This window comes from Mus musculus, chromosome X (assembly GCF_000001635.26).
Source record: "Mus musculus strain C57BL/6J chromosome X, GRCm38.p6 C57BL/6J".
In the NCBI taxonomy this organism is placed as follows: domain Eukaryota; kingdom Metazoa; phylum Chordata; class Mammalia; order Rodentia; family Muridae; genus Mus; species Mus musculus.
Window position 1 is genome coordinate 76,121,871 of NC_000086.7, and position 72,089 is coordinate 76,193,959.

At 39.9% G+C, this 72,089-nt stretch overlaps 1 pseudogene; it reads right to left on the minus strand.

Annotated features, from left to right (window-relative positions):
- Positions 1–31,455: 31,455 nt before the first annotated feature.
- Positions 31,456–51,281, minus strand: Gm14710 (annotated as a pseudogene).
- Positions 51,282–72,089: the final 20,808 nt, after the last annotated feature.

Genomic DNA, 72,089 nt, shown 5'->3' on the forward strand with positions numbered 1-72,089 from the left:
TTCATGTCTTCCTTACAGATTGAACCCCATATATTCCACACTCTGCTTGCAACTGTCCCTTCCAGAGCATTTCTTTAGTGCAGTTCATTGCTTTCTTTGTGAAAGTTACATGAAACTCTCTCTCCATACATCTATATGTGTGTATGTATGTGTGTATGTATGTATGTATGTATGTATGTATGTATGTATGTATGTATGTATGTATATACACATATATTTTATATTAAATATATGTCCCTTTGCCGCCATTCTTATTTTGGTTTACAGGCTTTATATAACAAGAGTGGGGAGGGGCCACTTTCCATGTTAGCCCATACAAATTAGTGGTTGTCTTAGAGAGGATGCTTCTGAAGCCAGGTGCCAGCACTTGGCTTAATGCTTCATGATGTGTAAGCCAGAAAATTATGAGTTCTTGGAATTGATTTCCTCCAAACAGCTGAGCTACAGCTTTTGTTCTATTGATGTTTGTTTTAATTCTTGAGTGTGTGTTGCTTCCAGACACCCCCCCCCCCCGGAAAACCAACTCATGTGTTATAAAGAAGGGTAATTATCTCCCAGAACCTAGCTTGATTATAAGGTTTGCCTGGTTTTATCCAATGGCATGACACTTGAACATAATATGCTAATTAAATATGTTTATATCAGGAAAGGCATATTTTATTGGGATTCAAAATTAGGCATTTGGTTTTTACATTCAATCCTATGAATATTGGCTGAATATTTACTCTAGGTCTTAGTCAAGTCCTTTTACAAATAAAAAGCATCATGAATGTGAAACATGGCTCCACAGTAATTCTTAATTTCTCTGGGGATCCAAGACAAAGGTCTCTGAAAGAGTCAGAGAGCACCTGAGGTGGCAGTGTATGTTCTACATTGACTATAAGTCAGTGCCTCCTGAAGAATGGTGGCGTGCAGGGATGCTCACTCTGCTGATGTACAGAGGAAACAGATTAGGGTCATTAAACTTCACTAAGGTATAATGTGTCAGGGCTGGTCTGAGCAAGTTGAGAAATCCATTTGCCTGTCTATCAGTACTGTTTACTTGCATGTAGCTCTTTTTAGCTCAACTCACCTCTCCGGTTCACACACACAGACGTATGCATATACACTGGAACATGAGTATGCATTTTCTCTCCTTTCTTTTAGACCTTATATGTTGATTGACTTAATTATTTATGAGTTCTGAGTATCCAGAGTGTTTACAGTTTTACTCTACTATTGGGCTATGCCTCTAGCCCATTTTCTCACATTTGAAATCAGGCTACAATTTTTCCTACACAATGTAATAGAGTTGGTAAATATCTCACTTTCCATCACCTGGAAGACAGGCACTATCAGGCTCTTAGGATTTCACAGTAGTGAGTTGGAATGATGTATCTGTTGGTATGGGGACACTGACTATTTGGGTATCTGAACTCCAAAAATCTCAATTTCTGGGTCCTATCTGCTCACTTTGGGCACATTGAGCAGCTGTACAATGTTGATCTGCCCTCTCAGTTCACCTTATGGGATGAGGCCGGGTTTCTGGGCGGGAGTTGTCAGATTGACTTGCCCTGAATTTGTTCCTGCAGCAAAGCAGATGTCTGATATTGCCTAGCAATTGAAGTGTTACTGAGGCCCCTGGCCAAATGCCATTCAGTTCTGGGTTGATGCCAAATGCTTCTGCAGACAATGAGTCTTAAGGGATGTAAGGAATTAACTATTAATGGAGATTGGAATGTGTCAGCCAGAACAGCTTGGACAAAGCTTTGAAGAATCACAAGGATCTGACTGGACTGAAAAGGAGAATGAAGCAGTTTGTGGATCTGCAGGAACCTGTCAAAGTGTTTGGTGATGTAACAATACATACCATGTCTTTGTTGATATTGAAATCAAGCCAGGGAAACTGAAGCTGAGTGTTTTCCATGGCTGCATATTAACTTATCACTAATAACGAGTATCCAGATAGATGTGACAGCATGTGCTATAAAGACGGAAAATTCAAGGATCTTTGCTTAAAACTGTGTCAAATTACTGTTCACACAGGTACATAGGCAGGAGGTTGAGGAGGTCCTACTGGCCCCACATTCAGTGACTGTGCTGTTTGGTAATTCACACACTAATTTGGAATATTTTTCCCCCAACTTGTCTGTCTCTCATAATAGCCACTTTACAGTTTTCCAAAAGTCACAGGAGAGGCGACCAGCATGACTACAAACATGCAGAAAGGAGTGTTGGTGACAATTCCTCTTGTCTGATACCTTTCTACATGAAAAACCATCAGTAACTGTGTTTGTTATTAACACAATGGTGCTTGCTCTTATTATCCATAGAAGTTCCTGTCAATTTGTTCAATAGTGGATTTCAGTCTTGTAACAAATCATAATAATTTTTGAGACTTGTAACAAATCTTAATAATGAAGAACTTTTGTCAGACTGGTAAAAAAATTAAAGACAAAGTCAGCCCTAAGCATGGTCACAGCAACTGGTTTCTCATTTAGTACTTGGGCCCCTTCAGGAAAAAGGGACACTCAAGAAGCACAATCTCTAAAAGTTTGTCATATTGTAAGATATCACATCTAAACAATGGTATCTTTACTAATTTAAAGGCATTCAAAAGATTCAATTTCCAGTCTCTGTATTGGTATTTAACTCCTTTTTATCTGTCTCAGTTTACTTGCCTGTAAATGATGTGTGCCTTTTTAATAATCCTTCCATCTCTGCACTTCTTAGAATCCTTTTTTCTACCATTCTTTGTTGAGTTGATGTCATAATGTATATCAGAGGTAATAATCAACTGACTTAATAATCCATTACTATATAAAATAATTGCACCTCCTCGAATTTATTTTTGTCTGTAACGGCAATCTCGTAACACCTGAAGATGTGCTTCTGAATTCTGGCATTTTTAAGGACCACATTCCCCGATTTAACTTCAAGAAGCAGCTTGGATTACAGCCTGGTTGCCTAGAAATCCCAGACAGGCTAGAAAAGCTACCAGTTTCTCCTTGTGAATCTTTGATAATACTTTTAATATCAATGACAAGCACTCATTCCCATTCTCTTTAATCAAAATCCCCCCCCCCTTATATTTTCCTGACTGGCTCATGTAGACCTGGGTATCCTTGATTCAAGTGACATTCAGCAATTCTTACTTTCTTCCAATACAAAGGAGAAAGAAACACAAGAAAGAGATGAATAGCTTTTGTTCTGATTCCTCAGATCTTACCCAAGACTATAAAGAGGCAGGTACTTCTTGGGATTTTAGTTGTACATTTGATGGTACCATTATACTTTGAGGCTTGAAGCATTTTAAGTGAGCAATGCAGCCAGGCAGTGGTGGTGCATGTCTTTAATCCCAGCACTTGGGAGGCAGGGGCATGTGAGGAGCAGGTATGCAGGCAGTCCCAAGATGGTGCCCAGGACTGCAGCCAAGTCTTATGACTTGCACCTGACTTCCTCATACACCTGAAAATAAGCCACAGCCATCGTGAGAACTGTGCAGGTGCACCATGATGCAAGATCGGACCATATAACGAGTGATGATTCTGGCCAATGGATTGCTGTTACGTGGACTGGGCTGATGGGGCGTGGTTGAGAGGATATATAAGGGATTGCGATTGGGGGTGGGTTGTTGTTGTTTTCCCTGGAGAGATTGATTTCTGGAGAGAGATTCATGCATGATGTTGAAAGGTTCCTGAATAAACTGCTTTGAGAAGAACGTAGTGTTGTCGTACTTTTCTGCTGGTCGGAATAGGAAGAGACAGAGGCAGGCAGATTTCTGAGTTAGAGGCCAGCCTGGTCTACAGAATGAGTTCCAGGACAGCCAGGGCTACACAGAGAAACTCTGTCTCAAAAAAACCAACCAACCAAACCCAACTTAAATGAGCAATGCTTCTATTAATACAGTTTGCATTCATTGCCTGAAACTGAGGTAATGAAGTGTGGAGTTCATTTGTGAATGTTTTGAATGGCCACGTCTCCTTGAAATTATTTTTGTTGGGAACTCAAGTGAGCATTCTTTTAAAATAGTCACAATGTTGTAGTTGGCAAACCTCTGGAACAGTATCTTGGGAGAGAAATAACATGCAGTTGGGAAGGAATACTGAAATCTCTGGGTCTGCAACCTGAATTATCTGTTTCACCAACTACTGTTTTCCTGTTTAAAACCTTATGCAGATGCAAAGACTAGATCTTAGAATTTTTAATTATGGAAAGCATATATTAATGTTCAAAATCAAGGTGACATTACTTTTGCATGACATCTTTTATATGTCTGTATCTTATTATCTGTTTGTTCAAAATGTATCTCCTTATTTTTGTCCTAAGATAAAGCTGACTATTTTTAAAGGAAAGATTTTTTTCTCCAAGATCATGTGTTTTATGGTTCTTGTCTCAGGCCTCAAGTCTATTTAAAGAAACCTGCCTCCAAGCCCAGAAAATTCCAATCTGACTCCTGATCAACTTGGAATGTTTAAATTATGGATCGCAGTGGTTAGACTTGTGCTTCATCTTCTAGTGGCAAATGCACCGTCTGAGGTTAATCTCTACTAATGACTGAAACCTTTTGGTGACAGGGAGTGCTGGAATGAGCTTTGCATCTGATAGATGTTGGCTATCATCAGAAAGGCAAGTTCTCTAAATAGACTTCAATCCTAAAGAGTGCAGTCTTTCAAATGCCTTACACAGTTTCCTCCCTCTTTCAAATGCCACGAGTTCCTTGAAAACATCACTTTCTCTTAACCTCTGAAAAACATGCCTTCCTAGGATCCCGGGAGTGGGGGGGGGGGGGGGGGAGGCGGGTAATTGCCTGGGTCAGGTTAAGACAACCTCAAGGTCAAATGGTGCTGTGGGTTTTTCTAATCCTTCAGAGCCCTAGGAAAAGACAGAGGCTACCTCTACTCAGTGGGAAGTAGCACAGAAAACAACACAGTGTAGTTTCATTGAGAAGTTAAATCGAATGAGGTTTGTACTTTTTACATTTTATTTGCCTCAACCTGGTGTAGCCAAACCTAAGTGGATGTGATGTCCCCCACAATTCTTGTGTGTCATAGAACACAAGACTGCTGTTTTTTTAAATTATTCTTTTTGTGCCATAACTATATTTTCTTCTTCTGTTCTCTCCCTCCAAGCCCTCCTATATACCCGATATTGATCTCTTTCGAATCTATGGCCTCCTTTTCATTGGTTGTTGTGATGTACGTATATGTATTCCTAAATACATAGATACAACCTGCTTGGTCTGTATAGTGTTACTTGTATGTATGTTTTTAGGGCTTGACATTTGATATCAGATAAATTGCTGTGCTCTTCCTTGGGGAAGACAATGCCTCCTTTCAGCATTCCTTAGTTGCCTCCAGTGCTTTGGTGTATGGTTGAGGCCTTGTGGTCTTTTTGCTGTCTACTTTAGCATATATATTGCTGTTATCCTTGTTCAGCTTATGGCTCATTGCTTTTCTGGCAATCAGGTTGTTGAGACTTCATGTGGGTGTAGTATATGGCAGTCCTAGGAGACACAATCTCCCAGAAAGCTCCCTGATTCTTTGGCTTGGACTGGGGAAGTCTACACTTATCTGTGGGTATAAGGACAAATGTTTATAGGTTGTGGTTAGTTAGGGATTATGCTAGTTTCATAAATTATTGGTTCAAGAGTCTCCTCCAATAAACACAACTTCAGCAGCTCTGAGTAGTTAGCTAAGTTTCCCGTATCTAGCACGGTCTCCCTGTTATTGACTGGGTCTTATAACGATAAGAGAGCTACTGGTCACCACCAAGGTATGAGTGCCACTACTGTACCCTTAGGGTTATCATGCCATGCTGGGTGTTGCTGTGGTTTATAGACAGCACAGCTCGGTTGTTGGTTGCTTCCTAAGCTGCTGTTTGCTCATAGTTCAGAGAAATAGTATGTGTTTATGAACACAGAGAACAACTTAATGATATACATGGTTTCTCTCTGTGAAACCAAATCTAGTCGATGAGCGTGCTTTTTCCAATTTTATCTTTTGATGATGTGGATGTATTTTAAATGTAAATAATTATCTCTAAACATCAGCAGAACTGCCTTGCCTGCCATTGTCATATAACCATAATGAAAAATAAGAAGGAAAAGAAAGACATCCACAGTGCTAGTCAAATACTTTGTCCACTTTCAACTTTGGAAATGGTGGTGGTGTGCTATATTGATATAGTTCTCATTGTTATACTCACTAGAGACTGGTAGCATGATGAAAAATTGTTGGTCTTAGCAAATAATGTTGATCATGGTGTTCACCGAAGTTCAACACCCTTGTGATATTCAAAGGTTCCCTGGTTTTGGTTTTTAATAGCAAAGTAAAGAATTCCCAACTAGGCATATTCTAGATGTTTCTTTATCATTGGCTGTAAGATAGTAGTTGCTGACATATTTTACTACTTTATTTATTCTATTACTTTGTTTTTCCTAGGCTGATGTAGACCTTGCTAGGTAGCTGAGGTTGGTCTTGAGTTCCTGATCCTCCTTTTCATCAGCTGATATTAGAGACATGCACCACCATGCTCAGAAAATATCACCATATCTATACATACATATATATGTGTATATATGTATATATGCATATATATCTGTATATGTATATATAATTATATTCATTAATTTTTTTCTCAGAGGTTAAAGTAAGATTTACTTTATATATGTCCCTATTTTTCTCTTTTTGCCCTCTCTAAATATTTTTGTCTGGCTTTCTTTCTTAGAATTCCAACTCATCCTGATTATTAAAATCAACCTGGGCTTTCTAGATAGTTCTTTGGTCTAGATAGTTTTCGCTGTTTTTATGTGCAGCAATTCATTTAATCTTCACAATAGCCTTGCACAGCCTTCTCTATAATCACCCCCACATTTGAGAACACTTGAGTTACAATGAAGTTAACCAATAGGACCAAGGTCACATGGCCTAGAGGTGGTCTAATTGTTCAGATAGAATTCCTCAACAGTAGAGTGTTTCTTTTAATGCCTATGGTGCTATAATTTGCATTATTGAAATTAACCAGACAAATCGCTCCAACAACTAAGAATGGCCATGGACCACCATCCACGCAATTGAGAAAGAGCTATCAATCTGTCAATCCTGTCTGTGTCCAGGCTGGGTGAGGTTTCCTGTGTTGAGTCAAATTAAGCCACAGGCTCCACTCCTTGTGGTGCCCTTCCATCAATTCCTTTAAGTTTCAGCTTTGCAACCCTACTTCCCCTGGAACCCAAAGACTTTGGTTTCCCGGAAGCTGCCCAGCAGGTCATGGGAATAACTCTGCTGAATCGCCAGTCAGCATCGTTGGTCGGAACTTTGACGGTATCTGATCATCTTCAAACCTCCGACTTTCTTTCTTGATTAATGGAAACATTCTTGTCAAATGCTTTTGCTCTGATCCATCTTACGCCAGTCTAAGAATTTCTCTCTAGCAGCGCAATATGAATGCCCCTGGCCGTCCCTCTTAATCATGGCCTTAGTTCTGAAAACCAACAAAGTAGAATCATGGTCCTATTCCTTTTACACAAGAGTCTTTTTTATTATATCGTCTGTAGAGTTAAATCCTCCCTCATCTCTTTACCAGCATGCAGGTCAGGATGTGATGGGTAACTAGGTGTTGAGCTTGCTTCCTCATTCCTGAGACCACTTTATGTGTAGACTTAGTAACTAGTAATGCATGTTTCCTTTTTTTTTTTTTTTTTTTTTTTGTCCTTAAACTTCCTTCTGAAACAGGCCTTTTTCAAAAGGTCTAAATAATTTTATGGTGTGTGTGCATTGATAAAATGAAATAGGTCATGATCATAAATGGACTCCGAATTCCTAGCTGCATAAAGAATTGCGCTGAACACACAGCACACAAGTGCTTAGGGAGCAGAAGAACTGAATGCAGTGCTTGGTGTCCTGAAGGGATTGGAGCTTTTAATTTTGGCTTTACAAAGAAGTCCTTTGACCTTTGCAAAATCACTTCCCTTTTCCATCTTTTCATCTTTTGTTGGCATGAGAGACTTGTGATATTCCTTCTAACACTCTGAGTTCCCAAGTAGACAATGCCAGGTTTTGCTTTCACATGCACCATATCCTTTTCAGGATGTTGCTTCCCATCTGGCTGTCAGCAACCAGGAGTGTGCAGTGACTTCCCTGCAATTACCCAACTTTCCCCACATCCCCCAGTACTCTCCTTTGTCTTCTACACTTCATCCTCTTTGATCAAAACCACTTCTCATTTGTGTCACCCAGAAAATATCAGGCAGAAGTTAAAAGTAGAGAAGCATGCTCCAACAGTCTCCTATCAAGTCATGAGAGACGAATTACCTGAAACGCCTTCAAGAATTTTTAAGGTTTTTCAAGGTAATCCATTGTTCTGAGATTTCACTCAAAATGGAGAGCAAAACTAATGAAGTTTAGACATTTAGCAATGCAGACTTTTGTATATATCATGCAAGCCTAGTCATGTTATACAAGTGAGTACAGATTGATTAGTACAGGATTTCATTCAAAAAGCCAGCAAATAGGCAAATGTCTATGAACCCATCACTCAGGAACTGAGAGAGAAAGATGAAGCATGTAAGGTCATTCTCATATATGTCTCCAAAATCAAAATGAAACCAAATACAAATGAATGGACGAACAATAAAACAAACAAGGAAATGCACACTTTTTTTATTAGATATTTTCTTTATATACATTTCAAATGCTATCCTGAAAGTTCCATATACCCTCTCTTTTCCCTGCTCCCCTACCCACCCACTCCCACTTCTTAGACCTGGCATTCCCCTATATTGAGGCATATAAAGTTTTCAATGCCAAGGGGCCTCTCTTCCAAGTGATGGCCGGCTAGGCCATCTTCTGCTATATATGCAGCTAGAGATATGAGCTCTGGGGGTACTGGTTAGTTCATATTGTTGATCCACCTATAGGGTACCCCTTTAGCTACTTGGGTACATTCTCTAGCTCCTCCATTGGGGGCCCTGTGTTCCATCTTATAGATGACTGTGAGCATCCACTTCTGTATTTGCCAGGCATGTGACAGCTATAACAGGGTCCCTTCAGCAAAATCTTTCTGGCATTATGCAATAGTGTCTGGGTTCGGTGGCTGATTATGGGATGGATCCCTGGGTGGGATAGTCTCTGGGTAGTCCATCCTTTCGTCTTAGCTCCAAACTTTGTCTCTGCAACTCCTTTCACGGGAATTTTGTTCCCTATTCTAAGGAGGAATGAAGTATCCACACTTTGGTCTTCATTCTTCTTGAGTTTCATGTGTTTTGCAAATTGTATCTTGGGTAGTTTAAGTTTCTGGCCTAATATCCATTTAGTGCATATCTAATGACTTCTTTTGTGATTGGGTTACCTCACTAAGAATGATATCCTCCAGATACATCCATTTGTCCAAGAATTTCATAAATCCATTGTTTTTAAGTGCTGAATAGTACTCCATTGTATAAATATACCACATTTTCTGTATTCATTCTTCTGTTGAGGGACATCTGGGTTCTTTCTAGCTTCTGGCTATTATTAATAAGGCTGCTACGAACATAGTGGAGAATGTGTCCTTATTACCAGTTGGAACTTTTTCTGGGTATATGACCAGGAGAGGTATTGCTGAATCTTCCGGTAGTATTAAATGTCCAATTTTCTGAGGAACCTCCAGACTGACTTCCAGAGTGGTTGTACAAGGTTGCAATTCCACCAGCAGTGGACAAGTGTCCCTCTTTCGCCACATCCTTGCCAGCATATGCTGTCACCTGAATTTTTGATCTTAGCCATTCTGACCGGTGTGAGGTGGACTCTCAGGGTTGTTTTGATTTGCATTTCCCTGATGATTAAGGATGTTGAACATTTTTTCAGTTGCTTCTCATCCATTTGGTATTTCTCAGTTGAGAATTCTATGTTTAGCACTGAACCCCATTTTTAATGGGGTTATTTGAATTTCTGGAGTCCAGCTCCTTGAGCTCTTTGTATATATTGGATATTAGTCCCCTATTAGATTTAGCATTGGTAAAAATCCTTTACCAATCTGTTGGTGGCCTTTTTTTCTTAATGACAGTGTCTTTTGCCTTACAGAAGCTTTTAGTGGAAATGGGACTGTTTAGATCGTTAATCTGATCCTGATTTAACTTTGGTACCTGGGATCTGTCTAGGAAGTTGTCTATTTCATCTAGGTTTTCTAGTTTTGTTGAATATAGCCTGTTGTAGTGGGATCTGATGATGTTTTGGATTTCCTCGGGTTCTGTTTTTATGTCTTCTTTTTCAATTTTGATTTTGTTAATTAGGATACTGTCCTTGTGCCCTCTATTTAGTCTGAGAAAGGGTTTATCTATTTTGTTGATTTTCTCAAAGAACCATCTCCTGGTTTGGTTGATTCTTTGAATAGTTCTTCTTGTTTCCACTTGGTTGATTTCATGCATGAGTTTGATTATTTTCTGCCCTGTACTCCTCTTGGGTGAATTTGCTTCCTTTTGTTCTAGAGCTTCTAGGTGTGCTGTCAGTCTGCTAGTTTATGCTCTCTCTAGTTTCACTTTGGAGGCACTCGGGGCTAAGTGTTTTTGTCTTACGACTGCCTTCATTGTGTCCTATAAGTTTGGGTATGTTGTGGCTTCATAGAATGAATTGGGTAGGGTACCTTCTGTTTCTATTTTGTGGAAGAGTTTGAGAAGAGTTGGAATTAGGTATTCTTTGAAAGTCTGATAGAACTCTAAAAAGCCTTTAATTTCTTTTTTTATTTCATCCTTGACCAAATTATCATTGAGTAGAGTGTTCTTCAGTTTCCATGTGAATGTTGACTTTCTATAATTTATGTTGTTATTGAAGATCAGCCTTAATCCGTGGTGATCAGATAGGATGCATGGGATAATTTCAATATTTTATTATCTGTTGAGTCCTGTTTTGTGACCAATTAATTTTGGAGGAGGTACCATGTGGCGCTGAGAAGAATGTATATCCTTTTGTTTTAGGATAAAATGTTCTGTAGATATCAATTAAATCCATTTCTTTCATAACTTCTGTTAGTGTTCATGTGTCTCTGTTTATTTTCTGTTTCCAGAATCTGTCCATTGGTGAGAGTGGGGTGTTCACATCTCCCACTATTATCGTGTGAGGTTCAATGTGTGCTTTGAGCTTTACTAAAGTTTCTTTAATAAATTTGGCTGCCCTTGTATTTGGAGCATAGATATTCAGAATTGAGAGTTCGTCTTGGTAGATTTTACCTTTTATGATTTTGAAGTGTCTCTCCTTGTCTTTTTTTGATTACTTTGGGTTGGAAGTCAATTTTATTTGATATAAGAATGGCTACTCCAGCTTGTTTCTTCAGACCATTTGCTTGGAAAATTGTTTTCCAGCCTTTCACACTGAAATAGTGTCTGTCCTTTTCCCTGCGGTGGGTTTCCTGTAAGCAGCAATATGTTGGGTCCTGTTGGTGTAGCCAGTCTATTACTCTATTTCTTTTTATTGGGGAATTGAGTCCATTGATATTAAGAGAAATTAAAGAAAAGTAATTGTTGCTTCCTGTTATTTTTGTTGTTAAAATGGGGATTATGTTCTTGTGACTAGCTACTTTTAGGTTTGTTGAAGGATTATTTTCTTGCTTTTTCTAGGGTGTAGTTTCTGTCCTTGTGTTGGTGTTTTCCCTTTATTATCCTTTGAATGGCTGGATTCATGGAAAGATTTTGTATGTATTTGGTTTTATCTTGGAATACTTTGGTTTCTCCGTCTATGGTAATTGAGAGTTTTTAATGGGTATAGTAGCCTGGGCTGGCATTTGTGTTCTCTTAAGTTCTGCTTAACATCTGCCCAGGATCTTCTGGCTTTCATAGTCTCTGGTGAATAGTCTGGTGTAATTCTGATAGGCCTGCCTTTATATGTTACTTGACCTTTTTCCCTTACTGCTTTTAATATTCTATTTTTATTTAGTGCATTTGTTGTTCTGATTATTATGTGTCAGGAGGAATTTATTTTCTGGTCCAGTCTATTTGGAGTTCTGTAGGCTTCTTGTATGTTCATGGGCATCTCTTTCTTTAGGTTTGGGAAGTTTTCTTCTATAATTTTGTTGAAGATATTTGCTGGCCCTTTAAGTTGAGAATCTTCATTCTTATCTACTCCTATTATCCGTAGGTTTGGTCTTCTCACTGTGTCCTGGATTTCCTGGATGTCTTGAGTTAGGATCTTTTTGCATTTTGCATTTTCTTTGATTGTTGTGTCGATGTTCTCTATGGAATGTTCTGTACCTGAGATTCTCTCTTCCATCTCTTGTATTGTGTTGCTGATGCTCGCATCTGTGGTTCCAGATTTCTTTCCAAGGGTTTCTATCTCCAGCGTTGTCTCACTTTGGGTTTTCTTTATTTTGTCTACTTCCCTTTTTAGGTCTTGTATGGTTTTGTTCAATTCTATCACCTCTTTGTTTGTTTGTTCCTATTTTTCTTTAAGGACCTCTACCTCTTTATCAACATTCTCCTGTATTTCTTTAAGTGAGTTATTAAAGTCTTTCTTTATGTCCCCTACCAGAATCAAGAGATATTATTTTTAAGTCCGAATATTGTATTTTGGGTATCCAGGACTGGCTGAGGTGGGAGTGCTGGGTTCTGATGATGGTGAGTGATCTTGGTTTCTGTTAGTATGATTCTTACATTTGCCTTTTGCCATCTGGTATTCTCTGAAGTTAGTTGCTATAGTTGTCTCTGGTTGGAGCTTGTTCCTCCTGTGATTCTGTTAGCCTCTGTCAGTAGACCTGGCAGTGTAGCTCTCTCCTGAGTTTCAGTGATCAGAGTATTCTCTGCAGGCAACTTCTCCTCTTGCAGGGAATGTGCACAGATATCTGGCATTCAGACCTGCCTACTGACTGAAATGAAGGCCTGAAACTGGGCCTGTCCCAGAAGCTAGGTCACTTTTGCCTGTCCCAGAAGCTGTGTAGCTTCTGTAGTCTGCACTATCACCTGTGCAGACTAGTCACTGAGGGATCCAGGACCTAAGATGGCTCCCCCAGGTTCTCCGTGGCAGAGCCCTCCAGGGCAGGGCAGATACCTCTCCTCTGGCAGGGAAGGTGCCTGGATGTCTGGAGCTGGAAACGGGGTCTGTGCCAGAAGTTGTGTTGCTTCTGCCAGTCCCAGAAGCTGTGTAGCTTCTGTTGTCTGCACTCTCACCTGCACAGACTGGTCACTGAGGTATCAGGGACCCAAGATCGGGAATGGACTCTTAAAATAAATTTTTCTTTTTTCACTTTTTTCTTTTGAGTCAGAGTGGCATGCCAAGCTGGCCATGATATAAAAAATAAAATGAAATAAAACCCTTGAACTTTTAAAAAATATGCTTTCTTTACTTATTATTTTTTAAAAAAATATTTATTTATTGTATTTGTATGAGTACACTGAAGCTGTCTTCAGATACAACAGAAGAGAACATCAGATCCCATTTCAGATGGTTGTGAGCCAACATGTGGTTGTTGGGAATTGAACTCAGGACCTCTCCAAAGAGCACCCAGTGCTTTTAACTACTGAGCCATCGCTACAGCCCAAGGCAACTTTTAAAAAATTAAATTGGTTCATTGACAGTTTCATACATGTGTATAATACATTTTAATTACTTCCATTCCTATTCTCCTTTATCTTCCTCACAATGTGAGCCTCACAATGCTCCCACCTCTCTACAAATCCCTTCCCACATTCATGTCTTTTTATCTTGTTTGGCAACCCATCGAATTTAAACAAGACAATCTGTATGATCATGGGCTTGGCACTATCCATTGATGCTTGTTGGGTATAAGTGGATACACAACTAAAAAACAATGACTCTGAATCTTTCAGTAGCCAATAATATAGCAGGGAGTGGTAAGGGTCCATGATCACCTCCTCTGTTTATGACTGATTATTGACATGGCTAATCTTGTGTAGGCTTAGTGTAGTTATCCAGAGCTGCTGTAAGTTCATTATTGTAAAGGATGAGTCATGCCCCAATAATGGAATTTTCCATCCCTTCTCCCTATTTTCTAGTTCCTTCATTCTTTCCGCTTCCTTTTATATGATGTTCTCTGAGCCTTAGAGGCAGTAATATAAATGTATCATTTAGTGCTGAATGTCTAATTGTCACTCATTCTCCACATCTGAGCAGCCCCGAGTCTACACTTCCACTCTTTACTGTGAGAGGAGAGACTTCTCTAAGGCTGAGAGTAATATTTGCCTATGAGTATGTCATAGGGTTTCTATTGCTGCAATGAGACACCATGAAAAAAAAATCAAGATGGGGGAGGAAATGGTTTATTGGTTACATGTCAATATCATTGTTCACTATCAAAGGAAGTCAGGAGAAGAACTCAAACAGAGCAGGAACCTGGGGATAAGAGCTGTTGCAGAGGCCATCAAGGGGTGCTGCTTACTGGCTTGCTTCAAGTGGCTTGCTCAGCCTGCTTTCTTATGGAACCCAGGACCTCCTTCCCAGATGTAGCACCACCCACAGTGGGCTAAACACTCTCCCATCAATTACAAATCGAGAAAATGCTCTACAGGTCTACTTACAAACGTTGGTTAAGGAGGCATCTTCTTCATTGTGGCTCCTTCCTGTCCAATGATTTTAGCTTGTTCTAAGTTGACATAAAACTATCTGCCACAGAGTAGGAACATAAATATTTAGAAGACAGTTTGATGTTATGTCAATCTAAGTTTAAAAAAGTAGTAAGCTCCCCCACTAGGGTGTATGACTTCCCCAGCCACTTCTTTCTTTTTTTTTTTTTAAAGGAAATTTACAATTCCAGCCATGGGTTTCTGCATGAGCACAAGCAAAGAGTGCCTGGCTATTCACATGACAGTTGTGTCAGTATTTGACAAATGGGTACATTTTGCCTGGTATGTAATTCTACATGTTTACGGACTTCATAGTTTAGTAAGATCATTGGTGTCTTTTCTCTTCCAGCAGCCTAAATAGGACCTTCTAGAAACTTTCTCGCAGCTATGACATTTCCAGTTCAATTCCAGCTTGACTTCTCTCTATCTTGTAGCATAGGTGTGTGGTATCTTCAGCAATAGGGTCTCATCACCTGGTTCTCATGGGAAACCAAGAGGAATAACAGGAACTTATATTGTTTTGGGGTCTTCTGGTAGATCTCTGACCAACTATTCATACAGAAGTATTCCATACTTGGTACTGAGATGGCTTTTAAGTTTTGATCCTTCTGTCTCTGCCTCTGAAATGCTAGGATTCCAGACTTGAGCCACAGTGCTTTATTTATGTCATGCTAGGAGTTATATCCAGAGCTATGTACATATCAAGGACCCACTCACCAACTGAGTCACATCTCTACCTCCAATGATATTTTTAATGTTTACTTTATACCACCCCCTGCTAAATTTTCACTCATTTTGCTGCCTGAACTGAATTATGTCAACAATTTGACAAGTATGTATTTTGTACCCTTTCAATATCATCCAGAATCTTTGGTAACAGTGCTTTATGGGTTTTTTTTGTTGTTTATTTGTTTTGTTTTGTTTTTGTGTGTTGCCAGCAGTCAGACACAGGGATTGGCATTCCAGCCAAAGACTCTATACTTTCAGCCCTAGAAGTGCAATTTAAATACAGCTAATACTATATATAAAATTTTGTCAGTGATCTTGCAACGTACTGTAAACAGCAGTGATCTAATGTCTACATACTTGGCTATGTAGCTAAGACTTACCTTGAACTCTAGCGTTAGTTCATTAAACTGTACATCGATCCGGGAATTAGAGGTTTGAGTCCAGTAAGGAAAAAAAAAAAACACTGTAAACTTTTTGTATTTGGGGCTTGTATTCTAGTTAGGTATAAGCTCATCAGGATGAAAACATATTTTATGATAGTCTTTTGTTTCAGTGATTAAAATGAACTATGTCTAATGTAGAAGCTAGTCAAAGTTCAACTAGACTGGGATTGTAAAAAACAAACAAACAAAAAAAAAACCTTAGAGTGTTTGGGCGGGTGCCTAGTGTAAGGGGGAAGTCTTCCAAGTTCTGTGTGCTCTGTAAGTGGCTATCAAATTCCAAGGGTAAAATGTGGGCGCTGCATTTGCTGGAGAAACACAGTAGCCTTTCCTGCAGCCTCACCAGTCCTGAGCTGCATAAAACTTGGGCCCCTGCCAAACAGACACTCTTTGGGGGAGTAAATGATCTGATCTGTGAATAGTCTGAACCATGTAACAGAACCTGTTGAAAGAAAAGAAAAGGAAAATTGGGAATAAATGTATCCTTCCTGCATCACTTTCAGGAAAATTGCCCACTACTGAAAGATTACAGTATACTTGTATATTACCATATACAAGTATGTTCTTCAGCACCACATATGCACATAATCAAAGACACAAGCCTTTGCTCTCCAATACTGACACTGTTGATCAAAGCCTCTCCTGTGTTTTATAGTGCTAGCTGCTGTAATTGGCACCAGACACTTAGGGCTATACGTATTTTACATGTGTCAATGTTTACTTTGCTCTGCCACCCAGACTACTCGCTGCCACTGGCTGGCTTCTGATCCCAGGCACAGCAGATGTACAGATGAATCCTCCATGAAACGGTTTGGGGCACTGAAGCAGCTGTGCCTGCAGGCATGAGTGCGAGAGCACATGGGAGGGGGCTGTCTCAAGCTGGAACAAAGCTCAGTCTTCCCTGGGAGGCATGATAGAGTCCAGGGGATTCCAGGCACAGTGCTATGCCTCTTCTTGCCTCTCATCCCCCTACTTAAAATCCACTTCTCTCACCTTCCATCTTCCACCCCTACTCCTACCCTGCTTTTGTGTTCTCTTCCTCTGTGTCTCTGGTGCCCTTTCTCTTCCTCTCCCACTCTCTTTCCTTCCTGTTCCTTATACAGAATTGCTAAGCACCTCATATATTTCCTCCAAATCTACCAACTTCGAAACCATTCCAAAGTCCCCAAAGACTACCCTTCAGAAAACTGTGAGAAGCCAATCCTTGGGCATAACTTCTGTAACCAGCTACCATGTGATGCTCTGTGGGCAGTTGACTGAAGACTAGCCCCAATAGGCCTTCAGCATCTGCTCTTACCATCATATGCCATTTACAGAGTTGTCTTGTTTTGAGATGAAAATGTTGAAAGGGAAACAATTATCTCTGCACCAGTCTTGTACATTTATTCTGTGGTATTTTCCAACACCAATCAGTTTTTATTAAATTATTAAGCAGCCATTATTACTTGGGGAGGAAATAAAATACCTCTGCACTATGACGTTGCTGCTAAGAAATATTTGAAGCTCATCTTTTTGCTTTAGTTTACACACACACACACACACACACACACATACACACACACACACACAGTGTTCTTTGAGCACAAACTGAGGCAGATGTGAAGCCATTGAAAGGGCAGATTACAAGCTTCAGCCATTGTCTATGGGTTGCAGCTCAAAAATGACTCAGACATACAGTAATGGAGAACAACATTATTGCTGCCTGCTAAACATTAGTTATTGTTTTACATGCTTTGCATACATCATTTCATTTAAATTATTGCATGAAGCCTAAGAAATGGGAAGTGACATTATTCCTATTACAAGGATGAAGAAACTGAAACATGGGGACTTGCTCAAAGTGACGCAGCTAATAATTGACAGTGGGAAGTTGTAATCATAAGGTAGTTTGGCTTCTTAATAAAGAAACCATATGAGGCTTGCTAAATGATCCAAGTCTCAGATCCCATTGACCTAGTTACACCCTATGGTATGATGGCAAATTCTTTCCTTGGCTAGTTCTCATGCTATGGTAAATCTTTAAGGCTACCCCTTTTCCTGCTTCTTTTTTGTTCAGCAACACCAATCAAAATCAGGGCCTAGTGTATATTAGACAAGAACCCTCTCATTGCTGAGTGACATCTGTAACTCATGTCAAGGTTCCCTTGCATAAGCATTTGTTCTTAATGACACAGGGCAGCTCCATTTCTGATCACTGCCCAACACCGCAGTGTCAGAAATCTGGTCTTTCCTTTTTTTTTTTTTTAAATCAGGAGCAAATGTAATTAGATAGTAGCGATAAACATACTAGCATCAAGGAGCTAACAACAAGCATTTCCTGTGCTCATTCATAGTAAAACCAAGGATAATATATGCTGTTGTGTCCATGATAGTTATGTAAAAAAAAGCACAGAAATTCATTTTTCATGAAACTGTAGTTAATTTAGGCTGAGTAATTGATTGATAGATTTTTATTTCAGTGCTGGGAATTGAACACAGTGCTTTTGCACTGAAGTGCAGCCATGACTCTGGGTAACTGGTAAATAATAGAAATATTTCTCACTGTTCTACGGAGTCTGAGAGGTCTAATAACACAGTGTAAGGACATTCAATTTCTAGTGTCAGTTTCTTTCAGCTTTTTAGCTAGAGCCTTACTGCTCTTATGTCAAGAGTAGAAAGGATACCAAATCTGACTCAGACCTCTTTGATAAGGTCACCAATCTCACTGGCTCGAGAGTTGAAGAGAGCCAACCTCCTCCTCAAGGCTCCACCTCTCAGTGCCACTACATTAAGGATTAGATTACAACATGACACTGTGGAAAGAGGACATTGATGCTGAAGCTACAGCAGCTGCATCCAACATTTGTCTCTAATATTAATCAAGTCGCATTGTCTAGGTCAATTCCATTACCATATACTTTCATGTGTGTGTGTGCGCACACATGTATTTTAATTTTTAAATCTATTTTATGTATACAAGTCTTTCACCTACCTTCATGTCTGGTCTGGGCACCATGTATATGCCTAGTGCCTTTGGAGGCCAGATGAAGGTGTCAGATTCTCTCGAACTGGAGTTGCTGACGTTTGTTAGCCTGTATGTTGATGCTCTGAATTAAAAGAAGGTCCTCTGGAAGAACAGCCAATATTCCTAAACACTGTGCCATCTGCCCAACATTCTCTAAAGAATTGGTCAAAGGATTTTTTTTTTATAAAGGTTGCGACTCAAATCAAGTCTAGAGTTTTATCCAAATATTTGGCTTTCAGTCTCTGAATGTCTAGGTAATTTCTGCCTCTTGGAACCAAAAATGTCTGCCTTTGTCATTTCCCAAGGGTTCTGTCTTAGTGTCTTTTTTTTTCTCCCCCAGTTTGAGTTTCTAACCAGAGAACTCATTTTAATAGCTTGAGCTTACAGAGCAGACATAACAATTGAAATGACCCAACTTTCACATAGGCATTCCACCCAAGGCAAGGAGATGCTGTATAAGACTTCTGAAAGAGGAGGGAGAGAGAACAGACAAAAGAAGCTATAGGCAGCAGTTGAGCCTGACCACCCTTGGGAAAGTAAGCCAGTGGTAAAGTGAAGGCAGCAGCTTCTTCAGGCTTTACAGTTGGTTGAAAGTCTCTTTCCATGCAGCCAGTCTAACATTCATCTCCTTAGAGGCCTTGTGTTTGATGATTCAGCTGCTTCCCGGCTGCCAGCAGAGGTTTGGCCAACTGTTTGAAAAACACTGTCTGCCCTAGACACTTTTTTTTTAATCTCTGCCTGTTGTTGGGGGACCTCTTCTGAAAGGGAATACCTTGGGGAAATCAGATTCAAACTCCAAGGAGTTGATTATTTCCGACTCTTCTGCTTCCCCTTCAAAGGTGATTAAAGCAAAATAGGGATTGTTGGCGGCAAGTGCCTTTCTAGTGTTGGTAAAAGCAGATAGTGTGTTATCAGGAAATGATCTCTCAGTAGATTGCTTTCAGATCAAATGAGAAATGTGATGTGTTAGCAGACTCCTTGGACATGAAGGGTGCAGCTGAGGCCTGCCATTGCTGAACTCCCCGTAGATCAACTTGTTCAAAGATGCAGGTTAAAGCATAATGGAGATAAGCGTTTGGGGAAGCAATTGTGCAAGAGCCTCAGCTGCAAGCTGGACTCTTGAACTTCACCACTGGTTTCTGAAAAGTCTCCGGGAGCTTTGGCCCAATGTTTTAAGAAAGAGATCTGACCCAGAATGTGGGCTTCCTTGTCTAGCAATGAACCTAGGACCTTCATTGTAGTGAGGCAGTTAAGAGGGATGTTCTTTGGAGTCAGGTGGTCTGAGGTTGTAGTTCAGCACATCACCACTTAGTTCTGTAAAATTTGGTGGCTCAGTGTCTCTTCTGTGCCCCACTTGTACTACATTATCTATGGGATTGTGAAACTGAGAGGATGAATGAGTTGATAGAGAAGAGTGTTTCCGATGGTATCTAAGATATGTCTGTGAGAGGGAGAATGATAGTGTAGATAGATGGATAGACAGGTAGATCGATATATAGACAGACAGACTGACTGACTGAGAAAGAAACAGAGACAGACTCAGAGACAGATGCACAAAGACAGAGAGGCAGATAAAGATAATCATAAACACACATAAAAGAGGTTGACTTATTTTCCTAACTTTTCTGTCTCTCACAAAGGCAGAGAACAGGAAAAGATTCCATGTGTATTAAGGAGTCTCTAGTTGCAGGTGGACAAGGAGTCGGCAAATGAAAGACAAAATCAACACGAGGGGTTGTGTAGAATCTGAATGTATTGTCACAAAGTGAACTCTAGTCTTATATAATACAGAAAACAAAAAGGTAGGATGTCACAGCAGGCAAAGTACAGGAAAATACAACAAAACAGGAGAAGGAATTGAACAAGGCCATCCAGGATCTAAAAATGTAAACAGAAACAATAAAGAAAACACAAAGGGAGGCAACCCTGGAGATAGAAAACCTAGGAAAGATATCAGGAGTCATAAACACAAGTGTCAGCAAGAGATAGAAGAGAGAATGTCAGTTGCAGAAGATACCATAGAAAATGTTAACACTATCAAATAAAATGCAAAATTCTCCTAACCCCAAATTTACAGGAAATCCAGGACACAACGAGAAGACCAAACCTAAGGATAATAGGTATAGAAGAGAGCAAAGATTCCCAACTTTGTGAATATCTTCAACAAAATTATAAAAGAAAACTTCCCTAACCTAAAGAAAGAGATGGCCATGAACATAAAAGATGCCTACAGAACTCCTACAGATCAGATCAGGAAAAAAAAAATTACTACGGTCACATAATAATCAAAATACCAAATGCACAAAACAAAAAAGGATACTAAAAGCAGTAAGGGAAAAGGTCTAGTAACATACAAAGACAGACACAATAAGGATTACACCAGATTTCTCACCAGAGAGTATGAAAGCCATCCAGAAGATCCTGGGCAGATGTCATACAAAACCTAAGAGACCACAATGCCAGCCCAGGCTACTATACCCTGCAAAACTCTCAATTACCATAGATGAGGAAATCAAGATATTTTAATGACAAAAACAAATTTACACAGTATCTTTCCACAAATCCATCCCTACAAAGGATAATATATGGAAAACTCCAACACAAGGAGGGAAAGTAAACTATACGAAAAAGCAAGAAAATAATCTTTCAATAAACCCAAAAGAAGTTAGCCACATAAGCATAATTCCACATCTAACAATAAAAATGACAGTAAGCAACAATCACTTTTCCTTACTATCTCCTTACATTAATGTACCTAATTCCCCATTAAAAACATAGACTAAGAGACTCGGTATGTAAACAGGATCCACCATTTTGCTTCATAAAGGAAGCACAACTCAGTAACAAAGACAAACACTACCTCAGAGTGAAAAGCTGAAAACAAATTTCCAAGCAAATGGTCCCAAGAAAAAAGCTGGAGTAGTCATTCTAATACTGAATACAATTGACTTTCAACAAAACGTTATCAAAAAAAAAAAAAAAAAAGATAAGGAAGGACACTTAATACTCATCAAAGGAAAAATCTACCAAGAAGAAATCTCAATTCTGAACATCTATGCTCCAAATTCAAGGGCATCCACATTCATTAAGAAACTTTAATAAAGCTCAAAACACACATTGCACCTCACACAATAATAGTTTGAGACTTTAACACCCCACTCTCATCAATGGACAGATCCTGGAAACAGAACCTAAACAGAAACACATGAAAACTAACAGAAGTTATGAAAGAAATGGATTTAACAGATATCTATAAAATATTTTATCCTAACACAAAGGATATATATTCTTTTCAGCACTTCATGGTACCTTCTCCAAAACTGACCATGTAATTGGTCACAAAGCAGGCCTCAACAGATACAGGAGAAGGTTGAGATAACCCCATGTATCCTATCAGATCACCACAGACTAAGGATGGTTTTCAATAATAACAAAACAATAGAAAGCCCACATACACATGGAAGTTGTACCACACACTACTCAATGATAACTTTGTCAAGGAAGAAATAAAGAAATTAAAGACTTTTTAGAATTCAATGAAAGCGAAGGCACAACATCAAAACTTATAGGACACAATGAAAACAGTGCTAAGAGGAAAACTCATAGCTCTGAGTGCCTCCACAAAGAAACTGGAGAGAGCATACACTAGCAGATTAACAGCACAACCAAAAGCTCTAGAACAACAACAACAAAAAAGCAAATATACCCAAGAGGATTGGACAGCAGGAAATAATCAAACTCAGGGCTGAAATCAACCAAGTAGAAACAAAAAGAACCATACAAAGAATCAACCAAACCAGGAGCTCATTCTTTGAGAAAATCAACAAGATAGATAAATCCTTAGCCAGACTAAGCAGAGGGCACAGGGACAGTATCCTCATTAGCAAAATCAGAAATGAAAAGGGAGACATAACAACAGAAACCATAGAAATAAAAAAAATCATCAGATCCTACTACAAAAGCCTATATTCAACTAAATTGGAAAATCTGGATGAAATGGAAATTTTCTAGATAGATACAATGTGTCAAAGATAACCCATCTAAACAGCCTCATAACCCCTTAAGAAATAGAAGCAATCATTAAAAGGATTTGGAGAAAGAGGAACTCTCCTCCATTTTTGGTGGGATTGGAAGCTGATACAACCACACTGGAAATCAGTCTGGTGGTTCCTTAGAAAATTGGGACATACTACTACCTGAGGATCCAGCTATACCACTCCTGAGCATATACCCAAAAGATGCTCTAACATATAACAAGGACACTTGCTCCACTATATTCTCAGAAGCCTTATTTATAATAGCCAGAAGCTGAAAAGAACTCAGATGTCCTTCATCAGAGGAATGAAAAGAGAAATCGTGGTACATTTACACAATACTTCTCAGGTATTAAAAACAATGACTTCATGAAATTATGAGGCAAATGTATGGAACTAGAAAAATATCATCCCGAGTGAGGACACATATGGTATACGCTTACTGATAATACCCAAGATATAATTCATAATCGTAATACCCAAGATATAATTCACAGACCACATGAAGCTCAAGAAGAAGGAAGACCAAAGTGTGGATACTTCGGTCCTTAGAAGGGGGAACAAAATACCCATGGGAGGAGTTACAGAGACAAAGATTGGAGCAGAGACTGAAGGAAAGGCCATCCAGGGACTGCTCCACCTTGGGATCCATCCCATATACAGTTACCAAACCCAGACACTATTGCAGCATGCCAAGAAGTGCTTGCTGACAGGAGCCTGATATAACTGATTTTTTGAGAGGCTTTGCCAGTGTCTGACAAATACAGAGGTGGATGCTCACAGCCAAACATGGAACTGAGTGTAGGTTCCCCAATGGAGGAGCTAGATAAAGTACCAAAGGAGCTGAATGGGGTTGCAGCCCCATAGGAGGAACAACAATATGAACCAACCAGATCCTCCAGAGCTCCCAGGGACTAAACAACCAACCAAAGAGTACACATGGAGGGACCCATGGCTCTAGCTGCATATGTAGCAGAGGATGGCCTTATTGGATATCAATTGTATGCCCTTGGTCCTGTGAAGGCTAGATGCCCCAGTGTAGCGTAACTGGAGGGCAGGCAAGCCAGTGTGGGTGGATCGGTGGGGGAATACTATCATAGAAACAGGGTAGGGTGGATGGGATATGGGTTTTGGGGGGTGACTTGGAAAGGGGACATTTAAATTGTAAATAAAGTAGCTAGTAAGAAATTAAAAAATAAATAACATACATATGTTATGTATTGTGCATATTTAAACAGATGTACGTATGTAGTTTGAATGAAGTTTTACAATTCTAAGTGTCAGTTCTCGCCACAAGGATCATAGACTACCTAACATAAACCCTGTGCTAGGTACGGGAAACCTCCTCTTCAATTGTTAGACACAGGAATAGAAGAGACTCCCAAAATAATATAGGCTACTGCTGTTGTCCTGTTTGCCTCACATAATTTGAAGGCAAGATCCTACAGCTAAAGACTGCATACAATTTGGACAGTGGATTTGGAGAAACTGCTGTAACATATACTTGTTGGGCTGAGGTTGTGGTTCAGACATAAATCACTTGCCTAATGTGTACAGGCTCTATCATAATTTGCATTACATCAACAACTACATACACACTCCCCACACACACAAACATGCACACTCTCTCACACAGATACATACACTCACATACATACAAAGACACACAGAGAGGGAGATAATTTGTCTGATAAAGCCTTTAGGACTCCTAAGGAATGAGATAAAGGAAAGAAACAGATTGATTACCATTAGTTATATCCTATCATATCAATTTAGCATAATTTGTTGGTATATTATCTTGCTTACCAGCTTGGAAGATGCAAAAGGAGTAGCTACTCTGAGTAGTGGATAGGCCTAGTAGGATATGCTAGACTGGGAACCAATCTTAGGCAATTGCATATGAATGTGAGTTGATATCATGAGCCACAAAATTGTTCCAATACATGCCTGAATTGGAACAGTGTCTGAAAGACTATCCTTTCAGGGATCATCTCTATAGTTTCTTACTAGATAAGTTTCTCTTACTGTGTGGAAAAGTGTCTGAATTGGGAAAATACAAATTTAGTTATTTTTTTTAAAATAAAATCAATATATTTTGAGAGAAAATCAAAATAAATGAAACAAATATATCCATGAACTGAAGACTCTTTTCTTAGCATTTCAATTATCTTTCATCTGAAACATAAATTCCATGTGAATCTCAATCAAAACATTGAAGAAAAAATTAGCATGGCACTTCAGATTTCTGGATGGATGTGGGGTGCAATGGCATGCAGATGGAATCCCTGCAGGCAGCAAGCTGACCCAGAATGGTCATAAATTTGAGGCCAACCTGGGATCCATAGTGACATCAAAGCTAGCTTGGATCCTGAGACTCCATCTCTCTGTTTTAATTTTTTTTTCTTTCTTTTTTTTTCTATTTTTTATTAGGTATTTAGCTCATTTACATTTCCAATGCTATACCAAAAGTCCCCCATACCCACCCACCCCCACTCCCCTACCCACCCACTCCCCCTTTTTGGCCCTGGCGTTCCCCTGTACTGGGGCATACAAAGTTTGCGTGTCCAATGGGCCTCTCTTTCCAGTGATGGCCAATTAGGCCATCTTTTGATACATATGCAGCTAGAGTCAAGAGCTCCGGGGTACTGGTTAGTTCATAATGTTGTTCCACCTATAGGGTTGCAGATCCCTTTAGCTCCTTGGGTTCTTTCTCTAGCTCCTCCATTGGGAGCCCTGTGATCCATCCATTAGCTGACTGTGAGCATCCACTTCTGTGTTTGCTAGGCCCCGGCATAGTCTCAGAAGAGATAGCTACATCTGGGTCCTTTCAATAAAATCTTGCTAGTGTATGCAATGGTGTCAGCGTTTGGATGCTGATTATGGGGTGGATCCCTGGATATGGCAGTCTCTACATGGTCCATCCTTTCATCTCAGCTCCAAACTTTGTCTCTGTAACTCCTTCCATGGGTGTTTTGTTCCCAATTCTAAGGAGGGGCATAGTGTCCACACTTCAGTCTTCATTCTTCTTGAGTTTCATGTGTTTAGCAAATTGTACCTTATATCTTGGGAATCCTAGGTTTGGGGCTAATATCCACTTATCAGTGAGTACATATTGTGTGAGTTCCTTTGTGAATGTGTTACCTCACTCAGGATGATGCTCTCCAGGTCCATCCATTTGGCTAGGAATTTCATAAATTCATTCTTTTTAATAGCTGAGTAGTACTCCATTGTGTAGATGTACCACATTTTCTGTATCCATTCCTCTGTTGAGGGGCATCTGGGTTCTTTCCAGCTTCTGGCTATTATAAATAAGGCTGCTATGAACATAGTGGAGCATGTGTCCTTCTTACCAGTTGGGGCATCTTCTGGATAAATGCCCAGGAGAGGTATTGCTGGATCCTCCGGTAGTACTATGTCCAGTGTTCTGAGGAACCGCCAGACTGATTTCCAGAGTGGTTGTACAAGCCTGCAATCCCACCAACAATGGAGGAGTGTTCCTCTTTCTCCACATCCACGCCAGCATCTGCTGTCACCTGAATTTTTGATCTTAGCCATTCTGACTGGTGTGAGGTGGAATCTCAGGGTTGTTTTGATTTGCATTTCCCTGATGATTAAGGATGTTGAACATTTTTTCAGGTGCTTCTCTGCCATTCGGTATTCCTCAGGTGAGAATTCTTTGTTCAGTTCTGAGCCCCATTTTTTAATGGGGTTGTTCGATTTTCTGAAGTCCACCTTCTTGAGTTCTTTATATATGTTGGATATTAGCCCCCTATCTGATTTAGGATAGGTAAAAATCCTTTCCCAATCTGTTGGTGGTCTTTTTGTCTTATTGACGGTGTCTTTTGCCTTGCAGAAACTTTGGAGTTTCATTAGGTCCCATTTGTCAATTCTCGATCTTACAGCACATGCCATTGCTGTTTTGTTCAGGAATTTTTCCCCTGTGCCCATATCTTCAAGGCTTTTCCCCACTTTCTCCTCTATAAGTTTCAGTGTCTCTGGTTTTATGTGAAGTTCCTTGATCCACTTAGATTTGACCTTAGTACAAGGAGATAAGTATGGATCGATTCACATTCTTCTACATGATAACAACCAGTTGTGCCAGCACCAATTGTTGAAAATGCTGTCTTTCTTCCACTGGATGGTTTTAGCTCCCTTGTCGAAGATCAAGTGACCATAGGTGTGTGGGTTCATTTCTGGGTCTTCAATTCTATTCCATTGGTCTACTTGTCTGTTTCTATACCAGTACCATGCAGTTTTTATCACAATTGCTCTATAATAAAGCTTTAGGTCAGGCATGGTGATTCCACCAGAGGTTCTTTTATCCTTGAGAAGACTTTTTGCTATCCTAGGTTTTTTGTTATTCCAGATGAATTTGCAAATTGCTCCTTCTAATTCGTTGAAGAATTGAGTTGGAATTTTGATGGGGATTGCATTGAATCTGTAGATTGCTTTTGGCAAGATAGCCATTTTTACAATGTTGATCCTGCCAATCCATGAGCATGGGAGATCTTTCCATCTTCTGAGATCTTCTTTAATTTCTTTCTTCAGAGATTTGAAGTTTTTATCATACAGATCTTTCACCTTCTTAGTTAGAGTTACGCCAAGATATTTTATACTATTTGTGACTATTGAGAAGGGTGTTGTTTCCCTAATTTCTTTCTCAGCCTGTTTATTCTTTGTATAGAGAAAGGCCATTGACTTGTTTGAGTTTATTTTATATCCAGCTACTTCACCGAAGCTGTTTATCAGGTTTAGGAGTTCTCTGGTAGAATTTTTAGGGTCACTTATATATACTATCATATCATCTGCAAAAAGTGATATTTTGACTTCCTCTTTTCCAATTTGTATCCCCTTGATCTCCTTTTGTTGTCGAATTGCTCTGGCTAATATTTCAAGTACTATGTTGAAATGGTAGGGAGAAAGTGGGCAGCCTTGTCTAGTCCCTGATTTTAGTGGGATTGCTTCCAGCTTCTCTCCATTTACTTTGATGTTGGCTACTGGTTTGCTGTAGATTGCTTTTATCATGTTTAGGTATGGGCCTTGAATTCCTGATCTTTCCAAAACTTTTATCATGAATGGGTGTTGAATCTTGTCAAATGCTTTTTCTGCATCTAACGAGATGATCATGTGGTTTTTGTCTTTGAGTTTGTTTATATAATGGATTACATTGATGGATTTTTGTATATTAAACCATCCCTGCATCCCTGGAATAAAACCTACTTGGTCAGGATGGATAATTGCTTTAATATGTTCTTGGATTCGGTTAGCAAGAATTTTATTGAGGATTTTTGCATCGATATTCATAAGAGAAATTGGTCTGAAGTTCTCTATCTTTGTTGAATCTTTCTGTGGTTTAGGTATCAGAGTAATAGTGGCTTCATAAAATGAGTTGGGTAGAGTACCTTCTACTTCTATTTTGTGAAATAGTTTGTGCAGAACTGGAATTAGATCTTCTTTGAAGGTCTGATAGAACTCTGCACTAAACCCGTCTGGTCCTGGGCTTTTTTTGGCTGGGAGACTATTAATAACTGCTTCTATTTCTTTAGGTGATATGGGACTGTTTAGGTGGTCAACTTGATCCTGACTCAACTTTGGTACCTGGTATCTGTCCATAAATTTGTCCATTTCGTCCAGGTTTTCCAGTTTTGTTGAGTATAACCTTTTGTAGAAGGATCTGATGGTGTTTTGGATTTCTTCAGGATCTGTTGTTATGTCTCCCTTTTCATTTCTGATTTTGTTAATTAGGATTTTGTCCCTGTGCCCTTTTGTAAGTCTAGCTAAGGGTTTATCTATCTTGTTGATTTTCTCAAAGAACCAACTCCTCGTTTGGTTAATTCTTTGAATAGTTCTTCTTGTTTCCACTTGGTTGATTTCACCCCTGAGTTTGATTATTTCCTGCCGTCTACTCCTCTTGGGTGAATTTGCTTCCTTTTTTTCTAGAGCTTTTAGATGTGTTGTCAAGCTGCTAGTATGTGCTCTCTCCCGTTTCTTCTTGGAGGCATTCAGAGCTATGAGTTTCCCTCTTAGAAATGCTTTCATTGTGTCCCAAAGGTTTGGGTACGTTGTGGCTTCCTTTTCATTAAACTCTAAAAAGTCTTTAATTTCTTTCTTTATTCCTTCCTTGACCAAGGTATCATTGAGAAGAGTGTTGTTCAGTTTCCACGTGAATGTTGGCTTTCCATTATTTATGTTGTTATTGAAGATCAGTCTTAGGCCATGGTGGTCTGATAGGATACATGGGACAATTTCAATATTTTTGTATCTGTTGAGGCCTGTTTTGTGACTAATTATATGGTCAATTTTGGAGAAGGTCCCGTGATGTGCTGAGAAGAAGGTATATCCTTTTGTTTTAGGATAAAATGTTCTGTAGATATCTGTCAGGTCCATTTGTTTCATAACTTCTGTTAGTTTCACTGTGTCCCTGTTTAGTTTCTGTTTCCACGATCTGTCCCTTGATGAAAGTGGTGTGTTGAAGTCTCCCACTATTATTGTGTGAGGTGCAATGTGTGCTTTGAGCTTTACTAAAATGTCTTTAATGAATGTGGCTGCCCTTGAATTTGGAGCGTAGATATTCAGAATTGAGAGTTCCTCTTGGAGGATTTTACCTTTGATGAGTATGAAGTGTCCCTCCTTGTCTTTTTTGATAACTTGGGGTTGGAAGTCGATTTTATCCGATATTAGAATGGCTACTCCAGCTTGTTTCTTCAGACCATTTGCTTGGAAAATTGTTTTCCAGCCTTTCACTCTGAGGTAGTGTCTGTCTTTTTCCCTGAGATGGGTTTCCTGTAAGCAGCAGAATGTTGGGTCCTGTTTGTGTAGCCAGTCTGTTAGTCTATGTCTTTTTATTGGGGAATTGAGTCCATTAATATTAAGAGATATTAAGGAAAAGTAATTGTTGCTTCCTTTTATTTTTGTTGTTAGAGTTGGCATTCTGTTCTTTTGGCTGTCTTCTTTGTGGTTTGTTGAGGGATTACTTTCTTGTTTGTTCTAGGGCGTGATTTCCGTCCTTGTATTGCTTCTTTTCTGTTATTATCCTTTGAAGGTCTGGATTCGTTGAAAGATATTGTGTGAATTTGGTTTTGTTGTGGAATACTTTGGTTTCTCCATCTATGGTAATTGAGAGTTTGGCCAGGTATAGTAGCCTGGGCTGGCATTTGTGTTCTCTTAGTGCCTGTATAACATCTGTCCAGACTCTTCTGGCTTTCATAGTCTCTGGTGAAAAGTCTGGTGTAATTCTGATAGGCCTTCCTTTATATGTTACTTGACCTTTCTCCCTTACTGCTTTTAATAGTCTATCTTTATTTAGTGCATTTGTTGTTCTGATTATTATGTGTCGGGAGGAATTTCTTTTCTGGTCCAGTCTATTTGGAGTTCTGTAGGCTTCTTGTATGATCATGGGCATCTCTTTCTTTATGTTTGGGAAGTTTTCTTCAATTATTTTGTTGAAGATATTAGCTGGCCCTTTAAGTTGAAAATCTTCATTCTCATCAATTCCTATTATCCGTAGGTTTGGTCTTCTCATTGTGTCCTGAATTTCCTGGATGTTTTGAGTTAGGATCCTTTTGCATTTTGTATTTTCTTTGACTGTTGTGTCCATGTTCTCTATGGAATCTTCTGCACCTGAGATTCTCTCTTCCATTTCTTGTATTCTGTTGCTGATGCTTGCATCTATGGTTCCAGATCTCTTTCCTAGGGTTTCTATCTCCAGTGTTGCCTCGCTTTGGGTTTTCTTTACTGTGTCTACTTCCCTTTTTAGTTCTAGTATGGTTTTGTTCATTTCCATTACCTGTTTGGATGTGTTTTCCTGTTTTTCTTTAAGGACTTCTACCTGTTTGGCTGTGTTTTCCTGCTTTTCTTTAAGGGCCTGTAATTCTTTAGCAGTGCTCTCCTGTAATTCTTTAAGTGACTTATGAAAGTCCTTCTTGATGTCCTCTATCATCATCATGAAAAATGTTTTTAAATCTGGGTCTAGATTTTCGGTTGTGTTGGGGTGCCCAGGACTAGGTGGGGTGGGAGTGCTGTGTTCCGATGATGGTGAGTGGTCTTGATTTCTGTTAGTAGGATTCTTACGTTTGCCTTTCGCCATCTGGTAATCTCTGAAGCTAGCTGTTATAGTTGTCTCTGTTAAGAGCTTGTACTTCAGGTGACTCTGTTAGCCTCTATAAGCAGACCTGGAAGGGTAGCACTCTCCTTGGTTTTAGTGGGTAGAGTATTCTCTGCAGGAAAGCTCTCTTCTTGCAGGGAAGGTACCCAGATATCTGGTGTTCGAACCGGACTCCTGGCAGAAGTTGTGTTCCACTCACTAGAGGTCTTAGGATCCCGTGGGGAATCCCGTGTGGGCCCTTGCGGGTGTCAGGCGACTCTGCTGGCAAGGAAGCCCGGGACTCGAGTGCAGCGGAAGGGGATTTTGCCCCGGGTCAGGCCCGGGTAGTCTGCTTCCCTATGTACCGCAGTCTCAGGTTCCGCGCGATTGGATTGGGGCAGGCGCTGTGTTCCACTCACCAGAGGTCTTAGGATCCCATGGAGAATCCTGTGTGGGCCCTTGCGGGTGTCAGGCAACTCCGCTGGCCAGGAAGCCCGGGGCTCAAGTGGAGCGGAAGGGGCTTTTGCCCTGGGTCAGGCCCGGGCAGTCTACAAATTTAGTTATTAAGACACAGAAATGCTTATACATTTCTTTATCATTCCAAACATTGTACTAACATTGATAAAGTACTGATTTTGTTTCTACCTGTCAATTTCTGGCTCAGATCCTAGTGGTGATGCATCCCTTGGTCCATTTCTTCCTCTTCGACCATGGTATCTTTCTCCTTCATGAAGCATCCATGACTGGATGCTACTAGATCTCAATGAGCAGTCAAAATGATTTCTCTGTGACTGGATGTTACGAGCTCTCCATGACTGATTATTATGACCCCTCTGTGACAGGTTGTCATGACCTCTCTGTGACTGGTTGTTCCAACTTCTCCATGACTGGTTGTTATGAGCTCTCCATGACTGGTTGTTATGAGCTCTCCCTGCATGGCCATGATAAGCTCTCCCTGAGTGGTCATGATGAGATCTTCCGTCATGGTTTTGATGAGATAACCCTGTATGTTTATCATGAGCTCTCCCTCTTTGGGCTTGATTATCTTTCTGTGTGTGGCCAGGATGAGCTATCTCTGAGTGTCTAGGAAGAACTCTCTTGGTATGGGTAAGATGAAATCTATCTGAGTGGCCATGTTGAAGCCTACCTGCATGGTTATGATATTGTCTACCTGAGTAGTCATGAATTGGTCTAACTGAAAGTTCATGGTATGGTCTATCTGAGTGGTCATGATGTGGTCTACCTGAGTACTCATGGTGTGGTCTACTTGAATTATCACAAGGTTGTCTACCTGAGTGGTCATGAGGTGGTTTACCTGAGTACTCATGGTGTGGTCTACCTGAGAGGTCATGAAATGGTCTAAGTGGTCAAGATGTGGTCTAACTAAGATGTCACAGTGTGGTCTACCTGAGAGTTCATGATGTGATCTACCTGAGTAGTCATGAAGTGGTCTATCTGAGAGGTCATGGTGTAGTCTATCTGAGTGGTCAAGGTGTGGTCTATCTGAGAGGTCATGAAGTGGTCTACCTGAGTAGTCATAGTGTGGGCTAACTGGGAGGTTAGGAAGTGGTCTGAGTGGTCATGGTGTGGTCTATCTGAGAGTTCATTGTGTGGTCTATCTGAGTAGGTCATGGTGTGGCCTACCTGGGAGGTCATGATGTGGTCTAACTGAGAGTCCATTGTGTGGTCTAACAGAGAGGTCATGGTGTGGTCTATCTGAGAGGTCATGGTGTGGTCTAACAGAGAGGTCATGATGTAGTCTAACAGGTCATGAAGTTGTCTATTGCGGGAAGCAGGTGTGGCTGCAGGCCCCATGAAACCCACTTGTTTACTGCCTTGCCAGAACATGAGCAGTGAGGCTGCATGCATGGGCTGCCTGCCAGGCTGGACCGTTCCTCGTGATCTGCACCTGTCAGCCTATCTGTGAATGATCTGAGCTCGTGCCTGGAGCGTGTGTGAATTCTGATTGGATGAGGTGGGGTGGAGCTAGATGAGGTCAGTTGGCGCGAGTATAGGAGTTGTTTTAGCCCTTGCTATGGGTAGAAGTGGAGTAAGAGAAGCTGTTGTAATAGGAGTTGTTTTAGCCCTTGCCATAAGTAGAAGTGAGTAGTAGTAGAAGAAGCTGTTTTAGGAGAATGAGTAGAAGAAGAGGCTGCTGGGGAAAAGAGTTGTAGGGGAAAAAGCCAAAGTAAAAGAAGTTGCTGCGTGAACCTGCCTTGGTGTCCGTGTTGTTTCTGTCTCGGCCGGCTCAGAGGACCAGCGACAAGTGGAGGCCCGTATGGGGAACGGGGAACTTATCTCGGTTGGCAACTACCAGTAAGTAAGAAAATTTTAGTAAACAGAGATAAGGAAACCTTAGTAAACAGTGGTAGGAAATTTTGGTAAACAGAGGTAAGGAAACCTTAGTAAACAGCGGTAAGAAAATTTTGGTAAGCAACGGTATTTAAAAAAAGAACAGACCTATAAGGTTCCTGGGAAAAAATGGATGAAGCATTAAGGTTCTCAAGTATAGAGACAAAGGAAAGGTTCCCGGGAAAAAGGGATGAAGCATTAAGGATCTCAGGTATAGAGATGAAGGTAAGGTTCCTGGGGAAAAAAGGGACGCAGCATTAAGGTTCTCAGGAATAGAGATGAAGCATTAAGGTTCTCAGGAATAGAGACGAAGGGAATTTCAGCAACTAAAGAAAGCATAGACCTGATAGGTTCCCCGGAAAAAAGGGGATGGAGCACTAAGGATCTCAGATATAGAAACAGAGGGAATCCAAACAACATGGGTTCAACTGCGACTAAAATGAAAGTAAAAATGTTAGTCATCTGGAACTTGGTCAGGGTGTGCTTGAGGGACGCCAGTGGAAAGTAAAATGCTGAAATAGAGGAAGGAGTGGTGGCACTTGAGGAGGCTAAGGAGATTGCTTCTCAGGCTAGCCACCGAAAACCTAAACAGCTTAGACAACAAACCAAAGATAAGAAAGAGAAGGAGGAATCTAGCTCTGAAGGGTCTACTAGTGACAGCAACAGGACTGATAGTGACAGTGACATCTGTAGTTGGATGTCCCACTGGAGTTTGAGGCCTGGTAGGCCGCCCGAACCATCAGCCCCTCCATTGCCTTTTCCTCCCCCCTATAAAGATGAGGGATAAAAAAGGGGAAAGCGTAGTCTTCATGCAAAAGTCTGGAAAAATGTGCCTGCTATTGCAGGGGCCTTCCCAGTATTTCAGGACTAACAGGGGCAACAGTATCACGAACCCCTGGATTGGAAGGTTGTACAAAGATTGAAGGAGTCAGTTTCGACTTATGGGGTCCAGGCTGCCTTTATAAAATCTTGAACATGCATTTAAACTCTGATAAAGGCAGTAAGAGTTAAGGTTAGGTACTTTTTGAGCAATTTCCTCAAAGATAAAACATTGCAACCTGCAGGAAAGCTCCTGAAGACTCAGTAGTAGAAACTTGAGCCATTAAAGGAGAATGCTTTAAATGAAAGAAAAAGAGAAAAGATGGTCTTATATAGTGGATGGGAGGACTAGCCAATTGTATTAGAAGGAAAACAACACTATGAAAGGGACCATTGTTTTGTGGAAGATAAAAACACTTAAAGTTCTTAGGTATGCATATGTATGCTCTATGTAAATATGTTACAAATTTATGTCTATAAAATCTGTATTTCAGTAAGCATTGAAAAGATATGGAAAAGACATTTAGTGAACAGGCAGGGAACAGAAGGCAGTGTGGTATGGGGGTATAGAACAGCATATAGCCAAGTTTGAATAGAAGGTTTTTCTTTATGTACTTCTGTGTTTTGAAAGTAATAAGGTGTTCACAAAAATAAGATGATGGTTTACTCCCCTAGGGGGGTGTCTGCCATCTCCCCTGGAAATAGAATTGCTCAAATTTTGCTTTTGCCTAGTCACCATGCTAGCTTCCCTTCAAGATGACTGAAAAGAGGAAATCGGGGCTTTGGCTCCACTGGGATACAAATTTGAAAGCTGGTATCCTTATGGTTAACCAAAGAGTGGATTGGTTGCAGGAACAGATGAATATTTTGGAGCAGTTAGTATTTGCTTCCTGCATTACTCATATGCCAGGAATATGTGTAACCTCTGTTCAGTATCAGAATTTTTCTAGAGCTACAAATCTGTCGCATGCAATTGGTGTGATGCTGCCAGGAAACTGGAGTCATGATCTTGACACAAAGATGAAGGAATTGCGAGCATCGATTGTTACTGTGAACAACACCTGTGTGGAGATCACAACTGCAAAGCAATGACTGGAGATCATCTGGGGAACTGTGGGATTCTTAAAAAATTGGGTAGCGATGGCCTTTTGAGTACTCCTGCTGACTGTTGTGTGTAGAGGAATTCTTTGGTGGATGGCACATATGCGAAGGCAGCACAGGGCTGATAAATGAACCTTAGTGCAGGCTATGGCAGTCTTGGAAGCAGGAACATCCTCCCAATGTTGGCTCAACATGCTGGATCAATGACGGGTAAGACCCTCGCGTGCACATACCAACCTAAGACAGGATGGCAAAAGTGAGTTCGTCACTCCCATGACAGGTAAGGATGTGGCATGGATGGAGGCAACCTAAGACAGATGCTGATCCCAGAGCTACTAATAAAACAAAAGGGGGAGATGTGGGAAGCAGGTGCTGCCGCAGGCCCTGTGAAACCCACTTGTTTACTACCTTGCCCAAGCATGTGCAGTGAGGCTGCCTGCCAGGCTGGACTGTTCCTCGTGATCCAGACCTGTCAGCCTATCTGTGAACGACCTGAGCTCGTGCCTGGAGCGTGTGTGAATTCTGATTGGATGAGGTGGGGTGGAGCTAGATGAGGTCAGTTGGCGCGAGTATAGGAGTTGTTTTAGCCCTTGCCATGGGTAGAAGCTAGTAGTAGTAGAAGAAGCTGTTTTAGGAGAATGAGTAGAAGAAGAGGCTGCTGGGGAAAAGAGCTGTAGGGGAAAAAGTCGAAGTAAAAGAAGTTGCTGCGTGAACCCGCCTAGGTGTCTGTATCGTTCCTGTCTCCGTGGGCAGCAAGGACTGTGGAGACTGGGACAGTCTATCAGACTGGTCATTGTGTGGTCTATCTGAGTAGTCCTGGTGTGGTCTACCTGAGAGTTCAGGATTTGCTCTATCTGAGAGATCATAATATGGTCTATCTGAGAGGTCATGGTGTAGTCTATCTGAGAAGTCATGATGTGGTCTATATGAGAGGTTATAGTGTAGTATATATGAATGGTTATGATGTGATCTACCTGAGAGATCATGTGGTCTATCTGTATAGTTATTAGTTCTACCTGAGTAGACATGAGATCTATCTGAGTGAACAGGCGCTCTCCTGAATCAGCTATGTGCTCTTCTGGAATAGTGGCCATAAGATCTGCGAATATGGTGGTCATGAGAATGGGAGATGCCTTGTAATCTCCTTGAGAAAAATTGGTTTCTTTCTAGTTGTAGCTGTCTCTCTTCCAATCAATTACCATTCCTCCTTGTTCAACTGTCTCTGTTTACTTGTCTTGTCTGCAAAGGATCCCAGTTATATAATATAAATGAGACAGTACATGTTTTGAATAAGCCATAAGTGTATTTTTTAAAACCCCTCCTTTCTTTCTTCCTTCCTCTATTCCTCCCCTCCTTTGCTTTTTTGAGAGGTTCTCATTATAATGTTTAGGTTAGCCTGAAACTTGTGATTCTCATGAAGTTTGGAATTATAGGCTTGTGCCACCACATCAGCTTCTCAAGACTATTTCTATCAGTGATTTTCTCCTAGAATGAATGACACTACTTTTTATGTACTAGTTTATGGAACTAACCTATAGACCATGTCACTTTCACAAGGACAATTATATGCATGTAACATAAAATAATAAAAATTAGCTGTCTTGTGAATTTTACCAACTAAACCATTTGACTTCCTAATTGAGAGAAAAGAGATGTTTTTGGGGGAGTTGCAGAATTTTATGATAACCAGTAAGTTACTACATATTCAACTGTGATCTTGAACTTCTAAACTCCTCCATCAACCTCTTCAATGCTAGGATTAAAGACACTTGCCACTACAAATGGTACTATATGGTAATGAGGATTGAACTCAGGGTTTCATGCATGCTAGCTAAGTACCCTACCAACTGAGCTATATCTACATTTAATAATGTTCTGTAATATAACTCCTTAAGATCAAAGAAAATTATTCCAAATTTTTCTACTGAGTATTTCTATGCACAGTGGTCACTAAAAAATGATATTTAAATGTAAACAAATACTTAATTCTAGGGAGAAAAACTAAGTGAGTGGAAAATAAATGCTATAAAGGTAGCAAAGAGAGGTCTTGGTACAATTCAAATAAATGGATCTGGCAATAACTTAGCTTTATTTTCATTCTTTTTAGCTCTTAAACCAAAGAGGCAGAATAGTGAGTTACTCAAAAGGAGACAGTAAAAAATTTGACAAGTGTCTATGATAATCTGTAAGAGTAAGTGAATAACATTATATGGACAGTACTAAAAAAGCTAGCTTTACACTAGCATATGTTGCTTAGCAAGCAAAATACCCCTATATTTGGCATTACCATGTCCTGCTACAACACTTCTAAATGATCAAAGTAACTGACATCAGGAAGAAGGTGCTAGCACAAAGAATATTATAAATGCAAAACTTGAATACAATTATAAAATAATCATATTTGTGTAAGGAATATTTTCTGGAATGGGATTGTAGCTCAGTTGTCCAATACATACTCATCATGAGCAGGGCTGTGGTTCTCATAAGAAATCACTTACATTAAATTCAGTACTACAAGATTCATAAACTTAAGGACAGAAATACTAATTTTCTTTTAACAGTGAAAACTATTGGGTATTATGCCCATGATATGTGTGAGTGTGTATGCTTTGGTGTGCATGCAGAAGTCAGAAGTCAACTTTCCATGAACCTACTTTCTCCATCCACTTCTACAAGGATCCCAGAGATACAACTTAAATGGCTAGGCTTATGTGGAAAGAACCTCTCAAAACACTTTTATGTAATCAGGGTGTAATAGCGCTTGCCTATAATCCCAGCACTTGTCTCAGTGCTACTAGAAATTGTTTTGCATGCATGGTCCACTATCCCCACTTTGTTTTTTGTTTTTTTTTTTTTACTTTTCTCAGTGATTTCTGGTATGAAATTCATGAATGGTTCAAAACTATTTGCAATGGATAGATGATTTCAATATACTTTACAATATTTTCAGTTGGGAGTATCTTGGATGACAGCAAAAGGGAACACATTTTTTTCTTTCTAAATTTATCAATTTTACCTCAAACTTTGGGCTGGGGATGTAGTTAAATTTGTAGAGTCCTCGTCTATCATCCATATCTCCCTTGGCTGGAGCCTATGCACTCCATAAAACTAGGGGTAGTGGTACATTGTCTGTAATTCCAGAAGATGGAAAGGAGAGAATCTGGAGTTAATGTCATCCCTACATAGGCAGCCTGGCATCCAAGAAATATCATCTCAAACAAACAAAGACAAAAACAAAACAAACAAACAAACAAAAAAACCCTTTTGGGAGCCTAGGATGTTGCTCAGTTGTAGAACACTTACTTAGCATGTTTAAAGTCCTGGGTCCAATCCATGAAAATAAACAAACAAAACAAACAAACAAAGAAAAACCTAAACCTAAACCAAATCAAAGCAAACAGAAAGTAGTATCAGAAATCTCATCCTGCAAGAGCTAGGCCACTTTCCATCAAACTCAATTCTTCTAATCAGAAGGAAGTATTTCATCTCTGCAACACAGAATGGAGACTGTGCTTAAAATCGTAACCCATTCCTTCACAAAATAATGTTCTCAGAATTGCCACTGTGTGTGTCTGTGTGTGTGTGTCTCTCTGTGTGTGTGTGTGTGTGTGAGAGAGAGAGAGAGAGAGAGAGAGAGAGAGAGAGAGAGAGAGAGAGCACATACTTATGAGATTTAAGGAGGTTGAGGGCAGGTGTCAGCAAGTATCCTGCTCTTAGTTTCCAAATTACTCCCTTGAGATAGGGCCTCTTTACAGTACTTGGAGCTAAGTCACAGCTAGTCAGATCCTATCTCTATTCCAACAACAGTGGGATTACAGATGTACCCTTGAACAAGACCAAACTCTTTTTGTGTGGGATCCAGGTCCTCATTCTTCCTTTGCAAGTGTTCTTACCCTTCAGGCGACTTTCCTATTCAACCACTGTTTAACACCAGATGCCTATATAACAGCTTAAGAATAACTAGTTCTTACTGTTAAGCTGAACTACTGATACATTTCAAAATTCTTGTCCCATGACCCAGTTACCTAAGCAAGTTCAGATGTAAAGGACAGTACAAATGTTTCCCCTGGAGAGTTCTAGAGTGTGTTTCATATCCCATTTCACTTAATTTCACTTAAGTTCAATCTTCTCATTTTTTGTTTATGTTTTTGTGTGTGTTCTTTTAACCACTAAGGTATCTCTGTACTCCAGATTTCTGGTTCATACAATTAATTTTTAAGGGTAGTAAACTGTTTTTACACTATAGCTTAAGATAAAATTTTATATGAGGACAAAATGATAATAATTATTTACAAAGAATGACCATCATCAACTATCTATTTTTTGTTTCTTATAAATTAAAAATTCTTGATGATTAAAATAAAAAAATAAAATGCTTATTGAAATAGTTGAAGGGGCCTGCCTCCTGCTGCCACACACTGCCCACCCCATGCTGATCATGGACTCTAACCCTCTTTCTTTTATAAACTGCCTTGATCATGGTGTTTTGTTACAAAGGAAATTAATTATGATAACTAACATATAATACATGCCTTTAGTCTCAGCACTGGAAGATTGAGGCAGGAAGAACATCAGAAGTTCTTTACCAACCGAGGCTACATATTAAGTGATATACTACCTTGTTCTACATAACTTGTAATACCTTGTCTTCAAACAAACAAACACACACATCTCAAAAAGAACTATGTTACATTTCAGCCTCTTGATTTCAGTTAACCCTTAGTGTTCCCTTACCAGATGAAGTAGAGGATGATTTGCTGAAAAGCTTTGTCTGAAAAAAACGCCACTTTTCCCCCTACTGTCAAGTCTGTGTATTATTTTGAGAAAAATTATTTTCCATATTTTCAACAGTGAATTTAGTATCTTTTAGAAACAGTTTTTAAATGCTAGGCCTTGTTTTGGAAAATGACTTAGTATTTGAACACTCTGAAATTGTCTGCTTGTCTCACTGGATGCTATACAAGAGTATTGTCCATTCTATCTATACTCAGTATTTCAGATTGGCAGTCTTCAGTTTATGCGGTATTTAACATTTGGTTGTATATGGTACTAAACTTGAGACCTGTCTAGAAATAATATAAAGACTATGCCAACATAAAAATTCTGTTACAATATGTTCACTGTTCCAAATAATGCTTTTAGGGTTAAAGAAGACATTCTTCCCATTCAACCTTATTCCCTTGACCCAGTGACACTGTTTTTTAACAAAATGCCTTTGCTCTACTGATTAGGCTATTGATCATGCACTTAACACTCCTGTATTGACTCCTGGAAGTAGAGCAACCAGGCAAATTTAAAACAATTACCTCCATTGTTAATTTCTCCCCCTGCTCTCCATTAGTAAAGCAGCTCTTATCACTTAAACATTTCTTTCATCTAAACTGGAATTAATCTCTTACCAACCTTGTACAACTCCATGTCTGAAAAAAAATGAAGCATGTAACATAATATACCCTTAGAACAGTGTAAGTTCTAAAATCTGCATGCTCGCTTTTATCACTTGTGGTGTTTAGTGTACTTCACCTCTGCCTCAAGGATGCCCAGGTATAAGTGCTTGCCCTCTGGAGCTTTCTGACTGTATGCCATTCTCCTCATTGTATTCTTCTTCAGCATTAGAGCTTCTAGATATCTCTGCTGTCTAATTTCATCTGTACAAGATATTACAGGAAAGAATAAAGAAAATGAAAAGTCAAATGACAATAATGTCTTCTTAACCACAAATTGACATCATACTTCATCATATTATGGAATATGTAGAACTGTTAATCCTTTAAAAATTCTAACACTATAGTAACAGGAAGAATAATTTGTAATAAATTTGCAAAACCATAGCAAAAGCAAACAATAAAGAGGTTTTATTGTTTCTTGTTACACACACACACACACACACACACACACACTAGTAAGTGCACCAGAAAAACATGTTAAGTCTCTTCTACTGGAGCTAGAGCTAGAGTTGCAGGCAGGCATGAAGCACCCAGCTTATATGTAGGAACTGAATTCTGATCCTCTGAAAGAACAAACACTCTTAAAAAACCAGTTAAACGTTTTTGAAAAAATGAATTCTTGGAGAATTTCAAACAATCTATTTTGGTCATCCCAGATCTAACTCTTCTTCCTTACCCATTCAACTGTGAATCCTCCTATTTTAAAAACTCATTAACTCCAATTTGTGTTGCCTATGTACTCTTGGATACACAGCTATCCACTTGAGTGTGGGTAACATGCTAGCATCACACTATTAAAGAATACTGTCTATCTCCATCTAAGCAGCTATCAGTTGCCAAGAGAAATTGCCCAACTCTCCTCAACATGCCAGGAGCTTGTTGTGCTTGCGGTACTGGATGTTCTAGCACTACCATTTCTCCAGCTCCATGAGAGCTATTTTAAAGTATTTATCAGTTTCCACACATATTTTAAATTCGAATAAGAGCTGTTAATTTATTTGGTTAATTGACACTGATCCTGTGATAGGCATCCCTACAACACAGAAACCTTTGAGGAACATCAAACAAATTTAGCAATTTTCAGCAATTCTACAGGGCATAGAATCAACTAGGACAATTCAGTAGCTTTTCTATATGCCATCAATAAACATACAGATAATAAAAAATGTGGTATATATACGTTATGCAATATTATTCAGCTGTGTAGAAAAATGATATCATGAAAACTTTGCAGGCAAATGGATGAAGGTAAGAGATCATTGTGAGTAAAGTAACTCAGAGTCAGAAAGATTAATGTTTCATATTCTCTATTTCTCTCTTTTCTGAGGTCCTAGCTATAAATATCCAGATATGAGTCTATATCCTAGAGTAACTACAGAGACTAAGGAAGGCCAAATTCATCCCTGCTGTGGTGGGAGCATGGAGGACCTAAAGAGAGGCGGCTACTACTATTATATAAATGATCTGATCAGGGAAATTCAAAAGAGATCTCTAAATACTGAAAATGAGTGAGATAAATACAGAAGGAGTACAATAACAGTAAAGATGTTTAGAAGAGGCACAAGGAATAACTTGAAACTATGTAAAGAAACACTTAGAACAATACAATTCTCTGATACACACACACACACACACACATATATATATATATATATATATAATTTAAATGACAATTTTCCATTTCTGTTGAAAATGTTTCATGTAAGAGTAAAAAGGCAACCTAACAAATTCACTACCTCCCACTGAGAGACACACTTTTTTTGAGGTTTTTGTCAGGGTTCTTCAGGAGACTCCCAGAATATTACAAGTCGTTTCTATTGCCCCTGACTGCCACACAGAATGAAAGTTAAGTCCATATTGGTGAAGAAAACATGCACATCAGTTGCTGGCCCAGAGACTTCTGAGCTGGAACTGACCTAAAAGCCTCCTCCCTGAGACCTAGCACTCATGATACCATAAACACATGCATGTTTTCAATGGATGGAAGCAAACAAAAGTCCTACCCACTTATGATACCTAAAATCCTTACCAATCAATATTGCATAATAACCCTAATGGTATAGTTTTAGCACCAATCCTTGCAGTAACCAACTGCTCTATAACTGGACTTAAAAGACTCACTCAACAAGTGGGAAATCACGGTTGGTACTTTAAACCTACCCAACTACCAAGGTCTAATGAAGCCATGGATTGTGAAGAAGAATGGACAAATACTACGTTATATAACCAGACTAATCATTTATTTTTAAATGATTCTTTATATGCACCCAGAGAAATACAGTCAGTTGCAAAGAGAGGACAAAATCTTCTCTTTGCAACAGATTGAGACAATTAGAGAAAACTAGAAGTAATTCAAGTATTTGTTGATCCTAGTCTAATGCATTAATACAGCAATAAAACAAAGTGCCTACTTGCATATTAAGCAACTTCAGGGAAGAGAAGAATGAAAGGTTTAAAGAGCCAGAGGAATATTGAGTTTGCTGTCATAATGTATCTCCCCAGAATGCCAGAGGTGAAATTCATATTCTCACCAACCTGACTTATAGGAGACCTGAACAAGAGTGTCGCCAATGGACATGCTAATGTGGACATTGAACAGTCAAGAGAACTTTACACTACCTAAAAAAACTTTAGGCAACTTAAGAACACTGAGAGGAAGAGAAATTCTTTTCTTCAGGGAAGAGCACCCCAATTATTTACCACAAAGCAAATGGTCAGCCCTAAAAACAAAAACATAGAAGATATATTAAATAGACTTCTCATGTTGTATTTATATTTTAGGAATGCACATTAACACAAATACATACATGTGATGGGGGTAGGGAAAGAGGGAGTTATGTGACAACTATTTATGAAGAGTACAATATACTTGAAAACAGCAAAGAGAAGTAATATGGTAGGTTTGGTAGGCAGAAAGGGAAGAAAGAAATAGTGTAATTATCATATCGAAAACTCTATCAAAATATATGGAAAAAGATTAATCTGAAGCAAACAAATGAACAATCTAAATTGATGGATGATCCTGGCATTACCACTTATAAGCACAATCACAGCACTTAGAAGGGTAAGGCAGGTGGGCTTCTACACATCAACTTATCTCAAAAATTTGAAAGAAAAATAAATAAATCCAGCAATATTTAAATTGAAATGAAAGGAAAATGATTATTAAAAATGGTATCTAAGTTCCCATATTAGAAAATGTGTGATGACTAAAAAGAAATATTTAACATTGCTTCTTGAAAATATATCAAGTATTTTAACAGTGATATCCCTTTAATTTTTATAAAATGGTTTGTTTATTTTCTAGATCCTGCTAGCTAGACAACAAAATAGAGGGGGAGGGGGATACTTCTGTTTTGTTTCTTATATCTTCTGTTTGATGGCAGGATCCATGTCACAGTTGGTAAACACTTGCCATGCAAGTTTTAGGACCTGAACTGGAGCCTCACAACCTTCCCTTTTGTGAGGACCCGTGAGATGGTTTAGTGTGTAAATTCACTTCTTGCCATGCCTGACCCTTGCAACCTCTGTGTTGAAAGGAGAGGAGCAGCTGCTATAAGTCGATCTCTGACTACCACATGTACAATGTAACATGACACACAAGCCCTGAACACAGACAAAGCAACTTAACAGAAAACTTGAAAATCTTTGAACCAAAGGGTATATAAATTATGAACTACTAGAATGAAAAAAGACAGGAGAATCCCTGGGGCTTAAGGGACAGTCAATCTAGCCTAATCAATAAATTCCAAGTCTCAGGGAGAGATGTCTTTAAAAAACAAAACAAAACAAAACAAAACAAAACAAAACAGAACAGAACAGAACAGAACAGAACAGAACAGAACAGAACAGAACAGAACAAAACAAAACAAAACAAAACAAAACAAAACAAAACAAAACAAAAACCAAAACAAAAACCAAAACAAAGAAACAGGAAGATGGCTCCTGGGGAATAAGACACAAAGTTGACCTCTAGGGTTTTTTTTTCAAACATATACAAGAATTCCTACACATGTAACAGCTACTGTGTACACAGAAACTGGCTCACACACATGGATATATGGACCTGCAAATGCACATGTCTACACACCCACACACACCAAATTGTCAGGAAAAAAAGCAAAAGAAAATTTCTCATTTTACACAGTGAGTATTTGAGTACTACAGTAAATGAAATTGGTGGATGCTCACAGTCAGCTATTGGATGGATCACAGGGCCCCCAATGGAGGAGCTAGAGAAAGTACCCAAGGAGCTAAAGGGAACTGCAACTCTATAGGTTGAACAACAATATGAACTAACCAGTACCCCGGAGCTCTTGTCTCTAGCTGCATAAGTATCAAAAGATGGCCTAGTCAGCCATCACTGTAAAGAGCGGCCCATTGGTCTCTCAAACTTTATATGCCCCAGTACAGGGAAACACCAGGGCCAAAAACTGGGAATGGTTGGGTAGGGGAGTGGGGGAGAGTCTATGGGGAACTTTTGGGATAGCATTGGAAATGTAAATGAGGAAAATACCTAATTAAAAAAATATTAAAAAAGAAAAGTGGGGTACAGATTTTCTGTATTCATTACTTTGTTGAGGAAAATTTGGGATGTTTCCAGTTTCTGGCTATTATAAATATGGCTGCAATGAACATACAGGAGCATGTGTCCTTATTACATGTTGTAGCACCTTCTGGGCATATGCCCAGGAGGGGTATAGCTGGATCCTCAGTACCATGTCCAATTTTCTGAGGTCCCGACAGACTGATTTCCACAGGGGTTGTACCAGCTTACAATCCCACCAGCAGTGAAGGAGTGTTTCTCTATCTCCACATCCTCACCAACATCTGCTGTCAGCTGAGCTTTTTTTTTTATTGGATATTTTCCTTATTTACATTTCAAATGTCATCCCCTTTCCTGGTTTCCCTTCCAAAAAATATCCTCTCCCTCCTCACCAACCTACCCACTCCTACTTCCTGGCCCTGGCATTCCCCTACACTGGGGCACAGAGCCTTCAAAGGACAAAGGGCCTATCCTTCCATTGATGTCAGTCCTACTAGGCCATCCTCTGCTGCATATGCAGGTCAGCTGAGTTTTTAATCTTAACCACTCTGACTGTTGTGAGATGGAATCTCAGGGCCTTTTTGATTTGCATTTTCCTGATAACTAAGAATGTTGAAATTTTTTTCTTTTTTTCTTTTTTTTTATTGGATATTTTCTTCATTTACATTTCAGATGCTATCCCAAAAGTTCCCTATACCCGTCCCCCCTTCCCTGCTCCCCTACCCACTCACTCCCCCTTCTTGGCCCTGGTTTTCCCCTGTACTAGAACATATAAAGTTTGCTAGACCAAGGGTCCTCTCTTCCCAATGATGGCCAAATAGGCCATCTTCTGCTACATATGCAGCTAGAGACACAAGATCTGGGGGTACTGATTAGTTCATACTGTTGTTCCACCTATAGGGTGCAGACCCCTTCAGCTCTTGGGTACTTTTTCTAGCTCCTATATTGGGGGCCCTGTGTTTCATCCTATAGATGACTGTGAGCATCCACTTCTGTATTTGTCAGGCACTGGCAAAGCCTCACAGGAGACAGCTATATCAAGTCCTTTGAGCAAAATCTTGCTGGCGTATGAAATAGTGTCTGCGTTTGGTAGCTCATTATGGGATGGACCCCCGGGTTGGGCAGTCTCTGGATGGCCCATCCTTTCGTCTTAGCTCTAAACTTTGTCTTTGCAACTCCTGCCATGGATATTTTATTCCCTATTCTAGGGAGGAATGAAGTATCCATGAGTTGTTCTTCCTTTTTCATTTTCTTGTGTTTTGGGAGTTGTATCTTGGCTATTCTAGGTTAATATCCACTTATCAGTGAATGCATATGAAGTGACTTCTTTTGTGATTGGGTTACCTAACTCAGGATGATATCTTCCAGATACATCCATTTGCCCAAGAATTTCCTAAATTCATTGTTTTTAATAGCTGAGTAGTACTCCATTGTGTAAATGTACCACATTTTCTGTATCCATTCCTCTGTTGAGGGACATCTGGGTTCTTTCCAGCTTCTGGCTATTATAAATAGGGCTGCTATGAACAGAGTGGAGCATGTGTCCTTATTACCAGTTGGAACATCTTCTGGGTATATGGCCAGGAGAGGTATTGCAGGATCTACCTTTAGTACTATGTCCAGTTTTGTGAGAAACTGCCAGACTGATTTCCAGAGTGGTTGAATAAGCTTGCAATCCCACCAACAATGGAGGAGTGTTCCTCTTTCTCCATATTCACACCAGCATCTGCTGTCACCTGAATTTTTTATCTTAGCCATTCTGACTGGTGTAAGGAATCTCAGGGTTGTTTTGATTTGCATTTCCCTGATGATTAAGGATGTTGAACATTTTTTTTTCAAGTGCTTCTCAGCCCTTCAGTATTCCTTGGTTGAGAATTCTTTGTTTAGCTCTCTACCCCATTTTTAATGGGGTTATTTGATTTTCTGGAGTTCAGAACTTCAAGTCTCTGAAGAAAGAAATTGAAGAAGATCTCAGAAGATGAAAAGATCTCCCATGCTCATGGATTTGCAGGATTAATATATTAAAAAATGGCTATCCCGCCAAAAGCAGTCTCCAGATTCAATGCAATCCTCATCAAAATTCCAACTCAATTATTCACTCAGTTAGAAAGGGCAATTTGCAAATTCATCTGAAATTAAAAAAAAAAAAAAACTAGGATAGTAAAAAGTATTCTCAACAATAAAAGAACATCTGGGGGAATCACCATGCCTGACCTCAAGCTGTACTAGAGAGCAATTGTGATAAAAATTGCATGGTACTGGTACAGCGATAGACAGGTAGATCAATGGAATAGAATTAAAGACCCAGAAATGAACCCACACACCTATGGTTACCTGATCTTTGACAAGGGAGCTAAAACCATCCAGTGGAATAAATACAGCATTTTCAAAAAATGGTCCTGATACAACTGGCGGTTATCATGTAGAAGAATGCGAATTGATCCATTCTTATCTCCTTCTACAAAGCTCAAGTTTAAGTGGACCAAGACCTTCACATAAAACCAGAGACACTGAAATTTATAGAGGAGAAAGTGTGCTCAAAGATATGGGCATAGGGGAAAAATTCCTAAACAGAACAGCAACGGCCTGTTTCTTAAGATCAAGAATCGACAAATGGGACTTCATAAAATTGTAAAGCTTCTGTAGGGGAAAGAGATATTGTCAATAAGTCAAAAAGGCCACTAACAGATTGGGAAATAATTTTTACCAATCCTAAACCTGATAGGGGACTAATATCCAATATATACACAGAGCTCAAGACGCTGTAATTTTCTTTAAGTGTTTCTCAGAGCCATTTGAGATACCTCAGTTGAAAACTCTTTGTTTAGCGCTGTATCCCATTTTTATTGGATATTTTCTTTATTTACATTTCAAATATTTTCCCCTTTCCAGGTCTCACCTTCTGAAATACCCTTGCCCACCCCCCCTCTCCCTGCCTCTATGAGGGTGCTCCCCCACCCACCCACTCCCTTCTTCCTGCCCTGGCATTTCCCTACATCGGGACAATGAACACCCTCAGGCCCAAGGACCTCTCCTCCCAGTGATGTCCAACAAGGCCATCCTCTACCTCATATGTGACCAGAACCATGGGTTCCTCCATGTGTATTCTTTGGTTGGTGGTCCACTCCCTGGGAGCTCCAGGGGGGGTCTGGCCCATTGACACTGTTACTCCCTCTATGGGGCTGCAACACCCCCTCCCAGCTACTTTAGTTACTTCTTCAACTCTTCGATCAGGGGACCCCAAACTCAGTCCAATGGCTGACTGTGAGCATCCACCTCTGTATCTGTCAGGCTCTGGCACAGCCTCTCTGGAGACAGCCATATCAAGTCAACATCAGCAAGCACTTCCCAGCATCCAAGCTCCCTTGGATGTAAGTTGCTTTTCCTGTTGGTTTGTTGTGCTGAGGATCAAACTCAGTACTTTGTGCATGCTGGTCAAGCACTCTACCAACTTAGCTGCGCCCTACTTCTGAACAAACACAGTTTATAAATACAGGCCTTTGAATGTTCTCCTGTTTTTATTTTATTGTATTTTATTTTATTTTTATTATTCCTTTTATGCATTTACACTTCAAATGTTATCCCCCTTCCCAGTTACTCCTCCACAAACTCCACCTCCCCCTTTTACCCACTCTCCTTTGCCTTGATGAGGGTGCTCTTCCACCTACTCAACCACTCCCACCTCACAGATCTAGCATCCCCCTACACTGGGGTATCAAGCCTCCACAGGACCAAGGGCCTCCCTTCCCACTAATGTCAGATAAGCCCACCCTCTGCTACATATGTACCTAAAGCCATGGATACCACCACTGCTGTCCCCAAATCACCGTGGCCACACCATCCAAAGAAGAACAGATTTGGATTGGCAAGATGCTGTTTCACAAGCCATACTTTGGTCAAAAGAAACAAAATCAAAAGCAAAACCCAAAACCCCTGCTTTTAAAAGTGTATGTTTTGCACATCGTTGAGACCAGGTATCACTTTGCAGCTCAGATTTCACTCAAAATCATATAAACCTGTTTCAACTGCCCTAGTCCTCTGGCTATAGGGTGAGCCACCACGTCCAGTCTTTTATGAAGAGCCTGAAAACAATCTGTCTGTGGACCTGGAGTAGGAAACCGAGGGTCTTATGAATACAACATTCAGACATACACCCACTATGCTCCATTATTGGAGGGGGATTATAAGCCCGTACCATTATATTGAATGCAAGGATTTATCTGTTTTAGGCATGTAAAGTACAAGCTTAACTACATTTCCAGGTCTGTGCTCTCCATTTTTACACAGGAATTATCCCATACAACATTTATTAAAAACTCAAGCAAAGAAATTATAGACTGAGGAATCTCATTGGCATGTAAATTCTATTAATATTTTTATCTGAAAGCATTAATTTTGTGAGAGCATTATTCAATAATTACAAAAAATTAAAACGAGACAAGTTTTCTATACACTGAATCACAACTGAGAAAGTACTTCAAACAATGGACACTCTAAAGAATGTGACAGAGGAGATGGGGGAAAATTCATTAGTCTCTGCTCCAGTGCGTGGGAGACCCTGTGTGTGTCATCACCTGTGATGGGTGGAGACAAGTTAAGTGACAGGTTCTTCTCATTCTCTGAGATTCAAGCTATACTTACTTCCAGAAGTCATAAAAAATGGGGATTTTATAGATTTGCTTAGTGGCTTTCTTAGCTAGATTATTGGAAATTTAAGAAGAGAGCATTGCTTACATATTAGAGTGCCACGTGTTAAATTAATAGTGTACACTCCATAAATCTTTGTGTGACTATAGTTGAGCACATCTGTTAGGCTCTCTTTAAAAAGCAAGAGAATAACACAGAATTCTGAACCAGGGCTTTTTTTGTCTTACTGTCCAAAAGATAGACATGGCGAACAGAGAGCCATAATATTAGGCATTTGTTTGCTTCTAAATCCAATTCTGGTATATTTAACACCTTTTACCTTAAGTAAGATTTATAATGTACTTTGGGATATTACTATTAATGACAAGTATAAAAATGACATATTGGACCTTTTATATATTTATTTTGTAATCATTTGTATGTGCTTATCTATGTGTCCATGTACTTGCCTGTGTGCTCTGGAAAGCAGAGTATGGACTTGGATACCAGGGACCTGTAGTTAGATAGCCATGTTTTGGGTCTCTTGGCCCCAGAAACTCAGTACCCCCAAAAAAGGGGAAACTGGGGTTGAAGGGTTTTCAGTAGGCAGTCTGAAAGGAAAGATCTTTTCTAAACGCAGAAAACAACTCAGTTACTATCTCCTCATCTATGCATAGCCTCCACAAGGCCGAACTTTAGACTGTCATTTTGGCTTATTACACTGCAAAGGACACCAGACTGAACATTTCCCCATCAGTTAAGGAAATTAAAACACTAATATGGCAGGCCATGAAGTGGCCCTTTATTCCCTTCCTCCTCAAACAACTTCTAATAATGGTTTCTAAGAACAATCAAGGAAACAAACCAACCAAATTAATGCTCTCTTTTTCTTTTTTTTTCTTTCTGTTTTTTTTTTGTTTTGTTTTGTTTTGTTTTGTTTTGTTTTGTTTTGTTTTTTAGAGACAGTGTTTCTCTGTGTAGTCCTGGTTGTCCTGGAACTCACTTTGTAGACCAGGCTGGCCTCGAACTCAACAATCCGCCAGCCTCTGCCTCCCGAGTGCTAGGATGTAAGGTGTGCACCACCATGCCCAGCTATGCTCTCTTTTTCTGTCACTTGAAATATAATTATTTAAAATTTTACTTTTAGGCATATGGCTTTGGAGACAAGATTGCCTGCTGTTGGTCAGACCCTAATTAGACCTGCTTTTCCCATGTCTGGCCTGGTACTGTTTTCTAGCATCTGAATCCTCTATACTACTATTTTTAAAAAACTTTGTTTGTTTGTTTGTTTGTTTGTTTGTTTGTTTTTAGGAGACAGGGTCTATCTGTGTGACAGCTCAGTCTGGGCTCACATCCACAAATATGCACTTGTCTCTGCCTCACCAGTGCTGAGACTCACGTCATGTGCTATCATGCCCTGCAACCTCTCCTCATTTCTTTCACTCTTTCTGTGTCTTCCTGTTTCCAGGTCTGGGTCTAAGTGTATTCTTAATTCTTAGTGCTTCCAGTCACTTACTCCCTTCTCACCACTGTGCAGATCCTCCTGTTCCTGCAGCCTATTTTCCTTGTTAAACATTTTATGCCATATTCACAATCATACTCTCACAGACAGACTCACCCAGACACAAACACACCCAGATACACCGTAGCACACACACACACAGAACACAGACACACACAGAAACACACACACACAGGATAAATGAATATAATAAAACATTAAAAGTAATAACATCAACTACTATTATTGCCACTTTCTCAAAAGCATTATAGCCAACATTTCTCCTATGTCCTATGGCAAAGTGATTGGGACTCTAGCACTTACTAGCTATTTGGTCTTGAGTATGATATTTACCTTCTGCTAGCCTAATTTCCCCATTTATAAAATAGGGGGTAATAATTTTATACATTGCAGAGAATTGTTTTCAAGATTAATTATCTATCTGATAACTAGGTACCATAGCTATGCCTAGAGTCCAGCACTTAGAGGGACTGACCAGCCTGGGAAACTTAGTAAGACTCTGTCTTGTGATTAAATGTAAAGTAGGGCTTGATAATATAGATCAGTGAGAGAACACTTGCTTAGTAAGGGCAAATGTCCTGGGTCCAATTCCTACTTCCTGAGAAACTGTGAGAAACTCAATAAAGTTATTAGTGCAGTGACTAGTTGCTGGTAAATGTTAAATATATGTTAACTAATAATAAAACACACCAAGACCCCTGCAACTCCAGAAGCACCATTGGTGGTGTTTGTTAGTTTGGTCTTCTGTTGCTGTGGCTGCTGATAATGACTCCATTTTAATGTCATATCATATTTGAAAGAGCCATCCTGTTTTTATATTCACTAGTAAAAGTGCAGGCTGAAAAGTCATTATCTTTTTACATCAAAGTACCTCAGAAGCAGAGAAAGTATCCTCATTAGCACTGTACTCAGTCAAAAGCAAATTTTACTGAAAAAGGCAAGAAATGGAAAAGGGAGCTCTCCTCTGCTTAACTCTTTGATGCTTAAAGGATCTCAGCAGTTATTTGGGTCAGTTAACTGGGAAGGAAACTCTTGGGAAGCAAAACCATAGTAAAGTAGCAGCTAGCAGCTAGCAGACACTTTATTGGTAATGAAAATATGTGGTCATTTGTCATGCACTTTGCCCACTTCATATTTCTCTGTTTTGGTTTGACTTTAATCAATCCATTCTTCTTATCATGGGGGTTTCTCATCATGTAATTTAGACTTGCTTGAGCTTGTAATCCTCCTGCTTCAGCCTTTTGAGTTGCTGGATTACAGGCTCATAGCTTCACACCCAAGTCACAATTATTCTTTATTCCTAATACAATGAAGTTTTCAGGTGAAAGGAATTGCAAGAAAAAGAGTACCCAGCATTGTCACCTGTTTAAGACAGGGTGCTCTGGCAGGCCTATAGTATCAGCTACTCAAAAAGCTGTGAAAGAAAAATTGTTTGACCCATGAATCTCCAGACAGCCCAGATAATATATGGAGAATTTATGTGAAAACCAAACTGCCGCAGACCCTTTTGGTCCCTTGTCTGTGTAGAATGGGTCTCTGGTTACAGGTGGACAAGGAGTCAGCGAATGAATGACAGACAGATGCGACACAAGAGATTGTGTAGAATCTGAATGTAATTTGTCAAGTCGAGCATCGAACTTTTTATACAGAAGAATAACAAGAAACCAGGCGAGATACATCTGCCAAGTTACAGTGACACAAAACATTAGGAATGTATACATCAGAAGAAGGTGGGGACCAGGCAGCTGCCACTAAGAATGGTGCCAGGTGTAATGCTAGTCTATTGTTAAGCCCACCACCAGGGGTTCTTAGTAAATGCCAGATTATGCTGTTTCTTTGGGCCTAGTGAAGAAACCTGTCTCGGGGAGATTCCCTAACTCTTTCATGGTAAACCCACATATTCACTAGGCCATTGTGAATTCCCTTGTCTGGGTAAGACTGGCTATTGTCTCAAGTAAACACTCTGCAGGCCAGCAGCCCCTAGCTAGTCTAGCTCTGTTCTTTGTAATGCCTAATTAGTTTCCCCCTCTCTACTAGAAGTAAATTTGAATGTTACTGAATAGATGATCTTCTTACCGAATTCCTACTGAATTCCAAGTTTGTTGGCTTCAAGGATTTTCTGACATTGGAACACTGGGGGAGGCTTAGCTATGTCAAAATTCGATCTTTAAAGGCACTTATAATAAAATAATACTAAAAGAGAGCACGTGGATCCATACACCAGACTAATGCGGAGAAAGGGTATGAGTATATGGGATATGAGAATGCCTGGTTCCAGGAGGTTAAGTTTCCGTGAAACTCTTTGCCTCGTGAGTGCTTTCAGGCTTCTTGGCCTGTCAAGCAAACTACACTGGAGTGTGGGTAGCACCAAACCAAATCAAACACTCTTACCTGTTTCCAGCATCAAGAGTAGTCTCGTCTTTCTAGATGGTATTTTGACCCTGTTGAAAAGAGAAGCCAGTCCATGGAACACCTATGTATTCTCCTAGGAAACAGACTCAGGAAGATGGGAAGCTGCAGGCTACTCGTGGTTCTGTACCAGGTTCCTGGCTAGCCTGTACTACCAAGTGAGTCCCCATCTCACGTTGGAGGAGGAAGAAGAGGAGAAGTAGAAGAAAGGGAGTAAGAAATGACATGGACTTGCCACACCGAGCAGTTGCACTGGCTCTCATACTCCAGCCTGTTTGTCAGCTGAGAAACAACATGGTATAGAAATAAGCACTATTCCTGCCTTCCCTGTACTTGTTCTGCAAACATGTAGAAGAGCCCAGGGCAGCACTGCTCTTCCTTCATCCTGGGGCCTTGAGAGAAGCTAGATCCTAGTCCATAGAATTTTTGAGAAGTGACTACGTTGCTGTAGAACTTGTCGCCATAATATATCCATCTTGCTGTCTTCATTACATTTCTATTGCTGTGAAGAGACCCCCATGACAAAAGCAACTTATAAAAGAGATCATTTAAAGTTGAGACTTGGGCTGGAGAGATGGCTCAGCGGTTAAGAGCACTGACTGCCCTTCCGAAGGTCCTGAGTTCAAATCCCAGCAACCACATGATGGCTCACAACCATCCATAATGAGATCTGATGCCCTCTTCTGTGGTGTCTGAAGACAGCTACAGTGCACTTACATATAATAAATAAATAAAATCTTAAAAAAAATAAAGTTGAGACTCACAATTTCAGAGGGTAGTAAAGTCTGTGACCCTCAGGGCCAGGAGCATAGAGGTACCATGCATATGTTGTGTTGTAGAAGTAGCTGAGGAAGAACAAACGATCTGATGGGAAAATGCCCTGGCCTTTTGAAATCTCAAAGCCCACTCGTAGTAGACACACATCCTCTGACAAGGCCACATACCTCTAATCCTTCCCAACTAGCCCACAAAATCCAGAGCAAACATTCAAATCTATGACCCTTCTGAGGCCATTCTCATTCAAACCACCACACTGACCTTTATAGCATATTTCTACCCTTATACTTGTCAAGGGACTCCTTTGCCCGTGTCAGTGTAAATGTAAAGTCCACATTGATGCAATTCTTTTTTGCTAATTACGTTTAGAGTGGTTTTGAAGCTGCTTTCTTGCTGGAAATATAGCTCAGTTGTAGAAGGCTGCCTAGTACAAGACCATGTAGTGGCAGGTGAGTGTTAGTAATGTCCCACACCCACCCCTAGCCAAAAACAAACAAACAAACCCATAAACAAAGAAAAAAACTAGACAAGAGTCTATCTGATTCAACCCATAGCAGGGTCTTTAATCTATTCAAGCTAGTCTGGGCCTCTAAATTCACCACCAACATGCAGGATGGTTTTTGATGGAGAAATGAGCCCTGAATATCTATTGGGGAAAGACTTTATAGTAAGCAGCAAACAAAGACAGTGCTCGGGGTGAGTGAGTAAGCATCTAATCGGAAAGTTACTATGGCCTTTAACATAATTGGCTGGTGCTAGAAATCAATTGGTAAACTTAGTTCCTATTTCCCTCTCCATTGGTGGTCATTAGGCAGGGGTGTGTTTGTAACCTGGGGGTGCAAATGTGTTGGGGTAATAACCTACAGACACTGGTCTTTTTGGGGGGTGTAATCTGAAGATGCAGGTCTTTTGGGGGGTAAGCCTAGAGACTGGAGACTCGGGTTTTGTTGGAGGATAACTTGGAAATTAATGCACCAGCCTGTTAGTTTGCCTGAGTTCAAGTTCTCTAAAATGAAGTCTGAATGTAAAAGATTTGACCTCTCAACCCTTTTAACTCACTTGTTCTCACTTCTCTCATCTCAGCATTTTTGTCATTTCTGAGAGCACAGGTACAGTTAAATCCCTTTGGTAGCCTTGTCTTCCTTCCTGCAGACACTAATTAGATAATTGCTCTTTTATTCATTTTTAAGAGGAAAACATGCATTTGTGCCAGAGTAATTTTTTGCTATTACTACTTAGAATGGCAGAATACTATTAAGCCTTCTTGTTTGCGGTGGAGGAGGTTAGATTTGGAACATTTTAATAGTTAAGAAGCATCCAGCAATATGTGCATGGTCACTGTAAACAGTAGGCCATTAGAATGTTTTTCTTCATTGTCATTTACTGAATACAACAGAATATGGACTAGAGTAATCTGGAAGAAATGTGTCTATGAGTCCATTTCTGATGTGCCAGGAAGTGTCCATGAACTCCAAAAGACCACCAAGGAGTTGATTAGGGTCTTTTAATTCAAGCTGGAGCTTGGGCTCCCTGCCAACCCTGACACAGCAGGAAGGTGGAGCCCTGAGCCCAGTTTCAGGCAAGCATTTACAGAGGCAAAAAGGGGATATCTAGCCTGGTACACATCTTATGGGGGGCATTATGGCCTTCATCATAATTGACTGGTGCTGGGAGCCAAACCATAAACTTCACTTCTGTTTTCCTTGTGGTTGCTAGGAAGTGAAGTGTCAGGGGTGGGTTTGTAATCTGGTGGTGTAGATTTGTTGGGAAATAACCTGGAAACTGGTGCTAGGTACCAGCCTGTTAGTTAATTTGAGTTCGACCTTTGGTCAGGTTCTTTATGTCTGAACCCAAAAGATTTGCTTTCTCACTTTGATGGTCTGTGATACATGATCTTTGAGTCAATCTGGGATGCCACACAAAGCTTGCTGGACTGCAGTGGAAATGGCATATGCAGGCTGTGGTACCAATGTCTGTATGTATCTGGGCTGAGGCTTCTCAAGGACACATGGTGAGGGAAAAGACAAGAATACTGAATCTCAAAGGTAAAGTGTCTTTCAGTTCTATGGTTCCAAAATCCTGAAAGTGAACTTACTCAATGCTGATTTATGCCCAGAATAGCTTACAAGGCTTCAAATCTGTGATGTACCAAATTGATGCACTCCTCTGCCTGTCGTTCTCTGTTCAGGCCAGCTCTGTGGTCAGGTTGTCCGTTCACAGAAGCACATAAACATGCACACACATACACACTTGCACCATTTGCTACTGTGGGATGTATATGTGACTGATAGGGAATCAGGAGAAAGTAGATGAGGTCATTTCAGCTCTTGTACTACTTGAGCATTTCTGGACAGACCCATGCCAACTGACCTGAACTCAGAACATCCTCTCCCTAGGAAATGCTTGAGACACTTAAAAGAAGCAGTCTTACAATAACTGTGTTTTCTGCTTTCCTTGCCAACAATGTTTAGTAGAGACATCCACAATCCACATAACTAAGTCCAGACATTTTTCCACAACAATTCACTAAATTTTCTAACTCAGGAAAAACATACATTAGAGCAGGCATTGCTGGGGTTGGAAGCCAGGCTCTCCACTTACACTAAGCATGTGAGAGCTACCATTGATCTATAAATCCCAGCTCATAATTCTCCTTTACAAGTTAGATGCCCTTGTTTTTCATGTAACCTAATCAGGACAATTGCTGACCTCCTGTGGGAAGTCCTCCCAGTTGTTCCTAATCCTTCCATAATGCCTGAAAATCCATGTTCCCGCCAAGCCAAGGATCTCTCTTTTAAACTAAATGCTTGTTGCATCTTGAGGACTAAACAAAGATTAAAGCAACAGTTATGGCTTGAGAGCTGAGAACGAGAGATAAAAGCTTTGGAAGAGGGATTTAGAAGTGGCCAGCCCATCTGAGTGGTAGACCATCCAATAGGTCTGGATGGTCTTGCCAGTCAGTTGACTATGAATTCTGTTCTAAGTCATTTCTATCCCAAGCACAAACCACTCACCACATCTTTCCTGTCATCAACCCTCCTTCCTTGTGTATTTTTTTGACAATATTTCTCTAGTAATGTGGTAGGATTGCTACTGTTCCACTTACCCATTAGTGACTCCAGAGTGTATAGCATTTTTCTTACTGTCTCCAATTCTGTGTACCCCTTTCTAAATCAGTCTGCACACTAGTTATTTTCCCTTCATAGTGTTTCACTAAAAGACATTCAAGGAAGTTTACCTGTACTCTAGTTCAACTTCTCAAGATAGGAAACACACACTCAGAATTCTTGAGAGTAGATATTATGAATTTCTTGATATTGCAGCTATGTGAATTTCTAATCATTGGTATGGAAAAATGTACGTCATTGAAATATCAAGTATTTAGGGCAGTATTATTGAGGGCTGGGGGGTGGTTCAATTAGTGAGTGCTTGTCATGCAAGCCTGAATTTGGATGCCCATTACCATGTAAAAAAGTGGAGTGTTGTAGTATGCACCTGTAATCCCAGTCCTGGGTAGATAGAGACAAGGGGATTCCCCGGACTTGCTGACCAGCTTCAGCTACATTAGTGATCTCCAGGTTCAGTGAAAGACCCTGCCTCAAAAACTAAGGTAGAGAGCAACTGAGGAGTAAAATGTACATTGACCAGTGGTCTCTACATGCACACACATACATACTTGCACCCCAACATTATTGAGTAAGGCATGCTAATAAGTGTATGAGATCGGAAAGACAAACATAAATTATGTAATTTACATTGAGGGGGCACAATATTTCTCTGTTTAAGGAGCCTTATGTGATAGAAAGAGAACTAAATGAACAAGAAGAAGAATAAACATAAATATAATAAATTATATATAAATATACACATACACACAGAGATAGATAGATAGATAGATAGATAGATAGATGTAGATGTAGACGTAGACGTAGACGTAGATGGTATGTCAGGTCACATATTTCCACACAAAGCCTAACATTTGGCAGTTTAGTGATCATGCACCAGTATGGCCAATAAGATTGTTTTCAGTGGTGCTGCATGGATTCGCCCATGATCAGATTCTGGTAAAAACTTTTATCATCATTTTTTCAAACACATTAAGATATAAAGTAGCTGTTATTCCTGCAGTGCCCTGGCTTTTGTCTGCATGCCACAGAGAATCTTAATAAAGGGAAGTGACCCTTATGTGCATGGTCTCAGTGTATAGCTCATGCTAGACTTGAATTCACTATGTCTCTGAGGCTGGCTTTGAATTCATGACCATCTTCTACCCTCAAAGATAACAGACATGAGCTAACAACATATGGAAGCTGGCAATCTCCTTCCACATGTGGGACTCAGGGCTCATTCTGAGCTCCAAAGGCTTGGGAGTTACCCACTGAGATAGCTCACTGGCCCTAGTTCCCTTCTCTTCAGCTCTCATTCTTTAAATCTAGAAGCTTTGATGTTATCAAATGACATATAATACTGTCAGAATTCCTCTTCCCCCACCTTCAGGTTTGTTTCATTCTTCTTGTTCTAGGGATTAAATCCAGGGCCTTGTAAGGGTTAGCACTGTGAGCTACATAGCCCCTGTCCCTTTCAAACTATAGAATATTGCCCCAGAAATAAGTATTTGATTCTTTAGTGATTAAAAACATAGTTTGTATTTAAAATCTATTTCCATGGAAATCTTACTCTAAAGATGAATATGCACATAGAAACCAAATTTAGTACCTCTTGTTGAAGCAAAATGGGTGTGCCTGTTTTCTACAAGTTCTGTTTTTTACTCTCATAGCATCTCTGCAATATCCTGCTCAAAAATCCAGCTTCCCTTGGAAACATGGCTTGAAAATAATTTATAATATATAATCTATACCCTCACAGACAGATGGACTTGAGTCACAGAAAATGATATCATTTTGCCTCATCATGCAGGGAGAATTGGGAATAGGAGGCACACAACTTTCACACAGGACAGTAATGTCTCCTTCCTGTTTCCAGTAGTACTATGCTGAACATAAAGTAGGTGAATATTTTGGATTCATGTGTTTTGATGTGAGAGGGTACAAGTCTAGGCAGTCTAACTTCTGAAATTCTGTCCTTCATGCTGTAGAAACACATGCCATAGTGTCATTTACATAGTAGATGTTAAATATATCTCAATTCTTTTTTGGTCTTACTAGAAATGAGAAATATTTTAAGTCAGGAAAGTAAAGGAAGCAGAAAGAGGAAACTAAACACTTGGCCACGGAATCAGAACAGATGGAGAGGCAAACATGGAGTTACTATTCCTACTCATAATCAACTCCCCTATTTTCCACTCTTCTTAGCATCCCCCCTTCTTCTGAAAATCATCCAGTTGGATCTTCAAGTCAATGTACTAGAGAGCTGGCTAGCCTCCCATGCCAGGACTACATCCAAAGCTACACCCACACAAGCCTTGTGTCTACTCTCTCCTGTATCTCATTAACAGCAATGCTGATCATCCCAATAGAATGGGAATATGATGTTTAGGAAGACACTGGATGCCTGAATGCACTTGGCTCAGGCAGAATTTGCCTGTTTGCAGAAGTTCTCTCAGATAGAAGAAAGAGCAAAGGCTGCCTCCTGCCTTCTCAGTGTACACCCTGTAATAAAGCGACGTTTGTGCTGCACTTTATCCTCTCTAAAGGGCTTCTGCAGATGCTATCACTTGTGATCCTTCCATGAAGCTTGTGAATGTGGCAGAGCTGCTTCATTTAGTATTCAGTGCATCCTACTATATGTCAGGCCTTGGGCTCTCCTCTGGGTTAAGCATCTGAGGAAAGTGAATATCTCATCCCTCCAGCTCAACCCAAATCTCTGTCCCGCTCACCAGAATGTAGGCCCACCCCTCACTGATTCTTTTTTTTTATGCATATGTTCTGTGTCTATGAGTATATTCACGTGTGCTTTGAGCCAGTAACTGCATTGCAGAAATCTGCCTCTGTAACTTTCTACCATATTATTTTGAGATGAAATTTCTCACTGAATCTTGAGCTCACCAACTGAGCTCAACAAGTGCCAGTGATCTTCCTTTCTCCAACTGTCCAGCCCCAGGATTATAGGTGCACCCAGGACCACAACACCCAGCTTTCTACCTCAGTTCTGGGAGTTGAACCCATGTTCTCCTACTTGTGCAGCACACCCTTACTTACTGAATGGTCTCACCAGCTGCTCTGGTTCTACTCCTCACAGGCCCTCCTTAGAGCACAATTCAATCATAGATTTATTCATGTGCTGTCTGGCTCTTCTTTTTTGCATTGTAAGCTTCAAGAGAGTGAGGATTTCACAGTCTCCTAAAGGGCAACAGACAGACACACCCAGAAAAATAATAAACTTGTCCTGATGTCTTGGCAGAAGTCTGTTTAGAGCAGGGGCCTCACAACAGAAGGAAGGAATTCTATTGCTGTGTGTCAGAAACAGCCTCCCTGTGGGGGTTCATCTGAGTTGATTCATGAAGCTCCTATAGAGGCAAGCCTTCTAAAAAGAGAGAGCAAAATATAATCACGTGGGGGAATGAAACAACAGGCTGCATTCTGGACACTAAGTATCTTGTTCGTTTCTTGAATGTGTAAGATTACAGTATGTGCATTAGCAAGATAGGAATTTGAAGAAAACCAATAGGCTGGGTGTGGTGTGTGGCTCACACCCACAATCTTAATATTTGGGAAACCAAGGCAGGAAGATCATTTAGACTTTGAGTCCAGCCGAGGCAAAATAGTGAGTTCTGGGCTAGCCTGGGTTATAATATGAGACAGTATCTTACCCAGCCACAAAACCTTTGACAGTTTTTCCTGCTTGCAGAGTATTCTGGGACCACTGGAACCTAGCCTAATCATCATCAGAGAGACCAAAGAGACTCCACCCAACAACCAAATGGAGCAGATGCAGAGTCCCACAGCCAAATATTAGGCTCTGAGAGTCCTGTAGAGGTGTGGGAGAAAGGATCGGAAAAACAAGTAGTATCTGGGATATCACTGAATCAACTGATTGGGACTCATGGGAACTCACAGAGATCAGAGAGCCTCCATTGGGGTGGGGAGTTCTTCCTTATAATATCTTACGAAGGGTGCCCCTTTCATTTAAAAAGAAAAAAAGTACAAAAACATAAAAGAGGAGTGAGATTCCCAGGAGGACTGTGAATGCTGTGCTTTGCAATGTAAACTTTACTCCTTTCACACTGGTAGGAACCAATGATAGGGAATTTTCACTGCAATTACAATTATTCATCAACAACTACTAATACTATCTCAGAACTTTGCATAGATTTTCTTTTTTTTCATAATGTATTTTTTCAATTTTAAATTAGATATTTTCTTCATTTACATTTCAAATGCTATCCCGAAAGTCCCCTATAGCCTCCCCCCCCCCCGCCCTGTTCCCCTACCCACCCACTCCCACTTCTTGGCACTGGTGTTCCCCTGTACTGGGGCATATAAAGTTTGCAAGACCAAAAGGCCTCTCTTCCCAATGATGGCCAACTAGGCCATCTTCTGCTACATATGCAGCTAGAGACACGAGCTCTGGGGGTACTGGTTAGTTCATATTGTTGTTCCACCTATAGGGTTGCAGACACCTTTAGCTCCTTAGGTACTTTCTCTAGCTCCTCCATTGGGGGACCTGTGTTCCATCCCATAACTGACTGTGAGCATCCACTTCTGAGTTTTCCAGGCACTGGCATAACCTCACGAGAGACAGATATATCAGGGTCCTCTCAGCAAAATCTTGCTGGCATATGCAATAGTGTCTGGGTTTGGTGGCTGATTATGGGATGGATCCCCGGGTGGAGTAGTCTCTGGATGGTCCATCTTTTCATCTTAGTTCTAAACTTTGTCTCTGTAACTCCTTACATGGGTATTTCGTTGGTCTTCCTTCTTCTTGATTTTCTTGTGTTTTGCAAATTGTATCTTGGGTATCTATGTTTCTGGACTAATATCCACTTATCAGTGAGTGCATATCAAGTGACTTCTTTTGTGATTGGGTTACCTCACTCAGGATGAGATCCTCCCAATACATGCATTTGCCTAAATGTGAATATAGAGAAAATAATCATGATGGACTTTGATATAGTCATTATTCAGCCTCCACAGCTATCAGCATGGAACTCTCAATGCGTGCCAGTTATTTTCACATCTTGGTCTCTATTTTCCATTACAAATTTTTTGGGGGCTTATTTTTTGGCCTTAGGTATCTGACTTAGGGCTGTTCTGTGTTTCTGAGTTTTAGGGCCATCCCTATTTTGTGATAAAGACTGGGTACATTAAAAGACAACAGGTTCATGTGTTTTGCAAATCGTATCTTGGGTATTATGACCTTCTGGGATAATATCCACTTATCAGTGAGTGAATATCATGTGTGATCTTTTTTGATTGGGTTACCTCACTCAGAATGATATCCTCTAGATCCACCTGGTTGTCTCATAATTTCATAAATTCATTGTTTTTTATAGCAGAGTAGTACTCTATTGTGTAAGTACAGGGCCACATTTTCTCTATCCATTCCTCTGTTGAGGGACATCTGGGTTCTTTCCAGCTTCTGGCTATTATAAATAAGGTTGCTATGAACATAGTGGAGCATGTATCCTTATGACAAGTTGGAACATCTTCTGAGTATATGCCTAGGACTTGTATTTCTGGATCCTCCGGTAGTACTATGTCCAATTTTCTGAGGATCCACCAAACTGATTTTCAGAGTGGTAATTCCAGCTCACAATCCCATCAGCAATATAGGAGTGTTCCTCTTTCTCCACATCCTGGCCAGCATCTTCTGTCACCTGAATTTTGGATCTTAGCCATTCTGATTGGTGTGAGGTGGTATATCAGGGTACCCCCAGAGCTCCCTGGGACTAAATTGCCAATCAAAAAAAAAAAAACCCAAAAAACCAAAAACACATGGTGAGACATGTGTCTCTAGATGCATATGTAGTAGAGGAGGGCCTAGTTGGCCATCAATGGGAAGAGAGGCCCTTGGTCTTGCAAAGATTCTATGCCCCACTATAGGGGAAGGCCTGGGATAGGGAGCAGGAATGGGGGGGTTGTAGAGCAGGGGGAGGTCGAAGGGGATAGGTGATTTTCAGAGAGGAAACTAGGAAAGGGTATAGCATTTGAAATGTAAATAAAGAAAATATCTAATTAAAAAAAAAGACAAGATGTTCAGTTTGGCTCCTCATTAATTAATTAATTCTGGACTTATGCCATGCTGGATAGTGAAGCTAGGGCTATGCAATTGACAAGCAAGTTCTCTGGATTGACCTATAGCCTCAGGTTAATTCATCCTTCATCCTTCTTTCTTTTTTCATTTGTTACAGAAAAACTAGTTGTTTCATTTTGAGTTGGACTCACTACATGGTCCAGATAGTCCTTGAACTTGTAATCCTCCTGCCTCGGCCTCCTGGGTAGTTAGTACTGTAGATTTGTATCTTCAGGCTGAGAGGTTGTGGCCTTCTAGCTAGAAGACCTCCAAGACAGCCTGATGAGAGTCTAAAAGGTCATATGAGACCTAACAAAACAAGATTTTATAGTAGACGTCTTATTCAAGACAAATGAATCCATATAAGTGGTAGAGTCCTGAGCATCTTTTCTTCCCAGTAAATTTTTTATTTATTCACTTTACATCCAATTATACCAATCAGAATGGATAAGATCAAAACTTCAACTGATAGCACACGCTGGCAAAGTATGGAGAAAGAGGAACACTCCTCCATGCCGGTGGGACTGCAAGCTTGTACAACCACTTTGGAAATCAATCTGGCAGTTTCGCAGAAAAATGGGGATAGTTTTACCTGAAGACCCAGAAATACCACTCTTGGGCATATACCCAAAATATGCTCTACCATACCACAGGGACACTTCTTCCATTACGTTCATAGCAGCTTATTCATACTAGCCAGAAATTGGAAGCATACCAGAAGTACCTCAGCTGATGAGTAGATAGAGAAAATGTGGTACATCTGCACAATGAAATACTACTCAGCTATTAAAAACAAGGACATCATGAAGTTGCAGGCAAATGGATGAACTAGAAAATATCCTGAGTGAAGTAACCCAGATCCAAAAAATCATGCATGGTATGTACTCACCGATAAGAGGATATTAGCCACAAATCACAGGATACCCACACTACAATCCACAGACCCGAAGAAAGTATAAATAACAAGGAGGACCCAAAGGAGGATGCCTGAGCACCTTTTAAAGGGACTACCTTGTCCTGCCTATTCTGTCAAATAATAGGCATTAAATCTCAATGTGTTCCAGAGGGGACTGTATTCAAAACCATCTGTGACTGCATTACCTAAGAAAAGTTATCCTCCCAAACTTAGTGAAATAAAACCAAGGTCTGAACATAGCATGTGATCTGGTGAACTAATAATAGGGTAGGTCTGATTCCTACAGCATAAGCTCACACCACTATGTAGTAGTCTACTGATAGGTGGATTGGTTTGGAGGCCCAAAGAGCTTCATCTTCAGTTCCATGTTTTGATGGAAATGAAATATCTGAATGGAGGACTTTGGTATAGTAGTCTCTACATAGACTTCTGGTTTCCTTCCCGAACAAGGATCCCAAGAGCATTCAGTGGGAGTTCCATGACCTGGTTTGCCCTTGTTTTAGAAGACACACAACATACATCCTCCTACATTGACAACAAGTTATTTCTATTCTTAGACTTTTAACATTTCAAGTATGCCTCTCTATACTCTCTTCATCCCCATGGATTGCTCACAACTGAATAATGTATATTGCCATTCTGTCAAACTTCCTGAAAATATGGATTTACTTAATCATCGACCCATACTTACAAGTCCAGAATTTTAAAAACATTTTAAAGCTGAGGGGACAGAAACCAAGATGTTTGTATCACCTGTCAAAAGCCACAAGACCAGCAGGGCATGGAAGCCCATTCCTACAAAATTGGCATTTGGAAGGTGGAATCAGGAAGATCAAAAGTTCAATGTCAACTTTGGCTAAATGAGATCCCATTTTTATTGTTTCCTTTATCTAAGTCACAAAACTAATAAGTGTTTCAGACATGACCTGATCTTTAATTTACAGACTATGCCCTTTCCATATTGCACTTTTATAATGGGGATTCCTGGGGAAGTATTAATAGTGAAATATATAGGTATTGCTTATTGAAAAGAATTTCCTAGCTGTAATGGAAAAGGAAGATGTATTGGAAAGGGCCAGAATGGAGACAGAACCAACTCAATGGCTGTAATTAGTCTAGGTAAGTCCTTCTAAAATTTTAATGTGCAGATGAATCACCCAGAGATCTTGTTAAAATGTAGATTCCAATTCCAGAATGAAGCCCAAGATTCTTTCTCTAATAAGCTGCTGTTTGGCCGAAAGCCACATTCTGTGGAGCATGAGCATAAGCAGGGGATGATGGAAAACAGAGTGAAAAGACAGGATGTATAGGAGTGGTATGCCAAGATGATGTTACCACTCCCAGTTTTCAATGGATTCATATTGATAGGCTTGGGCGTTCAAACAATTATCCTCCAAGCTATCAACTGTGTAGGTTCATTTTGACTGGATTGAGAAATACTTAGGAGATAAGGCACATTACCTATCAGAATATTTTCCAGGGAGGATTAACTAAATGGGGAAGACCCACCCTGAGTGGGAACAGTACCTTCCCATGGGCTTGGTATACAGATGGAAAAAGGAGGAAGGGATGAGACTGCCAAGGTGGGCAGGCATTCTCTTTGCTTCTATGCCACCAAGAACTAAAGACATTCCTCTATGGCACAATCCCATCTCATTTTCTGAGCTATGATCATAGGGCCCAGTGACTAGGCACTGAACTCTCTGAAACCTTAATCCAAGATACAAACATTTAACCAAGGACAACCAAACTAGAGCTGGAACACAAACCTTAGCTGATTTTTCATCCAGCTCATCTGCCATGGAGGGAATCCTACAGTGCAGTCACAAAGCATGAATTGTCTAGCACAACCCAACAACAAACATCTTGCACCTCACATGTTTTAATTTGCATTTGTTATGTTTAAAGCTTATTGACCTTATGTATGAATTCTTTTTTTTTCTACTCAGCACCATTTCTCTAGCATAAAGTTGACCATTAAACTAAAAGTCATGTGTGTTATTGTATAAAGTTAAAAGTTAAGTAAAGAAGCATTTTCATACATTAAGACTATTAAGATAACTGCCACCCCACAGCCTTGCCTGTATCCAAGAAGGCCTGCTCTAACTAGGGACACTGAGATACATGTGAGAACCCTGCCTGGATACCCCCACCTGCTGGGACCCCACAGAGTCTTGCAGACATAGGCTCTGCCCTGACCTGTTGGAGCATCTGCCTTCCTTTTCATACCTTCACCTGCTTTAGAGGAAGATGAAAGACCAAAGAAGCAATGCAAAGTTAGCTATGTACGCCAGCTATCACTGGCCATTGAGTCTTATTTATATTCCCTCCAAATATCACATACCTCAGCAAAATTCCATGTGAATCTCTATCAGATGACATATCCAGAAACTTCCATTTCATTCTGCCAATAGGCCTGAGCCCTTGGAAGCCACAAGAAGCTAACAGAACACCACCAGAAGTTTTTTGGTGAGTTTCTTTCTATGAATTTACAACAAATAATGACCACTGAGGAATGACAAGTTGTACCAATACCATCCAGCATCATCCACTGTCTATTGAGTTACATTTATAAACCTTAGCATCATGCATTCTTTGATGTGTTTGCTTTAGCAAAACATCCTTTTACCTGTGTCTGCTTCAGTGAAGCATTCATTCATGTGTTTGCTTTAGCAAAACACATTTTCAACTGTGTGCCCCAGCAAACCTTCCTTTGACATAACTGACTTTCCAAAGAAACCAGAAGTATCCACTTTAGATGATAGTTGTCTTTAAAAAGGATATAAATAACTCACTGAAAGAAATACAGGAAAGCATAGTCAAACAGGTAGAAGCCCTTAAAGAGGAAACAAATAAATCCCTTAAAGAAATATAATCTGACAGGTGAGTGAAATGAACAAAGGGTCCAAAAACTAAAGATAGATATAGACATAATAAAGAAAACACAAATAGAGGCAACCCAGGAAATGGAAATCCTAGGAAAGAAACCAGGAGCTGCAGATGCAAGTGTTGCCAACAGAATACAAGAAATGGAAGAGAGAATCTCAGATGCAGAATATATCATACAAGGAATTATCAATTCTGATCATGTATGCCCTAAATGCAAGGACACCTACATTCATAAAGAAATTTTACTAAAGCTCAAAAAACATATTGAACCTCACACAGTAATAGTCAGAGACTTCCACATTCCATTTTCACCAATGGACAGGTCATCGAAACAGAAACTAAACAGAGACACAGTGAAACTAAGAGATGTTATGAACCAAATGGATTTAACAAATAACTACAGAAGCTTGCACTAAAAAACAAAAGATTATACCTTCTCAGCACCTCACTGAACCTTCTCCAAAACTGATCATGTAATCAGATACAAAACAAGCCTAAACACATACAAGAAGATTGAAATAACCCTATTCATCTTATCAGACCACCATGGGTTAAAGCTGGACTTCATCAACAACAGAAACAACAGAAAGCCCTCATGGAAATTGAACTCAATCACAACTCTACTCAATGATAACTTGATAAGAAACTCTACTCAATGATAACTTGATAAGGGAAGAAACAAAGAATTTAAAGTCTTTCTAGAATTCAATGAAAAGAAGGCACAGGATACCTAAACTTATGAGCCATAAGGAAAGCTAAGAGGAAAGTTCATAGCAATAAGTGCCCTTGCAAAGAAATTGGAGAGATCTTTTAATAGCAATTTAACAGCTCACCCGAAATCTCTAGAATAGAAAGAAGCAAACACACCCAATAGGATTAGATGACAGAAAATAGTCAAACTCAGGGTTGTTATAATCAATTAGACACAAAGAGAACAAAACAAAAACTCAAGAATATCAAGAGCTTTTAAAAATATATATATATATAATCAACATGATAGACAAATCCTTATCCAAACTCCCTAAAAGGCACTGAAGCAGTATCCAAATTAACAAAATCAGAAATGAAAAGGGAGGCATAACAACAGAAAATGAGTAAATTAAAAATTCCTTCAAAAGCCTGTACTTGACAAAACTGGAAAATCTGAATGAAATGGCTGGTTTTCTAGACAGATACCACATACCAAAGTTAAATCAAGTTTAGGTAAACCGACTAAACCACCAACCAAAGATACACATGGAGGGACCCATGGCTTTAGCTGCATATGTAGCAGAGGATGGCCTTCTCAGGCATCAGTGGGAGGAGAGGCCCTTGGTCCTGTGAAGGGTAGATAGATCCTCCAGTATAGGGGAATTCTAGGTCAGGGAGACAAGAGTGGGTGGAGGAACACCCTCATAGAAGCAGGGGGAGGGAGGATGTGATAGGGGATTTTCCAAAGGTGGGAGGGACCCAGAACAGGGATAACATTTTAAATGTAAATAAAGAAAATATTCAATAATAATAAAAAGTTTAGCTAAACCATATAAACTGTCCTATAATCCCCCAAGGAACTAGAAACAGTCATTAAAAACCTCCCAACCAATAAAAGCCCAGGGCCATATGCTTTTAGTAGAGAATTCTATCAGACTTTAAAGAAGAGCTAAATGGAATTTCAAGGTTGTTTTGATTTGCATTTCCCTGATGATTAAGGATGTTGAAACATTTTTCAGGTGCTTTTCAGCCCTTCGGTATTCCTCAGTTGAGAATTCTTTGTTTAGCTCTGTACCCCATTTTTTAATGGAGTTATGTGATTTTCTGGAGTCTAGTTTCACAAAAAAAGTCACTTGATATGCACTCAGCAATGCAGCACAGCACTAAGTCAGATACCTAAGGCCAAAAAATAACCCCTTCCCCCCAAAAAGTTAGTAATGGAAAATAGAAACGGAGATATGAAAATAACTGGGAAGCATTGAGAATTTCAGGCTGATAGCTGTGGAGGCTGAATAATGACTATACCAAAGTTCATCATGGTATTTTCTCTACATTTACATTTGGGCAAATGGCTGTATCTGGAGGATATCATCCTGAGTGAGGTAACCCAATCACAAAAGAAAATCACTTGATATGCACTCACTGATAAGTGGATATTAGTCCAGAAACTTAGAATACCCAAGATACAATGTACAAAACACAAGAAAATCAAGAAGAAGGAAGAACAAAGTGTGGATACTTCATTCCTCCTGAGAATAGGGAACAAAATACCCATGGAAGGAGTTACAGAGACAAAGTTTAGAGCTAAGATGAAAGGATGGACCATCCAGAGACTACTCCACCCAGGGATCCATCCCATAATCAGCCACAAAACCCATATGCTATTGAATAGGCCAGCAAGATTTTGCTGAAAAGACCCTGATAATAGCTTTCTTGTGTGAGGCTATGCCAGTGCCTGGCAAATACAGAAGTGAATGCTTACAGTCATCTATTGCATGGAACAAAGGACCCCCAATGGAAAAGCTAGAGAATGTACACAAGGAGCTGAAGGGGTCTGCAACCCTATAGGTGGAACAACAATATGAACTAACCAGTACCCCCAGAGCTCATGTCTCTAGCTGCATATGTAGCAGAAAATGGCCTAGTTGGCCATCATTGGGAAGAGAGCCCCTTGGTCTTGCAAACTTTATATGGCTCAGTACAGGGGAAAGTCAGGGCCAAAAAGTGGGAGTGGGTGGGTAGGGGAGCAGGGTGGGGGTTGGGAGAGTTATAGGGAACTTTCGGGATAGCATTTGAATTGTAAATAAAGAAAATATCTAATAAAAATAAAAAAAGAGCTAATACCAATACTCCTCAAACTCTTCCACAAAATAGAAACAGAAGGAACACTACATAAGTAGTTCTATGAAGCCACAGTTATTGGGAAATCTAAACCCAACCAAAAAAGAGAACTTCAGACCAATTTCTTTTACGAACTTTGATGCAAAAATATTCAAATATTTGCCAACCAAATCCAAGAACACATCAAAGACATCATCCATCATGATCAGTAGGCTTCATTCCAGGGATGCAGGAATGTTTCATTATGCAAAAATCCATCATCATAATTCATCATATAAACAAAGTGAAAGGAAAAAAAATCACATGATTATCTCAGTAGACATTGGGAAATCTTTAGACAAAATCTAATACCCCTTCATAGTAAATTATTAATCAGGGATACAGGGCACATACCTAAGCATAATCAAAGCAGTATATAGAAAACCAATAGCTAACATCAAACTAAATGGAGAGAAAAGTGAAGCAATCCCACTAAAATCAGGGACTAGACAAGGCTTCACACTCTCTCCCTACCTCTTCAATATGGGACTTGAATTCCTAGCCAGGTCAATTATAAAACAAAAGGAGATCAAAGGGATACAAATTGGAAAGGAAGAAGTCAACATATCACTATTTGTGATGACATGATAATATACACAAATGACCCCAAAAATGCTACCTGAAAAATCCTACAGCTGATAAACATCTTTAGCAAAATGGCTAAACACAAAATTAACTCAAACATATCAGTAGCAGTCCTACTTTATACAAATGACAAATGGGCTGAGAAAGAAATTAGGGAAACCAGCCCCTTTCCAATAGCCATGAATAATATAAAACATCTTGGTTGAACTTTCACCAAACAACTGAAAGACATGTATGTCAAGTTTGTTATTGCTAAACACAAATGAATGTGAAGCCCCCATAGCCCTGGACGTAAGAGAGGAGGCCTGGGTTTACTTAGTTCCACCACTTGATAGCTCCTGACTCAGGGATAAGTTATTAAACTCCTTACCTTCAGACTTCATTCCAAAACAATAGAAAAAACCCAGAAATTTTATTACTTTTAAACATTAAAATTCTATGACCATCCCCTTTCTTCTAGGAATATTTGAAATTTAAAATGGAACAAAAGTTTAATATTCCCCACTTCTTTGACAAGGAAAGGGCTTTGGGGAGAATTATTTAGAGCTGTGGGGACAGAAATATTGTTCAAGTTTCTAAGAGTTCCCCCCCCCCCCATGAACAACAGCCAAAGTATTCTCTAAAGGCTGCTCTTGAGGACAGCTGTCTGAGAAACACCATTAATGCTACCAATCCTCTTGTTGATTGTTAACTGTCAAAAGACAAATCATTAAACAGCCCAAGATCATCTGCCTAAATGAAATTTCTAGTGTCCAATTTGAAATTTTCAATGCATTTAACTACAAAATGATGGTGGTGGTGGTGCTGGTGGTGGTTATTGTTATTATTATCATTTTTTTCAGTAAATAAGAGGCATTTTTATTAAAAGAAGACTGACCAGAGCCAACAAAGAGAATTCTATAGATAAGGCCCTGGCTATTTCAAGCTAAAGGATTATATGGCAAAACCTACAAAGTAACAATTTTGGGCAGCCAAAGCAACTCATATCTTCTCCCAGAGCAGGCAAGGCTTTATTTAGTGACATGTCCAGCAGATGCCTCAGTCATGCAAGCAAGCAGGCAGTTTGTAAAAAGCAGAACTTAACCATTAGCCTGTGTAATCTTGTGATGTATCATCACTTCACAGGAATAGCTGAGGCACTGAAATATTTTGCAACATTCAGCAATTATTTGAAGAGTAGCTCAACTGGTACCAGGAGATGGTCCATCTCAGGCTACCTGACAGGGTACATTCAAGATAGAATA